We start from the raw sequence: 72089 nt of genomic DNA on the forward strand, positions 1-72089 counted from the left end.
TTTCTCCCTCTCCTCGTTTTTCTCTTGCTTTTGAATGGTTCATTATTGGTTTGGGCTGTGATTGTAAAAAACTACTAGAGTCAGCTCTACTATCAGAAAGGTAGTCATCATCACTGCTGGTCAAGTTAAAGGAGACAGAACGTTCCTTGTGCTGTGTTCTTTTTGAGGAAAACCCTCTCTGCTTGTTACGTGTAGGTCTTTTCCAGGTATAAACCCTTCCATCTTTATAATCCTTTTCATCTCTCTTGAATTTGTCTACCTTCTGTTTCTTTACGTTATCAGTAAATTTGAGCAACTCTTCCTGTAATTGGACTTCCAAATTTTCTTTTTCTTCAGTTGCTGCATTACTTTCGAGTTGGTTTCTGACTTCAGTTATCTCCTGTTGGACCTTTAGTCTATCTTTTTTGGATTCCTCAATCAATAGTAACATTAAGTCTTATGAACACTTGTTAAGGATAGCTTCCCATTTCTCAGTAAACTCTTTATTATCCATGCTGTATGCCGGAAATTTTCTAATACGCAACCCCCATGGGATGAGACCATGCCTCCAGTAATCAGAGAGAGTTATTGCATTCAGTTCAAGCTTTACATCTTTTTGAAGAAGTTTTTTCAATTCCATAAAAGTACTAGTAAGATCTCCATTATCTTCAGGTGTGTTAGATGCGCTCAACAAAGTCCCTGCCACAATAATGTTTTGGCCCTCTTCATGAGAAAAAGATAAAATTGTCTTACGTTCCATTGTTGTACTAGGTCCTCCAATAATTCACCAGTTTGATGCCAGGATTTGTCAGCAAAATGCAGAAAGGGTATCCGCAGAGCTGCTCCAGATTGAGGTATAACCCAATATCCTCACAAATATTAATCCAAGAGAGAATCTAGGAGCGCTTCTTGCTGAAAGGACCACTTTGTGTGTCCCAGAAGGTGCTCTTGGTTGGGTTAGAACTAATTACGATCTGTATTCTTTCTGAAAAGGGAAGTATGTAGATATCCATCTTGATCTTTATAAATAGTAATGTCTAAGAAATTTATACTTTTCTGATTATATTTAAGGCTCAACTTAATAGACGTATTTGTGGAATTCAAAAATGCATGGAAACTTTGTAATTCAGTTTCATTTTTGAATTCCACAAATACGTCTATTAAGTTGAGCCTTGAATATAATCAGAAAAGTATAAATTTTTTAGACATTACTATTTATAAAGATCAAGATGGATATCTACATACTTCCCTTTTCAGAAAGAATACAGATCTTAATACCATTCTTCATGCAAAGAGTTTTCACCCTAAACACCTGACCGAAAGCATTCCACTGGGTCAATTTCAGCGATTGAGACGGATTTGTGATCAGGATTCGGATTTTAATCGTCTGGCTATGGACATGAAATATCGGTTTAAACAGAGAGGTTATCAAAGAAAAGTGGTCGATCAGGCTTTAAATAAAGTGACACCATTACAACAGGATGATCTACTCAGAAAGAAAAGTAAGAAGAACAGCTCCACTCGACCGTATTTTGTTATGGAATTCAGTACTGTCTCGCATAAGATTAAGCATATAATAAAGAGGAACTGGGGAATTATCCAAAGTGATCCAAGTTTGTTTGAGATCTTCCAGGAACCTCCAATAGTGAGCTACAAAAAAGCTCCTACAATCAAAGACAAAGTTGTGAGAAGTTACCTACCTTCTATTAAACGGACAACGTGGTTGGACAGAGGAATACAAGGGATGTTTAAGTGTGGACATTGCAATCACTGTGAGAATGTAATTCAAACAAAGTCATTTGCAGATTTATGCACAAACAAAACTTACTTAATCAGATCTTTTATCAATTGTAAAAGTACACATGTAATTTATAGGCTTCAATGTCCTTGTAACTGTTTTTATGTGGGACAGACTAAACGTAGACTGCAAGATAGACTATGGGATCACAAAAATGCAATCCGCACAAAAAACAAAGATTACCCCATGGCAGTGCGCTGTGCATCTGCACATGACTCTGATCCTTCTACCTTGGGAGTTGTTGGTTTGGAGGTTGTGACTGGATCTGTCGGAGGGGGAGATCAATTGCAGGGACTTCTACAAAGGGAAGCCTTCTGGATTTTTCAGCTAAAAGCTACTACTTTTCCTGGTTTGAATGGTGAATTGGATCTAACTTCATATTTGTAAAATGTATATAATTATGATGTGTGATTGTTGACTGTACTTTGTGGTGATCTGTGACATTATTTGTCCCCCTGTAATGGTATTTTTGGTGTCTCCTATTCCTACTGAGCAATTGATTGCATGTTCACCTGTGACTGGTTTTGTGCCTGACGCACTCTGGGGGGGGCTTGGTGGCCGAGGTGCGTCGGTGTGCGGTGTTTTGGTCATCATTTTTAGTGTTTTTCAAGTGAGCCATGTTTTGAGTGGGGGCTTTTTGTATATTTTTGAACTGGAAGTAGTGCCTTGGATTCTGATTAATCAGATAAATATTTAAAGTGTTTGTCTGGGGGTTTTGTGTTTATCTTTTCAGTTAATCTAGGAGTAAAAAGGTCGCCCCCCTGCGGGCCTGGGCTGAAATGCAGGGCTCTACTGTCAAATAAAAATAAAGAAAATAAGAACAAAAAATGTGACTACAAGCATCAGCTAAAATAAGTTAATAATAAGTTTTAGTTATGACCAACATTAGTCTTTATGGTTACAGAAATGGAGTAAAGTAATCAAATGTAAAATAACATTGCATATTTGACTGTATCAATGAAAGATTTTCTGACCTTTTAACGGCAGACAGACATATTGCACAGTACATTATATTCTGTCCCTTCTTTTTATGAAGAATCACAGTTGTGTCTTTGTATTTTTAAGTTCCATGAACTAAGTGTCCTGTCACAGTGTGAGGACTTGGTATGTATGAACCCAATCGCAGACAGATGAATAAACTCTGACACTTTATTTAAACAAAACAAGAAAAACAAAACCCACGAGGGGGCAAAACATAAACAGGAAAATATACTAAGACTTAAAAACACTAAACAAAGAACAAGACTGGACTGGACTAAACACTAAATATACAATGGCAAACTTGACTAGACTAAACCATATCAACACTGGATACAAAACGAACGTGCACAGGACAGCAAACACAAGGGAATTAAATAAAGAAGCAAAGCAAAGGGGAACAGGTGACATGAATCAAACAATAATGGAATAATTAATGAGGAAACAAGGGGGCGGGGTCAGGAGACGAGACAGAAAGCACATGGCCCAAATAAACAAAGACAGTGCTTTCACACAAAACGTGGGCCTGTCTTGATCCTGCCTCCAGACTAATAATAAAACAAGGACAAGAGGGCAGAATCATGACAGGACCCCCCCTTAAGGAACGCCTCCAGGCGTTCTTCGGGGGAACACTAGACACGTGACATGACAGAATGACAGACAGACACGAACCAACAAAACATGACAAATAAACACAGGGGCAGACAAGAAAAAATTACAAGAGGGTTAGGGTGAAACAATAAAAAAAACAAGGAAGGGGAGGTGGGGGAATAACAAAGTTCATAGACGGTGGTCCAGTTTGGGTGGGAATAGGTCAGGGATGCTTGACTGGGTTCTTGGGGGGAACAACTGAGGGTGGCAGGACAGAGGAGAACAAGACAGGATCTAAGGGCTCAGGGGGGACAGGAAATGGGGATGGAGTGGGTAAGCCGGGTTGGCCAGAGAAAATGGAAGAGTTTATGGAGGGCATGGATGTTGCAGCTGACGGTGGAGATGATACAGGAGCCGTGACAAGGGAGGCTGCAGCTGGCTGGAGGGCCGAGGCTGCAATAGGCTGCGCAGACGGCAGTATTGGCTGCGCAGACGGCAGTGGTGGCTGCGCAGACGGCAGTGGTGGCGGCTCGGAGACAGCGGAGACTGCAACAAGCTGTGAAGACGACCCTTTTCTCCTCTTCTTCTTCTTGGGGCGTGGGGCAGAAAGTGTTGCAGGGGTTGTGGGCACAGCGGTGGACGTGACTGGCTCTATGGAGAACCCTTCTGACGCCGACTCCCAGGAAATCCTCCTCTCTCTTTTGCCTCGAAGACTGGCGGGTTGAGAGGAGCTCTCTGGGGTCAAGATGGTGTGCGCCGGGTCCTCTTGTGACAACATTCCGATTATGAGTCCCTCTGGGATAGGGGCCAAAGGGCTGCCCGAGAGCTTTGGAGGTGGCCCACCGGTCTGATCCAGTTGGTGTTCCCCAAGACGATCCACCATCTCCCAGTAAGGGAGACGGACCAGTTCCTTTCGCTTCTGCTGAGGAGGAAGGACATTAAGGCCAGCGATGAAATAAGAGTTCCACAACACCTCGGGAAACAATCCCTTCTTCCTCTCGATCGACCTGGCGTACTCCCTCACAGAGAGCCCTCCCTGAGGGGGAAAAGGGCCCTCGCCAGCCTGGGTCTCGTTGACAAGGGTATTCCACCACCCTGAATCGAGATCACTCATATCTGCTGGGTTCAGTGTAGGCACGTTCGTTCTGTGAGGACTTGGTATGGATGAACCCAATCGCAGACAGATGAATAAACTCTTATTTAAACAAAACAAGAAAAACAAAACCCACGAAGGGGCAAAACATAAACAGGAAAAATATACTAAGACTTGAAACACTAAACAAAGAACAAGACTAGACTGGACTGGACTAAACACTAAATATACAATGGCAAACTTGACTAGACTAAACAAAGTATTCACAGGTAAGGCAAGACAAGGCACCATATCAACACTGGATACAAAACGAACATGCACAGGACAGCAAACACAAGGGTATTAAATAAGGAAGCAAATCAAAGGGGAACAGGTGACATGAATCAAACAATAATGGGATAATTAATGAGGAAACAAGGGGGCGGGGTCAGGAGACAAGACAGAAAGCACATGGCTTAAATAAACAAGGCCAGTGCTTTCACACAGAACATGGGCCTGTCATGATCCTGCCTCATGACTAATACTAAAACAAGGACAAGAGGGCAGAATCATGACACACAGGAGCTTTTTTAAAATTTGCTCAGAGTAGAGCATCTGCTAAAATGCACAATTAGAGTGATACATTCATTTAAAGAGAGTCCAGGTGAGAAATACAGTGAGGCCTTAGAAGCAAAGGTGAATGGGGTTTATCGAACTATAACTTTAAAAAGCAATACAAAGCTCAAGGCTATCAATCCAGGACAATTCTTACAAAGGTTTGTGAACAATATTGAGCAACGCTTGTCTTTCGAAGATGAGACCATCAGGAACTTTAGCATCCTTGATCAGAGTAAATGGCCATCAAACCCCAGCATTCACTATGGTGAAGAGCAAGTTAAGCGATTGTGCAAGCGATTTACCTTGTGCACAGACCAAACACTGAATGGGATGCGGGACCTACTGGAAGAGCCCAACAGTGAGCCCAATGATCTGAAACCACTTATTAACTGTATGAAAACATTTCCTGTGAGCACAGCCTTATGAACAATATAAACACAGACAAAAGGGCTGTCCTATTGGTCTCAAACATTTCAAACTTAATGATGATTAACATCAACAGACCCCCTACTTCCAAGTTTGATCCTAGAAAGTATACAATTACCTGGTTGAAGAGCCACCGTGCTGCCACTTCTGTGCGTTCTAGACAATGTAGTATGAAAACCCCTGCAGAGAGCAAGTTTGTCTGGAATATACTGTAGTAAAGGGGTAAACAGCCTGTTGACATGTTTAAAAAAATTGATAAAAATTTTCTTTTTATTTACAGCCTGTTGACATGTTTTTAAAAAATTGTTTAAAATGTCAATTTTATTAACATGTGTGCAATGGGTTTTTAAAACAATTTCACTGTGGGCAGAGCCACTTAGTGTGATGCATCAGAAGTGAAGACCTAACAATAGGAACAAAAACATGTTCTGAAATGTGCATATGACCTTTGTTAAGATTCAACCACTGTCACGGTAATCCGTGTCATGTTTTGTGTCTGTTCTATATTGTCATCACCTGGACACTTGTTAATTATCACATCATTCATTCCACCTGTGTGTCATTAGTCTTTGTGTATTTATACCCTTGTCTCTGCCATACTCCCTGCCGGATCATTGTCTTTGCTACCACGTTTGTACCCTGTTCATCTGTTCCTGTGTTTTACCTACCTGTTGTTATTTTGATTCCCGTGTTTTGTTTTGTTATTTATATTAAATGTTATCCTTTTATGTGAACTCTGCACTTGCGTCCTCACTCCACAAATCCAGCAAACCAGTCGTGACAGAATGATCCGGCCAGACTGGACGCAGCGGGTTCACGGAGGGCGGCTCCCCCAGGAGGTTCGTAGAGGGGGAGTAGTGACATCGGGGTTCATTTTCCACCAGCCCCGATGTCTCTTGGGGACCACCGTGAGCGATCGCTCGCTCCTGCGGGCCTGCGGGAGGAGGATCGGCCCAGGCGGTCCCCCAACGGTTGAGTCGTCGTCGTCGACGGTCCGCTCGTAGGGGGATCCGGAACGGACCACGCCCGATCATTTCCCCGGGGTGGCTACCGAAGTGAGGGTCCCCATTTCCGCGAGGGGACGGGAGATGACTTCCGGGGGGCATCGGATCGTCGGCGATTCCCAGGAGGGGGGTAATTCGTCTGCCTCGGTTCTCGGAGCGATCGCTCCGGTTCTCCTGGTGCAGTCCGGCCCACCGTCCTGTTGGTTTCGTCCCGGCGGCTGCCGGCATCGCCAGGGTTCCCAAGCCCTCCACCCCTCCCTTGGACTCTCGCTACCAGACTTTGTTTTTGTTTTGTGGTTATGTGAGTGTCTGGTAGCCACTCGTAGAGGGAGGGGTTATGTCACGGTAATCCGTGTCATGTTTTGTGTCTGTTCTATATTGTCATCACCTGGACACTTGTTAATTATCACATCATTCATTCCACCTGTGTGTCATTAGTCTTTGTGTATTTATACCCTTGTCTCTGCCATACTCCCTGCCGGATCATTGTCTTTGCTACCACGTTTGTACCCTGTTCATCTGTTCCTGTGTTTTACCTACCTGTTGTTATTTTGATTCCCGTGTTTTGTTTGCTATGTTATTTATATTAAATGTTATCCTTTTATGTGAACTCTGCACTTGCGTCCTCACTCCACAAATCCAGCAAACCAGTCGTGACAACCACTCGTGTTTTCAAAAGCATCCGCATGAAATTGGGCTTTAAGGATGTTGAGCATTCAGCATATTAACAGTGGTTATCTCAAGCTATGAGCATGTGTAGAAAAAACAACAACTGTGTATTAGATGTGTATTATGCTGTGTAATACAAATTGTGGCCCTAAAATTGCTGCAAACAACCTCCTCTCAAAATCATTCTCTCAAAACAATGAAAACAGCAGATTTTTTACTTAGCTTCAAGCAACAAGAACAAGTGGACATGTAAAATGGAATTTCCACAACAAGGTTATTAGAGTGCTACAAAACAGATCAAGTGATCATTAAATCAAAATGTTTTGAGATTTGGAATATGGAATATAATAAACTAACAGTACCAGTGACATCAAATTAAAAGGTATAAGAACAAAGCCCAAACTGTTCTCAGTTTTTTTAGGGTGTAGGCATTATGTCTGTAGTAACATCCAATCTCCATAGCCATGCCATTTGGCAGCTATCACTGACACTTGCTCAGCCTGACTCACCAAGAGCCCAGCGCCGAGCCTTCTTGCTAGCAAAGTCACTGATCAAGTCTTTGAAGTCTAGCTTTCTAACCAACTGACTTTCAATGGACAACATGGCAAGACTGCAAAGCCTGTCCTGAGACATAGTGGACCTTAAATAGTTTTTTTATCAGTTTAAGCTTACTGAAAGCTCTCTCCCCACCAGCAACAGTAACAGGCAGTGTACAAAACATATGTAAAGCAATGCGCCCTTCTCCAAAAATGCTGTGTAGCTGCATCTTGTTAATTGCATTCAGGAGACCAAGAGGGGACAAGTTAGGAGGAAAAGCAGCAGCAGGTGTCTTCAGGTGTCTTATTTCATTTTCAAACTCAGACGTGAGATCTCTGGAATACTTCTTGATAAGTGGTTGGCACACAGAAGGGACTTTATCCTCACTAATATGCCCAACTTTTAAAACAGCAGAGAATTCCTCAACTATTCCTGCAGTGGTGTGGAACCTGGTGTCCAGATCACTTATGATTCTGTCCATAGCAGTTAAAAACAGTGTGTACCGAAACACTGTTGCTGCACTGTCCTGAGCTGTCTCCTCTTGAGAGGTCTCATCATGAAATCTCTTCCTTTTCTTTTGCCAACTGTGTTCATTGTTAAACTGAGGTGCAACATCTATTTGTGTTGCAATCAATGTTACCTCAGACAGGAGTGCCTCCCATCTATCTCTAAGAGCCAGCATCTCTTTTGTTAAGGCACTGATATTAGCTACATCTGTGTCAAGAGAGATTTTTCTAGACTGGATAACCACATTCCTGTCATCAATGCACTGCAGTACTTTGAGCCAGACAGTGAGTAGGACAATAGCATTGAATGACATGAAGTAGTTATTCAGACCACTAGCCTCTGATTTGGCCTCGCTGGTGAGACTACATGTTGTGAGTATACTTTCAAGGGCTTCAATGACAGAAGGAAGGTGCTGTGCTACAGGTTTAACAGCCATGATTCTTGCACTCCAGCGAGTGTCTGAGAGGCGATGCAAGAACCAACCTGTTTTCTCTTTGTAGATGGCCCAGCGTTCTGGGCTGGCACTAAAAAGTGTGTAAAGGCGATTAATGCAGCCAAAAAATGTTGCTACTTCTGGGCTTACTTTATGCAGCATGCACACCTACAAGATTTAAGGTGTGGGAGGCACAGGGTGAAAATATAGCTTGATGATTTTTCTTTAATATCTGGGCTTGGACTCCCTTGACCCTTCCTGGCATGTTTGCCCCATTGTCATATCCTTGCCCTCTGCAGTCTCCAATGTCTATCCCTTTGTCCTCAAGCACATTTTCAATCATTTCTCCTATCTCACTTCCTGTTTTTTTGTGAAAGTCCTTAAATTCTAAGAACCGTTCTGTGATCTCCCAGTTGACTGTTTCTTTGTTATGCTTCACATATCTAATGAGCACCACATTCTGCTTAGTGTGAGAAATGTCTGGTGTAGCATCACAGATGACTGAAAAATAAATAGCATCTTCCCTTTCCTTTAAAATTGTTTTCAAAACTCTTCTGCCTGTAAGGAATGCTCAGGAATACAGGGATCCATTTAGCGGTGTTTATTAAAACAAACCAATCTGGCAAACCAATCCAAGACGTAAGGCAGAAGAGTAATCAATATACAGGCAGGCAGATCAAACACAGATAGGCAGTCCAAACCAGGCAAACAAATCAAAGGGTAAATCCAAAGGCAGAGAAACAGATAAACAGGCAGATGGTCACAACAAATGGCAGTCAGAAATCACAATCAGAAAACGCTCGGTATGCAGGTAAACTGGCAATACTTCGCGCTAGCCCTAGGCTAGCTTGAGTCTTAAGGAACAGTCAGAGAAGCAGAGGGCGGCGCCATGTCAGTACTCCGGCGAGGGCTCCCTCTGGCGGCGTGGCGGTATGGACGTTACAGAATCCCCCCCTCTAGGAGCGCCATCTGGCGCTCTACGGGGCCTCCCTCTGGGGCGTGTTGCAGGACGGTCAGGTCTGGCTCGATGAAACTCCTCGATGAGATTCGGGTCCAGAATGTCGTCCGAGGCTACCCAGGACCCTTCCTCAGGGCCATAGCCCTCCCAATCGACCAGGTACTGGAGACGACCCCCGCGCCGCCTCAAGTCCAACAACTCTCTCACGGCGTATGCCGGCTCCTCGGCAACGTCGAGAGGAGGAGGTGGTTCAGGAGGCTCCGCGTTGGGGTCGTACTCAGCATGGTAGGGTTTTAACAGGGAAACATGGAAAGAGGGAGAAATACGATAATTAACAGGGAGCTCTAACTGGTATGTAACATCATTGATTTGTCTAATGATTCGGAAAGGTCCTACGTACCTCGGACTTAGTTTCTTGGATGTCAGCTGGAGTTTCAGATCCCGGGTGGAGATCCAGACCCTCTGACCAGGCTGGTACGGGGGATGAGGACGTCTGTGACGGTTGGCGTGGAATTCCTGGTTGCGGATCGCCCTCTGGAGCCGAACATGAGCACTTTCCCAGACTTCTCCACTTCTCCTCATCCAGTCGTCCACGGCCGGAACATCGGAAGGCTCTCCTGACCAAGGGAACATGGGGGGCTGATAGCCAAGTACGCACTGGAAGGGGGTAAGATTGGTGGAGGAATGTCTTAGTGAGTTCTGTGCGTACTCGGCCCAAGGCAGGAATTCTGACCAGCGATGCTGTTCACGTGTACAATAGGACCTCAAGTAGCGTCCAACCTCTTGGTTTAATCTTTCCACTTGGCCGTTTGACTGGGGATGATAACCAGATGTTAAGCTTACATTTATGTCCAGATTATTACAAAAAGCTTTCCAAACCTGTGAGGTGAACTGTGTTCCACGGTCAGAGACGATATCTTCGGGTATTCCATAGTTTCTGAACACATGGTGAAACATAGCTTCAGCGGTTTCCATGGCAGTGGGTAAGCCCTTGAGGGGTACAAGTCGACAGGATTTCGAAAATCGATCTATAATCACTAAGATGGCAGTATAATCATTAGATCGGGGCAGATCAGTAATGAAATCTATGCTGAGATGGGACCAGGGACGTTGTGGTATGGGTAAGGGTTTGAGAAGACCGGAAGGTAGTTCTTTAGGTGTCTTGGATTGGGCACACACTCGACAGGATTTCACAAATTGGGCCACATCATGATTCAGGGTAGGCCACCAGAAGGATGTCTGGACTAAAGCTGTGGAGCGATTAATACCTGGGTGTCCAGAGCTGAGCGAGGTGTGCACCCATTGCATAATCCGGGGCCGTAGAGTAAGGGGGACGTAGGTCTTATCAGGCGGGCATTCCGGTGGGACAGGATCATTCTGGTGTTCGTGGGTGATTTCTTGCATGATATCCCATGCTATAGGAGCAATGATGTGAGAAGGTGGGATAATCGGAACAGGTGAGCGGTCAACAGGAGTGGGATCATGGTATCTGGACAGAGCATCAGCTTTTCCATTCTTGTGGCCGGGCCTGTGGGTAATAGAAAAGTTGAAACGGGTGAAAAACAGGGACCATCTTGCCTGACGTGCATTCAATCTCTGAGCTCCCTTCATATACTTAAGGTTTTTATGGTCAGTCAGAATGATAATGTGATGTTTCGCGCCCTCAAGCCAATACCTCCATTCCTCTAGAGCTGCCTTTATAGATAGGAGTTCTTTGTTGCCCACATCATAGTTCTTTTCTGCCTGGGTGAGTTTCCTAGAAAAGTAGGCACAAGGGTATACCTTATTTTCTGGACCATGACGTTGTGACAGAACGGCTCCTATTCCAGTATCTGATGCATCTACTTCCACAATTAACTGTTTTTCAGGGTCAGGGTGTTTCAGGATTGGGGCAGTGGTGAAACAGGTTTTCAGTTTCAGAAAAGCATGTTCAGCTTGTGAGTTCGAGAGGAGTTTCTTGGGTTTACCTTTCAGTAGGGAGGTCAAGGGAGCTGCTACAGTACTGTAGTTGCGGATGAATCGACGGTAGAAGTTTGCGAATCCTAGGAAACGCTGCAAATCCTTGACTGTGCGTGGTTAAGGCCATTCTGTGACTGCGGTGACTTTGGCCGTGTCCATCTCAACACCTTGTGAACTAATGTTGTAGCCCAGGAAGTTCGTTCTGAAGACATGAAATTCACATTTCTCTGCTTTGACATATAACTTGTTCTGGAGGAGGCGGGACAGGACTTCTTTGACATGACAGATATGGTCTTCCATATTATTGGAGTAAATCAGAATATCGTCAATGTAAGCAATAACATACTGGTTTAAGAGATCACGGAATACCTCATTGATAAATGATTGGAAGACGGCGGGAGAGTTAGAGAGACCATATGGCATCACCAGATATTCATAGTGCCCTCTAGTGGTGTGGAATGCAGTCTTCCATTCATCTCCTTCATGGATACGAACCAGGTTGTAAGCGCTGCGCAGGTCCAACTTGGTGTAAACTCTGGCTTCTCTGAGTTGTTCGAGAGCAGATGGTACCAGTGGTAAAGGATAGGGAAATTTGACAGTGATATTATTCAAACCTCTATAATCGATGCAAGGTCGAAGGCCACCATCCTTCTCTACGAAAAAGAAGCCAGCTGCAGCAGGAGATGTAGATGTCCGAATAAAGCCGTTACGTAGTGCTTCAGATATATAATCCTCCATGGCTCGGGTTTCAGGTTGAGACAGGGGATAAACTTTACATTTAGGAGGCATAGCGTTAGGTAATAGCTCAATGGCACAATCCCAGGGTCTGTGAGGATGTAATTCAGTAGCTTTGCTCTTGCTAAATACTTCAGTATATTCAGAATAAACATCAGGGATTAAAACTTCCTTACTGGTTGGACTCTCCACGTGGGTAGACAGACAAGGTTTGCACTTCAGAGGAGTAATGCAGGTTTCCATACAACGAGGTGACCACTGTAGTATCTCTCCAGTTCTCCAGTTTATCTTAGGGTCGTGTGCGACCAGCCAGGGATGTCCCAAGATGATGTCATATCGAGGTGAAGAGATTACATACAGGGTGACAGTCTCTAGGTGAAGTGAACCAACTTGCAAAGTGAGAGGAACAGTCTGGTGAGTAATACCATTTCCAATAGGCACATTATTCACATCAGAGATACTCAATGGAGGTTGGCATGGAATAACAGGAATCAGAAATTTATTGACAATACCCTCATGAATGAGATTTAAGGCAGAGCCTGAGTCAATCAAAGCTGTGAATAACATGGTCTCCTTATTGTGGATGATAGTTACTGGTTGTGAACACATATCATAACAAGAAGGGAGGTTTTGAAATTGGTTTACCGGGCTGTTGTGGCGGGGCTTCTTGGCTGGACAGTGATCAATACGATGGCCAGGTTCTCCACAATATGAAGTGCGAATCCGATGATCTGTGTCCCAAACAGCGGCTGCCCACTCGACCGCTTTACCAGTCAGCAATGAAAACATTATGGAACACATGGTCACTTCAGACAAATTTTCACTCTCATGAGCATCGAAATAAATATCAAGTTGACGAAGGAAACCTCTTACGTGTTCAGCAGTACCGTCAAACTTATTAGGTTCAGATACACTCACCCGATTAGCAGATGTGAAGGGCAAGGCCTGAATACGGGTTTGTATATAACCGGTGAGGTGATCGTTCACAGACTGCAGGCGTGTGAGTTGTTCCTGGAAACCCTGAAGGAGACTGCTTTGATGTTCATAAGCAGCCCTCAGATTGGTAACATCCGCTGGATCGATGGTAGGCGAAGTATTCTGTAAGGAATGCTCAGGAATACAGGGATCCATTTAGCGGTGTTTATTAAAACAAACCAATCTGGCAAACAAATCCAAGACGTAAGGCAGAAGAGTAATCAATATACAGGCAGGCAGATCAAACACAGATAGGCAGTCCAAACCAGGCAACCAGGCAAACAAATCAAAGGGTAAATCCAAAGGCAGAGAAACAGATAAACAGGCAGATGGTCACAACAAATGGCAGTCAGAAATCACAATCAGAAAACGCTCGGTATGCAGGTAAACTGGCAATACTTTGCGCTAGCCCTAGGCTAGCTTGAGTCTTAAGTAGGGACAAACAGGAAACAGTCAGAGAAGCAGAGGGCGGCGCCATGTCAGTACTCCGGCGAGGGCTCCCTCTGGCGGAGTGGCGGTATGGACGTTACAGTGCCACATAAATCAATAAATTCATTCTGAATGTCAGAGTTCAGATAATGTGTCAATCTGGTTCCTTTTTTTTGTCCCTGGCTTTTTGCAAGTGCTCATTAAGCAGTGGATCATAATGAGACAAAAACTTTAATGTGCCTAAGAAATTTCCATTATGGATATCATCTAGGTCTTTGGTTTTATCCCTGAAAGGTAAATTCCTTGATGCCAAGTGCAGTGTTACATCCAGGATTCTCTGGAAGAGAGCTCTGTTCTTCTCAATTTCTGTTTGGATCTGCTTTTGCAACTGAGAGTCAATGACACTAACAGCCATTACTGATCGTTTCAAGTTCTTCCATTTCAAATAGCAGTCTCTGTGTGCCATATTTTTCTCATGGACAGGGATTTATCATACATCTGACGGCACTTCACATCAGACATTTTATGATGTTTTATTAACAAGGTTCGGGAGGAGCACGATCAGATAATTAACTAATCAAGCACAGGTGCATCTAATTTGGTAATCAGCCAAACACTACATATACAGACATCCTACCTACCTCAGTCTCTTGAGATTGTTTTCAGATATCCCTCCACCAGTGATGCGCGGGTTGATCCAAAATGAGTGAGTGCCTGCGGTCACCCGCGGTTACCCACGGTTACGAGTCATCCAAAAATATTTTTAATAATATTCGGGTTGCGGTCGGTCGGGTCGTTTGAAATAGTGCTGCCTCACGATTAGTCGCGACTAATCGTTTGCAGAATAAAAGTTGTTGTTTACATAATATATGTTGGTGTACTGTGTATAGTAATTATGTATAAATTCAAACACACACATGCATGTATATATTTAAGAAATATTTGCATGTGTATATAAAGTTTTATATTTATATATAATTTAAATTATATATAAATATAAATATATGTTTTTCTTTAAATTATACATGCATGTGTATGTATTTATTTATACATAATTATTATACACAGTACACCAACATATATTATGTAAACAACAACTTTTATTCTGCTAACGATTAGTCGCGACTAATCGTGAGGCAGCACTAGTTTGAAATAAAGATGCCAATTAACCAGTGCTTAATTTGTAAAACAAAAAGTGCCAGAACGCAAATGGCCTATTAGAGCAAGAGGGGTTAGGTCCCGGAATGCGCAAAAAACGGTGCTGAAAACAGCCAAAGATTTACACGGAGTATTACATTTATGCATTTACCTTTACGCATCACTTTTGCCACGTTTGCGGCTTTCAGTTAGATTACTCCACAGTTTTCGACCCTTATAAACAGAGTCATTCGTAAATGCTGCAGACCCTGTTTTAGTTTGAGAACTCCGGGGTTGTGCTGCAGTGTAAATAAACGTAGACGGAACCTAAACGAACAGCTGATTTTAACGTGACAACGCTTCAATTTCAAAGTAAAAATGATTTATTCTGGTAAATGGAGGTTTGCAACGGAGGTTTTGCCCAATAAACATCTACCAACAAACTACAGATTATTTTAACATGTATCCTAATGTCTGTTATATGTTAATGTTTGAGTATTGTTGGGTTTAAATATTGTTGTAATGTTGTTTTGTTTCAATTGAATTATTACGAGTTTAATTTAAGTTTTGTTTGCTACTTTAAAACAAATTTCGTTTCAAATAATTTGTCTCGTAATTATAATCAATGTTTTGTTGTTAGGTTTTGTGAATATAAATTAAAAAGAATCTCATTGGTGCATATGCTACTGAATGCCAAAACATGCAGTGAGTAGCCTTTATCACTTACTTTTCAAAAAATCAGCCTGGCAGTGCCCAGAAATTAAATGTACACGCGCATTTAGAGCATAATGTAGCAGCACGTTTGATTTGCGGTGTGCTTACAACTTTTAAAAATCAACTTCATATCAATTTTAATAGGCTACTTTGACGGAGGACACGCACAGAGAACAGCGACGGCAGGTAAAGGAAAAAAGTTAAATGGTGTTTTTCTGACAAATAGAGTCAGTTTGTAAGAACATTTTTAAATAGACTATAAGATCATCAAAATGAACTCTGAACAATGAACTATTATAAACATAACAGCAAGAAAAGCAAAAGAGGAACTCGCAACATTAAAGCACTAAGCATTTATGTAGGCTAAAGCTATATATCACCTCTTATTATTTAATTTAGATAAGTTTCAATGGTAACTTTAAGACTAAAGGCACGAACATCATGCATCGCTTTTCACATCCGAATCTCACTTAAGAAAACTTTAAACGATGTGCAACTTAAAAATGTGCATAATATATTTTTTTATATATTTTAATTTTAATATAGGCTATATAGTATATTATGTTTTGTTGTTTTTATACGTGAGGTGGGGGATCCGCGCAAATAGGTACCGGAACACAGACAGTCAAAACCTGAGAAGTCCCAGACCCTGCAATTATTAAACAAATGACTATTTAAGAAATGCGGGCCAGGGAGCGGGTCGGGTATAATATTTATATTTTTTTCTTTGTGGTCCGAGTTGCGGGCGGGTTAGATGAAAACGTCGGTCGGGTGCGGGTTGTTTATACATTGACCCGCGCATCACTGCCCTCCACCACCCCAACTCGCCACTCTAATCTGTTCTATCCCAGTTTGGGATGGGGGAGTTTCCCGGGTTCGGGCCATACCCCGGATTCGGAGTTCCAGCTTCACTCCGGATCCTGAGCCCTCCTCCAGGACAGCAAGCCAAAATATGCTTACTTTCGCAATCAGATTAGATGTAAGGGCGAACTCGTGAAATATCCATTTTGACTGTTCAGTGCACTAACAGAAGGTTTTTTTTGTAAATGGGAGAAAAGCACACATGGGATGTAATACAGTGCATTAGAGGACTTGCTGTTAGTTACCCAGTCTCTCTTTACCTTTTCCCTACCAATGTGTAAGGATGGCTCAGAGATTTCACTGGGATCCATTTTCCGGTGTTTATTAAAACAAACCAATCTGGCAAACAAATCCAAGACGTAAGGCAGAAGAGTAAACCGTATACAGGCAGGTAGGTCAAACACAATAGGCAGTCCAATCCAAGCAAACAAGATACAGGAAAATCCAAAAGGCAGCAAACAGATAAACAGGCAGATGATCAATAACAGGCAGTCAGAATAACACTCAGAATAACACTCAGAATAACGCTTGGTATGCAGGGGTTAGCTGGCAATACTTTGCGCTAGTCCTAGGCTAGCTTTAGACTTAAGTAGGGCAAAACAGGAAATGAGCAGAGGGCGGCGCCATGTCAGTACTTCGACGAGGGTTCCCTCTGGTGGCGTGGCGGTATGGACGTTCCTCGAGGGCGTGGTGCAGGACGGTTGGGTCTGGCTCGGTGGAACTCCTCGATGAGATTGGGATCCAGAATGTCGTCCGAGGCTACTCAGGACCTTTCCTCAGGGCCATAGCCCTCCCAATCAACCAGATACTGGAGATGACCCCCGCGTCGCCTCGAGTCCAACAACTCTCTCACGGCGTAGGCCGGCTCCCCGGCAACGTAGAGAGGAGGAGGTGGCTCAGGAGGCTCAGCGTTGGGGTCGTACTCCGCATGATAAGGTTTCAACAGGGAAACATGGAAAGAGGGAGAAATGCGATAATTAACAGGCAGTTCTAACTGGTATGTAACATCATTAACTTGTCTAGTTATACAATAAAGGTCCTACATGCCTCGGACTCAGTTTCTTTGACGGGAGCTGGAGTTTCAGATAACGGGAGGAGAGCCAGAGTCCTTGACCAGGTTGGTACGGGTGATGAGGACGTCTGTGACGCTTGGCGTGGAGCTCCTGGTTGCGTAAAGCCCTCTGGCGCACTTTTCCCAGACTTCTCCACTCCTCATCCAATCGTCCACGGCAGGGACGTCAGAAGGCTCTCCAGACCAGGGGAACATGGGGGGGTTGGTAGCCGAGTACGCACTGGAAGGGGGTGAGGTTGGTGGAAGAGTGTCTCAACGAGTTCTGTGCGTACTCGGCCCAGGGCATGAACTCAGAGAGGGCAGGAACTCAGGCAGGAACGATGCTGTTCATGGGTACAATAGGACCTCAGGTAGCGTCTAATCTCTTGATTTAGCCTCTCCACTTGCCCATTTGACTGGCGATGATATCCAGATTATTACAAAAAGCTTTCCAAACCTGGGAGGTGAATTGGGTTCCTCGGTCAGAGACAATGGCTAAATCCTAAATCGCATACTTACTGTGTAGGTACTGAATTTCACTGGGTACCTACTTAACGTGCGCTAAGACAGTACCTACGTTCGCGTTAAGTATGGACAGCATCCGCCATGTTGACGTTATCATGTGACATATGACGTAGTAGACTTGTTCGAGTTCATGCGGAACCACAAGAACCGACAGGTGATTGACATCACAATACCGCGAGAGCAACACGAAATCAGACTTCTCCGTATGATTTCTGGAATCACTCTCACGGTACTTCATGTCATCCACCTGTTGGTTCTTACAGCGGTGCATAAACCCGAACAAACCTAATAAAATACATGAAAACGTATGCGTGTGTATGAGGGACAGGTGCACTAACACCTGATTGCATCAGTAACTTCACAACTCTACTACGGTCTCTGTCAGTGTTACAGATATATTACATAATTTTGTAGTGGACAAAAATAAGTAAAACAAGCAGACTGTAATGTAATATGTATTGTCAGATGACAGCTGTGCTTGAATACAAACTAGACAATACAGGCAATGTGATTATATACATTTTTATTGTATTTACTTAAAACATGAATAAAAAATGAATGAATAAAACCATCACAATAAATGAAAACGTATAGTAGTGAATCCCATATCAAACAAAACTTTATTCAAATGTAATTTTTCTAACAAACCATCACATATTTACTGTCATCTCAACACAGCTGTGATAATTCTACGGCTTTATTTTCATGAATCAGCTGAGCACTTTGTGGTATAACCTGGCCGGTCTGTGCGTGAAGTCAGGGAGGAACGGCCCTGTGTAACGTATCGAAATCACCCGATTGGCTGGTCTCCGGTCGATTGCTTTGCTTTCCTGTGGCATCATGGGAAAGCTGGGATAGAAGTGTCCATCCGATGCACGCTTCAGAATCTGGGCGGATTCAGTAGGGCATCCGGGGATTTCTCGCCTACTGATTTTATGGATACTGAGGATTCGGACGTACTACTCTGTTCACGTGCTGTTTCCCCTACTACATTTTCAGTGAGTATGCGGTTTCGGACGATACTTAAGTACACATGCCTCTGAATCTCGCGAGAAATAGTCTAAAATCCCGCAAATTCTCGCCTACCCTTTTACGCATACTGAGGTTTCGGACATACTATTCGTTCGTCTACTGCTTTTTGCCTACTATATAGTATGGCAGTATGCGGTTTCGGATTCAGCCAATATCTCCCGGGATACCGAAGTTTCTAAATACATGGTGAAACATTGCTTCAGCGGTTTCCATGGCAGTGGGTAAACCTTTGAGTGGTACAAGATGGCAGGACTTAGAGAAACGATCTATGATGACCAAGATGGCTGTGTAGTTGTTAGAGCGGGGCAGATCAGTGACAAAATCAATGCCGAGATGGGACCAGGGGCGTTGTGGTATGGGTAAGGGTTTCAGGAGACCGGAGGGTAATTCTTTGGGCATTTTGGATTGAGCACATACTCAACAGGACTTGACAAACTAAGTAACATCATGGTTTAAAGTGGGCCACCAGAAGGATGTCTTGACCATGGCAATAGTGCGAGAGATACCTGAGTGACCGGAACTGAGTGAGGTGTGGACCCATTGCATAATGCGGGGACAGAAAGCCAGTGGAACATAGGTCTTATCAGGGGGGCATTCAGGTGGAACTGGATCCTGTTGGTGCTCTTGGGGGATTTCCTGCATTATATCCCAGGCTATTGGGGCGATGATGTGTGTAGGTGGTATGATGGGGGTAGGTGAGCGGTCAGTAGGTGTGGGATCATGATAACGGGACAGGGCATCATCTTTCGCATTCTTATGTCCGGGTCTGTAAGTAATGGAGAAATTGAAGCGTGTGAAAAACAGTGACCATCTTGCTTGGCGTGCGTTCAATCTCTGGGGTCCTTTAACATATTCAAGATTTTTATGATCTGTCAGTATAACAAAATGGTGCTTTCCAGGGCTGCCTTAATGGAGAGAAGTTCTTTGTTTCCCACATCATAATTTCAGTGTAAGCTTCCTGGAAAAGTAAGCACAAGGATATACCTTATCTGCTTGACCATGGCGTGGGGACAGAACAGCTCCAATCCCTGTGTCAGATTCGTCGACTTCGACAATGAATTGTTTTTCAGGATCAGGATGCTTCAAAATCGGGGCTGTGGTAAAACAGGTTTTCAACTTCAAGAATGCATGTTCAGCTTGCGGGTTCCAGGGGAGTGTCTTAGGTTTGCCTTTTAACAGGGATGTCAGAGGTGCTGCAACCATGCTGTAGTTACGGATAAATCGGCGATAGAAGTTTGCAAATCCCAGGAACCGTTGGAGGTCTTTGACAGTATGGGGTGTGGGCCATTCTGTGACTGACTTGACTTTCATGTTATCCATTTCGACTCCCTACAAACTGATATTATATCCTAGAAAATTAGTTCTTGTCACATGAAATTCACACTTCTCGGCCTTTACATACAGTTTGTGCTGGAGGAGGCGAGACAGGACTTCCTTGACGTGGCAGATATGGTCCTCCATACTGTTGGAGTAATTCAAAATGTCATCAATGTAAGCTATTACATACTGGTTTAGAAGGTCTCGGAACACTTCGTTGTGAAAACGATTGGAACACTGCGGGAGAGTTAGATAGCCCATACGGCATCATGAGGTATTCATAGTGCCCTCTAGTGGTGTGGAATGCTGTTTTCCACTCGTCACCTTCACGGATGCGTACGAGATTATAGGCACTGCGAAGATCCAGTTTGGTGTAAATATGGGCTTCTCGAAGTTGTTCTAGGGCAGAAGGTACAAGAGGTAACGGGTATGGAAACTTGACAGTGATATTATTCAAATCTCTATAATCAATGCAGGGTCTTAGGCCACCATCCTTATTCTCGACGAAGAAGAAACCAGCTGCAGCAGGAGAGGTACGGATTAACCCATTTTGTAGTGCTTCAGAAATGTAGTCCTCCATGGCACGGGTTTCAGGTTGTGACAAGGGATAGACTTTACTCTTGGGGGGCATGGCATTTGGTAACAATTCAATGGCACAATCCCAAGGTCTATGGGGAGGTAACTCGGTAGCTTTGGTTTTACTAAATACTTCAGCAAATTCATGGGAGACATCAGGAATTTTAACATTCTTACCAGACAGACTTTCAATGTTGGTAGATAGACAGGGTTTGGGTTTCAGGTGGTTGATGCATACTTCCATACAGCGTGAAGACGACTGTAAAATCTCTCCAGTCCTCCAGTTAATTTTTGGATCATGAGCTACAAGCCATGGATGACCTAAGATAATGTTAAAGCGAAGAGAAGGAATCACAAACAGTTATGGTTTCAAGGTGAAGTGATCCGACTTGGAGGGTGAGAGGGATGGTACGGTGGGTAATGCCATTACCAATGGGAACATTATTCACAGCTGAGATGTTCAATGGGGGTTGACATGGGATGACAGGAATCAGAAATTTGTAAACAACATCTTCGTGTATGAGGTTTAATGCTGAGTCAGAGTCAATTAATGCTGTGAATGATAGGGGTTCATCATTGTAGATGATTGTAACGGGTTGTGAGCATATATCATGCCAAGAAGGGAGGTTATGAAATTGGCTTACCAAATTACTGTAGCGGGGCTTTTTAGCAGGACAGTAATCAATGCGATGGCCAGGTTTACCACAGTAAAAACATAAATCTAAGGCCCGTCTGTGTTGGCGTTTCTCCATAGTGAGAGGTGCAAATCCCATCTGCATAGGTTCACTCGACCGCTTTTCCTGACAGCAGTGAAAACACTTTAGAGCACATAGTAACATCAGACAACTTTTCACTCACATGATCTTGGAAATAAATATCCAGTTGACAAAGGAAACCCCTCACGTGTTCAGCGGTCCCGTCGAACTTATCCGGTTCAGATACACTCACTCAGTTTGCAGACGTGGATGGCAAGGATTGAATATAACCAGTGAGATGTTCATTCACGGACTGAAGACGGGTGAGCTGCTCTTGATAACCCTGCAGGAGTTTTGATGTTCATACGCAGCCCTCAGATTGGAGACTTCCACTGGATTGATGGTAAGCAAAGTATTCTGTAAGGATGGCTCAGAGATACTGGGATCCATTTTGCGGTGTTTATTAAAACAAACCAATCTGGCAAACAAATCCAAGACATTAGGCCAGGGGTGTCAAACATACGGCCCGCGGGCCGCATACGGCCCACAAAGGTGTCCAATCCGGCCCGCATGATGATTTATTAAATATGAAATACATATTTTAAAAACCCTTTCAGGCGGGTGTCTAGTTCGTTTTCAATATGAGAGACTTGCGGAAAGCAGCAAAACGCGGAACATAGACTTAACACGGTGCCCAAAAATCTTGCTGTTGTATTGTTACTGCTCCGCTAAAGATCCACTTATTCCGCTGGTCCACTTCGTGTTTTCCCGACCGCTCCGCAGCATCTCTGTGTCCACTCTCTGCCTGGGCGAGGACGGCGGTTTCCGAGGTTCGTTGCATTAACAGGTAGATGAATTACATTAAATCAGTTGTTAAACAACAGAATTAGTAATTTGGAAGTTTGTTTATGTATTTCTTCCGGTAATGATTTGCTGTCAGTGTTTTAAAAGTGCTAACAAGTGCTAGCAAGCAAACAACAACAACAAAATAGCCACATTCTTGTTAGCGTTGCAATGCATGTCTGGTCGATTTGATGTTCCCGATCAGATCTAAGTTAATATAAACACTAAATTTGCTGCTGTTGGCACACTTTGTAGACAAAAAATACAAAAAACACCAATGCCTTCACAAAATAACGACAGAGAATGGAAAGAGAGGCTGCTAAAGGCAGTTCAACATTGCAAACATGGATTCAAAGCTCCATCAAGCCAGCAGGTAAATCATATTGAATATTTAGCAGATTGTCACACTTTAATTCTTGTTATTATATTTCCCATTATAATCACATGCTAGTAATATAACACATCATAATATTTTATTAAAACCATAATAATAGTACCAACCCCCTTAGTGCCCTTTTTGGTTTGGGCCACTGCCCCATCTAGCATTTTCATTTTCTAAATGACTGTTCTCATTACAAATATATTCCAAAGAAAAGTGAATGATTTATAAATAATTTTGGCATTAAGGAATAATGCAAAAGAAGTTAAATTAAGGCTTTTCAACCTAAGGCCAGTGGATTTTGAACAGATGTAAATTTGTGTGTATAATATGTACAGTATAAGTGTGACCTTATGAAATATAGTTTTCACAGAGCTGTGTGTTTCTCTAGTTTTCTTGCTGAAGAAACTAATTAATTGGTTTGTTTAGTTAATATTAACACAATTATCAGCACACTAAAGTTTAAAAAAAATATCCGGCCCTCACATCATTGCGTTATTTACCATCCGGCCCTCAGCCTAAAATGAGTTTGACACCCCTGCATTAGGCAGAAGAGTAAACAGTATACAGGCAGGTAGGTCAAACACAATAGGCAGTCCAATCCAAGCAAACAAGATACAGGGAAAATCCAAAAGGCAGCAAACAAATAAACAGGCAGATGGTCAATAACAGGCAGTCAGAATAACGCTTGGTATGTAGGGGTTAGCTGGCAATACTTCGCGCTAGTCCTAGGCTAGCTTTAGACTTAAGTAGGTTTTGTCGTATGGTCTAAATTTGTCCAAAAAGGAAATTTCCAATGCAGGTATTTCTGACCATATGCCAGTTCGGTTTACTGTTTCCTTGCCGTGCTATCAAAGCAAGACGGGCTTTCCTATGCGTCAGCAGCGCTCAATTAATCCCTCCACTGCCTCACTATTTGTTGAGGCGTTTGATTTAAGGACAGTGAGGAGATGGTTATTTTATTTGATTCTATGCGTACGGAAATCCTCGATGGAATAGCACCATTAAAGCACAGGAGTGCGAACTCAAACATGGAGCCATGGCTCAATGACACTACTCGTGCTCTTAGAAGGGAATGTAGATGTGCTGAGAGGAAATGGAGGAAAGACAACCTTCATGTTTCTCTGGGGATTTGGCTAACTGGGATTTGAGACTGTTTGGCTAACTACCAGGTCGCTGTTAAAGCGGCAAAGACTCAGCATATGTCAAACCTCGTGCAAAATAACTTTAATAAACCTCAAGTCCTTTTTAATGTATTAAATAGGATAATAAATCCTCCTGAACATACTGCCATTATTCCTAATGCCAATTTGTGTGACAGATTTTGTACATTTTTTACTGATAAGGTGTCAAATATTCGGGCATCAACATGTTGTACTGCACCTGATCCCAGCATCATACCGTTATGTTCAGTCATCTTTGAAAATTTTATGCCAATATGCTTTTCTGAGTTGTTAAAGACGGTCCAATGTTTGAGACCTTCCGTCTGCTCATTGGACAGCCTTCCTGCAATGCTTTTTAAAGATGTTTTTGACACTGTTGGGCCTTATATTCTAAAGATCATAAATATGTCTCTATCAACTGGATCTGTACCTGCAGCTTTTAAAAAGGCCATTGTACAACCTCTTAAAAAAATCATAATTTGGATTCTTCTGTTTTATCAAATTATAGACATGTTTCTAAGCTGCCTTTTTATCTAAAATTCTAGAAAAAGCTTAAACACAACTTTTATTCCACCTAAAATCAAACAATATTTTTGAAAAAATTCAATCTGGTTTTAAATCTTGTCATAGTACAGAAACAGCTCTTTTAAAAGTGTTTAACGATCTCCTTTTAATTTCTGATAATGATAGCCCTGCTGTGTTAGTGCTTTTAGATCTGACTGCTGCGTTTGATACGGTAGACCATAAGATCTTACTGTCAAGACTCGAGTGCTGTGCCGAAATTAAAGGCTCAGCTCTGGAGTAGTTCCGATCATATCTGACAGATAGATCCTTTTCTGTAAATATTGGGCCTTTTTATTCTCGCAAAGCCCCGATTAACAGCGGGGTACCCCAAGGCTCAATCCTAGGCCCAGTCCTGTTTTCACTTTATATGCTGCCCTTGGGATTGATTTTCAAAAAATATAATATTTCATTTCACTGCTTTGCGAATGACGTCCAGATCTATTTACCTTTAAATACCAAAATTAATTCTAGTGAAGTACTGAGTAAATGTCTACGTGAAATAAAAGATTGGATGTCACTAAATTTCCTACACTTAAATGACAAAAAACTGAAATTATAACTTTTGGAGAACCCAACATCTCAGATTTAAATAGTGCTCTTGGCCCATTATTCTATAACTATAGCTCGTATGTAAAAAAGTCTTGGAGTTATTATTAACAGTTCATTTAAACTGGACAAACAAATTAGCTCAGTAGTAAAAACAAGCTTCTTTCAGCTTAGACTTCTTGGGAAGGTGTACCTACCGCAAGGTCAACTGGAAAAAGTTGTACATGCTCTGATCACTAATCGCCTGGACTACTGCAACTCTTTATACTATGGCCTCGACCAGTCTTCCATTCGCAGATTGCAATTAGTTTAAATGCAGCTGCACTTCTGTTGACAGGGAAAAAGCACTTTGACCACATCACCCCAGTACTGTAATCTCTCCACTGGTTGCCTGTCGCTCTCAGAATCCATTTTAAGATTTTATTATTTGTTTTAAAGTCTTTAAATGGACTGGCATCTTCTTATTTAGCTGATATGTTGATTTTACATACCCCAGTCAGAGCACTTAGGTCAAATTATCAGCTTCTTTTGAAATGTCCTAGATCCAGACTGAAAACCAGAGGGGACAGAGCTTTCTCAGTTGCAGGTCCTAAGCTCTGGAATTCTCTTCCCCTAAATATTAAGGCAGCTATAGTTCTATTGAGTCTTTTAAATCACTTTTAAAAACTCATCTTTTTGAAATGGCTTTTAACACGAGCTGAGCCATGACATTGTTGTAATCATGTTTTACATTTGTTTTATTTTTTATTTGTTTTTGGATACTATGTTTTATTGGGTTGTACCATTTCTTGTGGCTAATTATTTTGCTTTTAAGGGTTTTATTAGTATTTAATGTCTGTACAGCACTTTGGGGCGGTATAGTGACTGCTTGTAAATGTGCTCTATAAATAAACTTGACCTTGACAATGACCTTATTTCACTAGGGACATTAAGCAAACAGGTTAATACCACTCACAGACTATAGGCTACCCACCTTTCTTGGTGAAAAACTGGGTTACAGTTTGACACCCTTTACGTTGTCTTTCCTCCCTCTCTTTTCCCTCTTTCCTTTTTTGAAAACCAGATTTTGCTTTATTGGGCAAGATTGTACTTCTGGCGCACGCGGCACGCATCGACTACTGCAAACACCGTCTCTCACTGAGCGTTTTAAGGCTGGACCAAACCATTTCATGCAGATGGGGGGGTGGTCGGTCAATATGGATGTTTATTTTTGGTAAATGAGGATATTTAACTATTACTCCCAAATCAAGTACAAACAAATTAATTACATTATTATATCTGAAATAGGGGTGACCTCGACTAAGGATTTACATAATCGAATCAGAATTGTCGAATCTTTCCATAGTCGACCGATAGTCGAATCATCTATGTGTGTGCATGGGTTGGGAGGGGGTCAGACCAGGTACAAATTGGTAACTTTTATTTTCTTTCACAAGCAGCACACATAAAGAACTTTCTGATAAAGTGACCAAAACTGTATTTCAAGTGATGAACGAAGACAAAACTGACGATGCATTTATATATTTTTGAGGTAAAATGTAAGGCAACATTTGTTTAATTATTCCTCATAACATTTTAAAGCCACGATCTACAGAACATCACACAAAAAACATTTTGATAACTAAACCTAAAAATATACCGCAAAGGTGATCCTGCCTTGGAAACCCCGGCTAAAATTTAGTGCTTTTATTTAATTTGGAGATTTAGCGCGTCAAAGCAGTCATGACCCAAAAAAATGACAAATGAGAAATGACAAATAATTTGTGATTGCTACTGTAAATGATATAAACTAAGCTTTATATACAATTCATTAAACGTTAATTTATAACAAGAAAAACACTGAAATGAATGATTATAGACACTATGCGTATTATTTAACACAGAAATACCTGGTTGTTTGCTTTGACTTTGATCATCTCTGTATTCACTTTAGATACAAAAAAGACCTGATGATATTATTTATTTCAGGAATCTCTTTGCTATCATTTGAAAGTGAACACCGACCTTAATATTAAATCACAAGAAAGACAGTCGTGTCAGGCATAAATATAGGTTCGGTACAGATATTTTCCGTTTCATCACCGAAATGTAAAGAAACGGCTTACCTGTTTTAGTTTAACTTTTGACAAGATAACCATATGTTTTAAATACATTTTAAAAACGTATACCCATCGAAAAACATCAGTTTTTTAATGTTTAGTTTGATGAACTCTTAAATATGAGACGCAGATCACCTAGCGCGTTCGCCTAAATTGCATGCGCATTGCGCAAGCATGGCCAGCACGCAATAGCGCAACATCAATACAACGAAAAGCAATCCAAAATGTACAGACTTAAATTAGATCAGAATTTACGTTTATAATAAATACAATTTTTTAAAAATAAAATAAGGTCAGAAGTAACAAAGTGCAGAACAAATGTGCAAAATGCCTCAAGTGCATGGAAACAAAACACAAGATAAATAGATAAATCAGATAAATAAAAATTTATAAATAAAATAAAGAAATTATTAAAAGAACGAAAGTATGGCCAGAATTGCCAGCTTTGTCTTTTAAATGTAGAAACAAAAAGGCAATGGTTTATTAACATAGGAACCTCTTTTTGGACGTGTAGCCCTGTCACAGGGATTGTTGGATTTATTAACGCATTTTAAAAATTTTTATCGAAAGCTGCTACTTCACATATTATTTGCAGGATTATAATAATATGCTGTATTAATATATTGGTTGAAAGCTGTTATATGTGAAATCAGATAATGTGAGCACCCATATGGCCAAAATTAAAGGATCCTCATTTCATAACACATCTGCGACGATTCGACTGTGAGATTGGTAGTCGAATCAGGCTTCTCCTATCGATGCATCGAATCTTCGACTATTCTGGGTCACCCCTAATCTGAAATCTATATATACTGAATGTTAATGGTTTAATAATTTTATATTAGTTTTTACCTATTTTTTGGGCCCCCGTCAGTCATGGGCCCTTGGAATTGTCCTAACTTTCCCCCCTATATGGCGCCCCGGCTCTGATCTTGAAAATAAACATTTATAGGAACAACAAAAAGTAACTGTTTTACTTTGAACACAAGAACACAATTAAAAATATAAAAAAATTATATCTACATGTTTTGGCTCATTTGTCTGTAAGTTTTCTTTTTAAAGAAACGTTTTCGGCCTGTAAGTTTCATTGGGCCTTAAAAAAAAGTGTCATCAAGGCCGATATATCTTAAATGTCCTTACGGCATATATTTTAAGTGTCCTTTTTAAGTGAATACTTGTCCAAGCTAGAAGAGCTACAGTCAGGTGTGCTGCAGTGTGCAAATTCAGAAGTGTGAGGCAGTTCAGGTGAAAAACCCGTTAGATGGTAAAACGATGGCGCTTGGGGCTGGTAAGATGTCAATGTCGAGGACACTTGCGGCTGGTACCACGGATATGGTGATGGTCGTATAGGGGATTGTTGCACCGATGATGCCATGGCTGAAATTGACTGCATTATCATTTTAAACAACCTCTCTTCGTGGGCATGCTGCCTCTCCTGCATCTTCAGCAGCACCTTGTCACCATTTCCCTCGTTGATAGAGTTGGCAAACATCTCAAGTGTTGTTTCAAATTTTTTTGTTCCTCGACCTCGAGTTGGCTTCTTGCTCTTAGCCGACACTTTTGACGAAGAAGCATCAGGCGCACTTTCAACTGTGTTGTCTATAAACAAGCAGATAACATTGGTTAAGAACAGTTGCATTAATTATTTGTCATTTGCATCTTCACATTTAGAAATCTACTGCTGCAAATCCCAGTTTGAGTGGTTCCCTGGAAAGGGTTTGGATTAATCCCAAACTAACCCTTAATTATTAGGACGTTGAAGTAGTTTTTACAAACATACCGTACAGAAAAACTATACTGATGTGCATATGGAAACAAATAATTGGCACTGATATATGTTAAGATACGTCAGTGCAAGTGGTTTTTGAAGAGACACTCCAACCAACTTTCAAAATAACCCAATGATTTCAGTCCAACATCTTTCAGACAAACACATTTTAGATTATCTCTGTTAATGTCCTTGCTCTTTCAAGCTTTATAACAAGAAACAAATATGACTTTAGCCCTACAACATCCATTCTTAACATAATGTAACGTGTGGCTGCTTTACACAAAGCGAGAGAGAGATGAATCCATGTGCAAGGAGGTTTAATTAAATAAATTCCCAAAAGGGCAGTCAAACAAATCCAGAGGGCAATCCAAAAGAGTAATCCAAAAAACAGGCAAAGGTCGAAATCCAAAACATCCCAAACAAGAACAGGTATGCAAAACAGACTATTAACAGGAATATTAAACAGAACAGGAAACAAGACTACAGAATACAAAACTATGACTATGAAACACTTGTTAATGCAGCAGAAACACATACAATACTTTGCAGGGATATGATATCAGTGAACCAGATTTATAGTGAGTAAACAGGAAGTACAAAGTGAAGTTTGAAAAGACCAGATTTCAAAATAAAAGACCAGAAACAGAACATGATGTCAAAATAAAAGACCTAACAACAAAACAGAACACGAGACAAAACTCTTACACATAAGTAATACACACAGCTACACTGTGTTTATAACGGTGTTCTGTGGGTAATCGACGTGAAATTGCAAGCAAAACAAACAAATAATCATGTTACTGTGCAACAAACCCATGGTAAACACGTGCAAATCTAAGATGGCGTCGTTACAGGAAGCTAGTTAGTGGGTTTTACAGTTTAAAATATAGTTTGTTTTCTTACAAAATTGCATAGACAAGCCACAAAAGACCTTTAATAACCTAATGTAGCCGTGCGGTTTAGGATGAATGCAGTTTTGAGGGGCCCATAATGTTTTTATAACTTCTCAGCTGGTTCTCACCGTTTCTAAAAACCAATAAAATTAACTAATATAAATTAAATTGTACCTTTGATCTCCTCTGGGGTGGCATCGCCAGTAGCCTCGGAGTCAGTGGAGTGGTTCTTGATTCCGTGGCGCATAGGAGCGCAGCACCATGGGGGCGCCAAAGCGACGTGTAACGGGTTGTGCTTAAAAAAAAGCGAAGTAGAGGTGAATCCATGTGCAAAAGGTTATTTATTAGTAAAATCCCAAAAAGGGCCAGCAAACAAATCCAATAAGGGGCAAATTCAACAAACGTAATCCAAATACAGGCAATGTGTCAGGGCAGGCGGCAAAACAGGCAAAATCCAAATATCAGGCACAGGTCAAAAACAGGAACAAATATCAAAACAGAATTCAGAATACAGGTAACAGACAAACTAACAGGCTAGACTTACAAAAGTAATAATCAGCAGTGAGTAACAGGACTGAGGTGGCTTTATACAAAACAAACAGGAAGTGGGATGTGAAGTGTGACATGGCATGGTATTAAAATAAAAGTCAGAACTGAACAGGGTGTCAAAATAAAAGTACAAAACACAAACAGAACACATAACAAAACCTTACAGAACCCCCCCCCCTCTTAAGGGCGACTCCTGGAGCCCAACACATAATTAATACAGAGTCCAATGGTGGGTGGGCAGGCGGGCCAGGACCTCTTGGCTAAGGCAGGGCAGTTCAGAGGAGGTCCTGGGTCGTGTGGCCAGGATGGTCCAGGGTCGTGGGCAAGCGTGGTCCTAGGTCGAGGAACAGACGTGGGCCTGGGTCATGGGGCAGGCTTGGACCTGGGTCATGGGGCAGGCTTGGACCTGGGTCATGGGGCAGACGTGAAGCCGGATCATGGGGCAGACGTGGAGGAGGATCATGGGGTAAACAGGGAACTGGATCATGAGGCAGACGTGGAACTTGGTCATGGGCCAGGAATAGACCAGGATCGTGGGGTAGGCAAGGATCAGGGTACACCTTGGCCTCCACTTTGGTGTCCTCTGCCTCCTTCCTGTGTCCGGGTACTACCCCCCCCAAAAAAAACTTGGGGAAGCTTCCATTGACCAGGGTAGCGATGGTCTTGACGTTGAACTAGACGACTCAGGTGAATCAGATGAACCAGGTGAATAGGCCGACTCAGGTGAACCAGGTGAATCAGACGACTCAGGTGAATCAGGTGAACCAGACGACTCAGGTGAATCAGGTGAACCAGACGACTCAGATGAATCAGGTGAACCAGACGATTCAGACGAATCAGGTGAACCAGACGACTCAGACAAATCAGGTGAACCCGGCGAATCAGGCGACTCAGGTGAACCCGGCGAATCAGGCGACTCAGGTGAACCCGGCGAATTGGGCGACTCAGGTGAACCGGGCGACTCAGGTGAACCCGGCAAATCAGGTGAACCAGGGGATTCAGGCGGTTCAGGGGTGTGTTCCACTCCAGTTTTAGACACGCACTCGCGAACTTCCCTAAGCACTTCCCCTCGGGGGAATCCCTGTCACCATTTTGAAGTGCGTTCCACTTCGTCAAGGGGACGAGGGAAGTTTGTTTGGACAGACCCAGGCTCCCTCGATTTGGCCCAAGGGTGCGAGTCTACTTCATATGTACACTTCAGGAAGCTCCGTATACCACAATGCATCACGATTTTGACGTCACTTCAGCAGCTCGCGCTTTGCACCGTGCAAATGATGGAGAGGAAAGTTGTTCACACCTGTAAGCAAACTCAATTAAGCAAATTAGAATATTTATATTGACATTAAACCGCATAATTGCAACTACATTAACTGTTTTGTTCATATTAACATGTACACATTTACTCTGTTGTATAAGAGTCAGACATACATAATTTCTTTGATACAAATGAATAAAGAAAACTACACTGTTACTAATAAACAAGCTTGTACAAACTAGTGGTTTGCATAATTAAACATTAAGCACACAAAAAATCTTAGAATGTATAACCAAATGTCCACTGCAAATGTATTACAGCCAAGTCTTAATGTTATTGTATAGGGTCAGATGAAGAAACTGAAAAACTTACATTTGTGTTCAAAATTATTCAACCCCCAATGCTGTTAAGGGTTTTAGGGAATTTAGTGTACATTTGTAATTGTATTCAGAATGAAATCCTACAATGACTTCTTAAAGAACCATATGTAACTAAAATGACATCAATTGGTTTTGTAATATAGTAGTAAATGTTTCTTTTGTGAATTCTTCATTGACACAATTATTCAACCCCTTAAAGAACTACCACTCTGAAGAACAGAGGTTCATTGAAGTGTTTTCAATCAGGTATTGAAAACACCTATGGATGTCAGGGAACAGCAATAAAGCCTAATAAGCACCAATTAGGCAGCTTTAAAATGACTGTGATACTCAACTCCTTCTAAACATTTACTGGTGTGGTTACAAACATGGTGAAGTCAAAAGAATGGTCCAGGAAGACAAGAGAAGAGGTGATTAATCTTCACAGGAAGGGCAATGGCTATAAGAAGACTGCAAAGATGTTAAACATACCAAGAGACACCATAGGAAGCATCATTCACAAATTCAAGGCAAAGGGCACTGTTGAAACGCTTCCTGGTCGTGGCAGAAAAAAGATGCTAACTGCGACTGCTGTGCGCTATCTGAAGCGTAGAGTGGAAAAAAGTCCCCGTGTGACTGCTGGGGAACTGAGAAAAGATTTGTCAGATGTGGGTACTGAAGTTTCTGCTCAGACAATACGGCGCACCCTGCGTACTGAAGGCCTCCATGCCAGAACTCCCAGGCGCACCCCCTTGCTGTCTCCAAAGAATAAGAAGAGTCGACTGCAGTATGCCAAAAGTCATGTGGACAAACCACAGAAGTTTTGGGATAGTGTTCTGTGGAAAATTAGAACTGTTTGGGCCCATGGATCAACGCTATGTTTGGAGGAGGAAAAACAAGGCCTATGAAGAAAAGAACACCTTGCCTACTGTGAAGCATGGTGGGGGGTCAATCATGCTTTGGGGCTGTTTTGCTTCTGCAGGTACAGGGAAACTTCAGCGTGTGCAAGGTACCATGAATTCTCTTCAGTACCAGGAGATATTGGATGACAATGTGTTGCAGTCCGTCACAAACCTGAGGCTTGAGAGACGTTGGACCTTTCAACAGGACAATGATCCCAAGCATACCTCCAAATCCACTAGAGCATGGTTGCAGAAAAAAGGCTGGAACATTTTGAAGTGGCCATCGCAGTCACCAGACTTAAATCCGATTGAGAACCTCTGGTGGGACTTAAAGAAAGCAGTTGAAGTGCGCAAGCCTAAGAATGTGACTGAACTGGAGGCTTTTGCCCATGATGAATGGGCGAAGATACCCGTAGATCGCTGCAAGACACTTGTGTCAAGCTATGCTTTACGTTTAAAAGCTGTTTTAACTGTAAAAGGATGTTGTACTAAGTACTAAGATTGAATGTCACTTGGGGGTTGAATAAAACTGAAAATGATGTGAGCACAGAAAAGACATTTGTGGTTATTTCATTATAAATGTTATGTTATATTTGTCTGACCTACACATGCCTCTTTGATGTAATTGTAAGCAGGATGACTGAATGATCAAAATCAATGTCAAACCGGCCAAAACAATCAATTTCAGTTGGGGTTGAATAATTTTGAACACAACTGTATAAATCAAAGAAAAGCAAATGACAGCCTGTGTTTACTGGCCGGAGAAATGCTGCCAAACTGGCGTGGGAGTGACTATTTCTATCAGAAATTTAATTATGCCCTATTTGCAGGCTTTTGGGATTTTGTTGTTTTTAAGTACATTATTATGTCTGTGTTATTCACTGTCACACATAAGAACAAAATTATTGTTTTGGTAAATAACAGAATACTGGACATTCATGTTATTATTATTATTATTATTATTAACAGCTGTCATTTACTTCTTCCTCCAGGACAATTGTTAAAGAAATGATGCTGGATGGAAAGGTGACAGGTGCCGAGGCTTCCAAAAAATGGGAAAATTTAAAGAAAAAATATAAGGTAACACCCACTGAGCATGCGACGTCTGTGGACATACAAAACAGGTTGATATCACGTCGGCCCGTCCAGGCCATGATCCGAACGTCCATTGACAGCCAGAATTAGTTGATTAATGACACTGAGAAATGACGTCCAAACTGGCCACAATCTAAACGTCCACTGACAGCCAGAATAAGTAGAGAACAGACGTCCATACTGGCTCTAATCTGTACGTCCATTGACATCCATAATTACTCGATAAATGACGTGAATAATGATGTCCAAACTGGCCACAATCTATACGTCCACTGACAGCCAGAATAAGTCGAGAAAAGACGTCCATACTGGCTCTAATCTTTACGTCCATTGACATCCATAATTAGTCGATAAATTACGTGTATAATGATGTCCAAACTGGCCACAATCTATACGTCCACTGACAGCCAGAATAAGTCGAGAAAAGACGTCCATACTGGCTCTAATCTGTACGTCCATTGACATCCATAATTAGTCGATAAATGACGTGAATAATGATGTCCAAACTGGCCACAATCTATACGTCCACTGACAGCCAGAATAAGTCGAGAAAAGACGTCCATACTGGCTCTAATCTGTACGTCCATTGACATCCATAATTAGTCGATAAATGACGTCCATTCTGTACGTCCGTTAACTTAACATCCAGATTTAGTCAATGACATGCTATCGATGGCTATACAACCAGTACCAAAACTCAATATTTTGGTTACAATAACGTATTTGTTTGCAATGTCTTGATGGAGCAATTCGCCAGCAAGCAGGCAGTTGTTAAAGTTTCCTTGCCAACGGCTGGCAGACACTTTGCATAAACCTCATCATCCGAAAGAGTCACAACGACTGGGTATATTGGCGGTAATGTGTTCATGTATGCATCTTGGCTATAGCGGTTTTTGTATCCCTGTCAGAATCACGATTGTGTACTTCCTTCTCTTATTTAATTATTTTGTCACTTCTTGTAAACACAGTCAGCTGGGGAAGGCGATACTTTTAAGATCTCTAAAAGATACAGCGAGGATGGCACAAATAGATCTACATGACGTAGTCCCTCAAATTAAAATGTGTGTCAATACATAGATTTTGCTTACGTGAAACTGATTTTTGGGAACTGATGGCTAGAGGACAAAGGCGGTGTCACATTAGTCCATATTGGACTATTCTAAACGTTTCTTTTAAATTTATATATATATTAAATATATATTACATAAATATTTTTCTTCTAGTAAAAAGTGAGTAAGTCAAATGTCTGCCTTTTTGATTTTAGGTAAATTTGTCAATTTACTTTATAGCTTATACATATTGTTTGGTTTACTACCTTGTTTATTATTGTATGCTGCTTAGTAAAATGTTATTAAAAACTGAAGAATAGATGTTTTTGGGATAATAGTTGTTTTAATTTTATTATAGGCTATCTTTCGTGGAAAGGGTGTTATTTCGTACTCGTTCCTGTTTCAGATATCCCTCCCCTGTGAAAAAGTTCGATCTTAATGGTGAAAAAATAATCGGGAGTAGACGTTGTGTTGATTAATTTTTAACACTTTTATAATATGCTACAGAGATTTTTTTCTTGAACATGCGCGCAACTGTTTATCCTGTTCTGTGGGGGAGAGATAAAGGCTGCGTCCAAATAACCACACTTGCGGTCTTTGCACTTGACCACTTGAATACTTGCATGACGTATTGCCTGTATTTTGCCCAAGTGTGCATGTAAAAATTATTCACCTGATGGGACACACTTAGCAAGTGTTAAAATGTTAATCCAGGTACAGTGGCAGCAATTTGCACCAAAACGTATTCATTATTTATTTAGGCATTACGGTATATATCTTAAGTGTGTCTTTAAATAAAATGAACACAGAAACAATTTTATAAATGAACATTTACAGATTATCTACACTTATCTGGAACATTGTGAAGCAGAATTCTTTGCACCTATAACACACTTTTCATTGTGTGCATGCAGCTTTATTAAAGTTGATTGTTCATTCAGTTGTCCCTGAATAAACGACACCATTACTGTTGTTTCTAAGTATGTGATGAAAGCAGTTGCACATATTTCACAAAATACATGGCACCAATGCAATGTGCAACATGGGCAAAAGTGTCATGACTTACATCCAGAACATGATACATGATATGCTTAGCCTTGAATACCGCTTCGAAGCAGTATTCGAGAAAGTGTTTGTTTAGTGTGCGTAAAGGGCACTGCTCTTTGTCAGTTTGAAGATATGGGACAGTCTTGCGCACTTACTTCCTGTCGCGTGCACGCGCTCTCAAGTGGCCACTGCAAGTGGGGGTATGGCCGCAGCCAAAGTTATGTGCAGTCCGCATGCTCTGCAGTCCGCACCTGAATGCTGTTTCGCGTGATGATGGGCAGTCCGGTGTCGTAAGCAATTCGGTCCCCCCGAGCAATTCGGTCTCCCCTAGGACCCCGCGCGACTCCATTGGCTGAAAAAACTCCTCGTGGGTAGTTTCTTAGCGCCTTATTACAATTCCTACAAAATCGCGTTATGATTTATGTAGTTAGAACGTTGTTAAAATTACAATTGATGTCTTTTAAATGATATGTTTCATATAGTAGTATATAAATGAGGCTATAGGTGGGAGATCTGATCTACACATTGCTTGTGTCATTTTATTATTTAGATTATTATACTGTACCATTTTCACTTTTGACTGTCTGCTTATACAATTACTTACTCATTAATTGCTTATACAAAACATGATTACTACATAGTTGAATCACGCATTTAAATTATAATTATAAGCCATGATTACTACACTTTTACTATTAAAAATATATATTCCGTAAGGTATGTTAATAATTTACTAAAAATAAAAGTATTGTTTTTGTAAAGCAGATGATGACACAAAAGTACTGACGTTTCTGCAACATGAATATTAGTTTATTATATTGTTTTTTAGTTAACTTTTATTTTTAAAAAATGTAATGTTTCTATTTTGTACAACATAATTAGCTTAGCCGCGTATGCAGACGGGATGTTGCAATGACACATTTTTGAGCAGGCATTAGTGTAGATACCAATCGGGGTCCTAGGGGAGACCGAATTGCTCGGGGGGACTGGATTGCTCATGACACCGGCTCTTTCCATAGATTTGGCTCTTTCGGCTCGTCTCCCGTAGAAGAGACGGCTCTTACGGTCCCACCCCTGCCTGCGTCTGAAGATTTGGCTCTCTTGCTGACGGGAGTCAGCTCTGCTCGTTCGCTATAAAGAGTCGGCTCTGCTCGTTCGCTATAAAGAGTCGGCTCTTCACGACCCATCAGTCGTGTTGCACTTGTAATCCCTATCAAGAACTTTGTAAGTAAGTATGTTGTTATATTGGTAATACTAAAAGTGAGTGATTTCCGATGTAGCAAATGGCTCGGAGTCAGATTGAGGCCATTTGGCGTCTGGATCGTAAACAGCCCTAAAATTGTGACTTTAGATAACCCTGTGTCCTGATAACACAATCACCCAGATATCTACCACCTATCAAGGCTGTAAAGTGGGCGACAATTAAAACAAATGCAGTCTTCAAAGGAGCTTCAAAGGAAACCCACCAGAGAAACCTGAGAGCCGTTCGTTCGACGATCGCCAGAGACACAGCTGGGGTCACAGACTATACGTCTGTGATGAAACCACATTCAAAGATCACAATGAGCTGTTTAAATGTATATATATATTATATCCCTTTACTGCATGATCATGTATGTGTGATGTAACTGTGTGTTAACACTTTAGTTAGATTTTATTCACAGCATGGTTCATATCTTAGGTATGAAATTATTATTCAACGTGATCTTAAACCCATGTCTTGTCTAGTATCAAATTAATCTACTCTTTATTTCCCAATCATTTCTATGTATCATATTACCATAAGCCGCATCAATGTCATTTAATATCGATTTGAAGAGTTATGGGAACAAACTTGTATCATTATGCAATTACGCAAATGTGTTGTCTGAAAGAACAAAGGCTTGTTTCCCCGCGCAATCGAACACTTCACACATTGGCCGTACACCCAAAATGGGCTGGGCGTGTGAAAGGTCAAAACGGCCTATCGCCCAAGCCATCATAGCTCATTAGCTCATTGCTCATTGCTCATTGATCATCGCTCAATAGCTCAGTTCGAACTCAATTCGCTCAGTATCTCAGTCAGTGGCTTAGTTCACTCATGAGCGCTCAATCGCCCGGTTACTTAGGTAACCCGCCAGCGCAGTTTGGAAACTCGCTGAGACTCAACCAGAGTCCCTCGGATTCATCATCTTTTCTCTGAGCCCCGTCTTTCTTCGGGACAGTCTTCCTGGCTTGCACTTTGCGCTAGAGTTCGGAAAACCACGCGGACCAATCCGCCCTACGAAACAACTTAACGGACTACATCTTACGAACACATCTGGACTCTCTCTCTCTCTCCTTGCTCGCACCGCGTGCAGCAGAAACTTCGCAACGAAAACACAAAGAGCCAAATGCAAGTATAAACTTGTTTTACTCGCTGATGTTTAAGCTTTACCCCTTATAAAATTAAGGCGCTACTTAGAGATTTTCCGATGGTTTGTGCAGATGTTAAGCAATAGTGCTTTGCCAATCTTTTACTCTCTCTCTCTAGCTTTTTCAATCTTTACTTTCTCATCTATGTTTTATGTTATTGTATGTGTGTATGTTTAGTTAGTCGTTATGTGTACTTCATTTTATAGTTAATAAACCGGTTTGCATTTTCACAATTGAATTGTTTCTGTGTTCAATGCTCATGAAATTAAAGTCACTATTTCTGCCTTTTGATCCAGCTACACGCTGCGAGTAGCACTGTATATCAGTGAGAAGGTTAATTTTAAAGGCCATGAAATTAACATTTCTTAGACGTTAATATACGATTATGGATATATGTCTTCGGTGGACGAACATATTAATTAATTGTTATTATTAATTCTGCTACGCCAGGTAAAACCTGATAAACTTGTATAATTAATTACAGTTAATTATACATAATATTCCCTTTTGAGCTAAAATCTAAGATTCCCTTGGGAATCCCCGTAGTGTTTCGGTCGGAGGTTCATAGTGTTTCAAATAACGTTATTTCCCTCCTCCCGCAAATTCGCTACATATAATGGTGGAGAACGCGCGGGCAGATTTAAACATTATTTTCTGAGCAAACCAGTTACAAATCAAATGTGTTTTTGCATTGTGTGAATGAAAAAGAACTATCAGCTATAACTGATTTCGTTCTTTCTTTGTATGAATGAAAATGTATTTTCCTGTATCATTTTCAGGACGTAACAGACTCGCGCCCCTGTTATGTATAGTTAACTGCAGTCTTTAAGGTAACCGTATTAAAAACCCTTTGATACGCTGCATTACCGTCTGATTCCGCCTAATAAAGAGTAGAATTCCTTTATTTAGAGCGAAGCGGTGGTCGAGTGAGTACTCCCATCTGATAAGGCCTTTTTGTTAAATCTCCAGGAAATTATTTACAATTAGAGAAGCTGTCTATTGTATTTTTCCATTTTATTCACGTACGTGGATTTTTAAAATTGTAAGCACCGAGGGTAAGACTTTTCAATTTTAAAGGAGATAAAAACTTGATCAAGTATTTATAGTCACAACGTATGATAAAGCACGTTGGATTCTTGTTTATTTCGTGTCCCGGTAACGTAAGCCAAAAGAGGCACCGGCTGAACACGAGCGAATTACATCCGTCGTCTTAGCAACGCAGCGGCCGCCGATGTAATTACTGTATAGAAGCGAATCTTTGTCAGTTTAAAGCGTACTACCTAGTTCTAACACTAGATGTCAGTCTTGAGTGTCTAACACTTCTTCTTCTCCATTACTCTACGTCTGACTTCCGCTTTCTTTGTTTGTTGGGCGAAATATCGCCATCTAGTGGGAAAAGCTCGTTTGGTCCTCTCATAAACTCTTTTGGGAGTGTATGACAGGAATCCAACTTGGATTTTTGACCTTACTTCAATAACTAGGTTATTCTACTACTTTGTAGTTTTATTTCCTACATATTGAATGTTATGGTCTTAAATTATAAATAATAATTAATATTGCTGTGGCTTTATTAATTTATTATTTCTTTATTTAATTTTTATTTTATTTTTGATTTATTTTATTTTTATTTTATTTCATTTTTTTGCTGGTCTCTCTCACTCCTTACTCTCCTGTTCTCTTTTCTATTGTAGAGATTGTATTTTTAATTAAGTTTAAATTTAAATTCAATGCAGTTTGATTTATTTTAAATTTTAATTGAATCAATTCTTTACTGTGAATAGAATTCAGCCCCATAAGTCCCATTCTCAGTGAATTCATTTATGTTTTAACTGGTGCAATAGGATAAGCCCCTGTGCATCTCTTGAAAGCTAACACTTGATAGATGAATCAGAGGCTTCGCCAGCGGTGAGTTCTACAAGAGACCGGTCCCGCTGAACTGACTCGAGTGTGTACAGTCGGGGTGCTGCGGTAGCTCCCTCCTTAGCACCTTAGGCAGCAAGACACAGTGCAACCTCTGCCACCGGGCACTCCAATCGCTAACCTTGCCAGCTGACACACAAAAGCCCTAGCGGCAGTGCCAGTTGGTGGGTGACACCTTTGAGTGCGGCCCGGCGGTGTGAAGGGTGTGACTGTTGAGCGGTCGAGGTGGGGAGGGCAGAAGGCCCGGCACTCTTGGCTGCGTGCTCAGGGAAGCGCCTTGTCTCTGTGTTCCACCCTGGGTTTCCTTAAATAGTCAACGAGTGTTGGTGTAAAAGAGATGCACTTTTCTCCCCTCTGTAGCCACTAGAGGCACCAGATCCCTATCAGGTTGGGTCTAGCCCAGCCAATCTAGCTAAGCCACTCCCCTAACTCGCATGACTCCATAGTGCCCTCTCCCTGTAAGGCCCTGTCATCAAATTTAGGGTAGAGAACCTGCTAAGCTGAAACAGGAAACCCCTTTTTCCACCTCCTTCCTCTTCATTTTCCCAGCCTTAGGACTTCGTCTGTTGGCTGTCTCAATTCCCATTTTCAGTTTATTTTATTATTATTATTATTTTTTCTATTATTATTTTTTTTATTATTTATTTGTTTTTTTCTCTCTTTTCCCTTTCCTGTTTCATTTCATTTCCAGCAACCTTGCTTTATGTTTTATTTTATTTTTATCATTATAATTAATTAATTTTAATTATTTTGATTCACTTTATTTTGGGTTGAAAGAGCAAAACTGCACAAACCATTAGGAGAATTCATTAGTAATACGCTCGAATAACCAAATGTCCAAGGCGACCTATAGGTTTTAACAAAGCGACAAATTACTAAAATTTTTCCCTTATTTCCCCACACTGATTATCTGTGCCGCCGGAGAAAGGCCCTGATAATAAGCTTATAGCCCACATATATATATTTTATTGCCGTAGCTCGCTGAACTGTGCGGACTCGCATTGGCTCTTTGTGTTTTCTCTTCTATCAGTGCGCCAACATGTCCAGATTACCAAGCCCTGTCAACCACTGGGACCAGCTAGAGGCCTGGCTCAGCGCTGTGACATCTGAACTCCTGCCCAACATCGCCAATGAACTGCAACACCTGGAAAGAGAGCAACTCGACGGCACCCTGGACAAGTTCATAGCCCACGACCCAACGAGGAGCTACAGTCACAAGGATATAGCCAAGATCACAGGTGCCATCGCTCACAACCTCATCATCCAGCTTAAACTGGGCGAAAGGAACATCGCCCAACTGGAAGAGGATGCAGCAGCTCTACAGCTCCAAGCAGCAGAGGCACGGAGGAATCAGGAGGACGCGCAGAATCGTCTAGATCAGCTGACACAGGGATTAGAGGATCAACACCCATCGATGGAGGAGAAACACTGGAGGCTAAAGGACGAGATTGGACAACTCCAAGAGGCCTTGTCAAAACTCCGCACAGACACAGAGCACAAGGAGCAACAGGAAAAGACAGCCAGAGAAGAGCTGTCTGGAAAGCTCCAGCAGGCTGAACATCTTCTGGTGAGAGCAAAGGCAGAACTGAAGGAACGTGATGCCAAGCTGAAGGCCTGTGAGAATCACCTGCGAGCGGCTCGAGATGAAGGTCGAGCTCTGGCTCAGCAACGAGACCAGGCAAGGGACGACCTTGACTCCGCCCAAAGAGAACTCATTTATGCATATAAACTGCAAGCTGAACAAGTAAGGGAAAAAGCAACCTTTCCCTTTCATTCAACCAGTGAGCCTGCACCCCCCCACCAAAGCTTTTCTGTTGAAAAGGGGGGCGGGAGCCCACTGTTAAAGACATCAGCCAGCATCCCCGAACCTCTCACTACCACATGGGGGTGGGGACAGACAAATTTCCCGAGGTCACCTGCAGACATGCCCGGCGTGGCACCCAAAGACCTCGACAAGCTGGCTAGAAATATCCCAACATTTACCCCAGAGCCTGCAGGTGGCCATGATATCCACTCTTACCTGCAGGACATTGACTTTTATTTGCAAACACTGCCAAATGTAACCACAAGAGACAAACTGTATCTGCTACGGGTTACTTCCAGTCGTGAGGTGAGGAGTTTCCTTGACCGGCAGCCAGAAAACGTCAAGATGGATTACGAGCAGCTGCAAAAGGCTTTAATAGAAGAGTTTTCGGATCCAGAGTCAGAACAAGGACTTGTTACAGCGATGGACCTCAAACAGAGCCGAAACGAAACTCCACAGGCCTACTACAACAGACTCAGGCGAGCTTACTTTGGCTCACGGAATGAGCCAGGAATGGAGGAGGACTTTAACTTCAGGACCCTCTTCCTGCGAAATCTTCACTTCACAGTAAGCCAACACTTAGGGGTTATGGCCTGCCCTCGCACGATGACAACCAGGCAGCTGCGGGACTTGGCCCAGAAAGCTTATGGTAAACAAAGAGCGGCCTCTGAAAAGACTGTTAAAAACCCTGTCATTCTCCCTGTCTCTGAACTGTACCCTGAACTACCACTGGAGGGAGAACGACAGCGCCACAGTGAAAGACCTTTCAACAGAGGGCCAAGAGGGTCAAGAGACTTTACAGCCAGCCAGGAATGGTACGGCCATGAAGGGGCTCGTCCCAAGCACCAAATGGGACGCGCCGAGAGGTCATGGAGCCGGCCAAACTCATCAGACAACCAGAAGGGTGGCGGCTCGTGGGAACCTGGCCGACGACCTAGAGGTAACCGTCCTGCACCTGGCAGATCAAATACTGGTAACAGTCAACAGAGAGATCAGTCTCGATACACACAGAGCAAATCTAAGTCTGAGCTACCCCCGAAACAGAGTGACACAGACACGTTTGAGACAGCAGAGATTCTGAGAATACTGAAGGAGTTAATCCAAAAGAGGCCCCACAAGGAGGACCACGAAGACAAACCCGACTCCTTATTCAAAGACTTTGGCATACAAACAATATCTCAAACACCAACCAACCAAAGCCTGCAAGTACCAGAGAGTGCTGTGTTAAGTGTCTCTTTCCCTACAGAGTCACAAGAAACCAGCCTTAACTGCCTTCCTATTAATACCACAGCCCCAGTACCAAGCCTCCTGGGAAACCTGATCGAAAGAGGAGAAGCTAAAAAGCTATATCTATCCATCACCTTGGAAAATGAGGTTGAACTAGAAGCCCTCGTCGACACCGGAGCTGACCTAACGCTGATGTCATCCCAGCTTTTCACCAGACTCCAGAACAGAGCTAAGGCCCAAAATTTGACCCTTAAACCCCAAAGGTGTATGCTGAATGTGCAGTCTTACAGCCAGACTGAAGTTCAACTGCAACAGGTGATTCCCATCCACCTGACGATCGGTCCTATGAGCATCATACACCCTGTGTACATCTCACCAATGGACTCATACCCTCTCCTCATTGGCAAAGACCTGCTAGACCGCTTTGAACCCTTAATGGACTTTAAACAGTTAAAAATTTGGGCTCAAGTGCGAGAACCTTTACCCTTTCAATCAGCCAGATCATCTGAGGTAAACTGCCAGGTCACACAGGTCATGGACGACCCCCCAGCCAGCCGCGGGAACTTCGTCTCAGACCTAAACTTCAAAAGTTCACTGCTCTGCACTCTGCATCCAGCCAAAGACTCAGAGCCATACCCAGGACTTGACACACAAGTTCAACAAAATTTAAAAGATGCAGATGCCATGCAGGATGATGCAGATCATCAGAAACTACAAGCCTTTAACATCGCTACCCAAGCTATGTTAAACCACCTCTCAGACCCCTCCACCTACCCTATCACAAACTCTGACCTGTCTGCTGCTCCAACCCGCAAACGTCTCAACGATGTCAGGCACCTGCTGCGCATACAACACAACATCCTCGGGTATGTCCCTGATGACCGCACTACACCTGCGCTTGTGGTTCCTCAGGACCATAGGGGGGTCATACTAATGTATGCGCATGACACAGCATGTGCCGCACACCACCGCACAAAAGCCACTGATGAAACACCGAAACATGTGGCATACTGGCCTGGAATGCAGCACGATGTAGCAGAACACATCAAGAAATGTCTGGTTTGCTGCCAGTTCCAACCGGCTAAGCCAAACCATGGAGCACCACTTCAAAAAAGAGGTGTCAACTTTTCAGTGTCAGACCTCCAGATAGACTGGGTTGGACCATTACCCAGGCCAACGAGGGGCAACAAACACCTTCTCACGGTCATCTGCCAATTCACAAAGTTGGCAGAATGCTTTCCAGCACCCAATGACACCACTCACCAGTATCTGGATGAACTTCATCCGGGAACGACCTTCGCTTTTCGAACGACCAAGATCTGGTCCTACAGTTTCGCCCCGCCAATTCAGACAGCTCACCGACTGCTGTCAAAGAAATTTCTGCCACACTGGACAGGACCTCATGAGATTGTGGACAAACTCTCCCCCATTGCATACCAGATCAAGATGGGCAGGAGTCAGAAGGAACCAATTTCCAGATGGGTCCACCAGAACCAAGTCAAGAGACACTCAACATTATGGCATGATAGTAAAGGGGGGACGAACCAAACTTCTCCACACTGCCTCATCACTAGAACTCTGCCACCTAGGGAACAGCCACCAATGAAAAGAAAGAGAACTGTCCTGACCAAACAAGGACCTGTAGTGCTCGCCTATTGTTCTTTCTCTCTCTCCCTCTCTGTCACCAGGATGCTGCTGTGGATCACTGTTCTGTACATCAGCCTACAGGGGGGATGGTCGCAACCTGAAATCGTGTCGCCGGGTCCCGTCTCAGGCATCGTCCTTAAAGAGCAACCTGGACTCCTGATCACGAACTGCAGAACACATAGCCAAAAAGTCTATGTCCGACTCAACCCCCGTGATGTCTACAGAGCACACTACACAGCATCAGCACCAGAAACCAGTTGGGCAGGAGAACGATGGGCGCAGAACGCTATGATTCACGCAGAGGCTGACATCAAACACATGCTGTACCAACTTCAGAAGGTGACTGTCACACAGGCAGGTCTTGGCGGACAAACCAAGCGTCCCAAGCGGTTCCTGGGAGCCCTACTTGGAGCTGCCGCAGCAGCCATTCCACCCTGCCTGGTACCCCTAAGCCTGGTACAGACCATTTTATCCTTTGCCACTGCAGGCCCAACAAACACCCTGCAGGCACATCTGGCCTACTCCCTAGGTAGCGCAATCTCACTAAGCATAGCCCCTGAACAAGACGAACTTGCTTTTCTGATAAACCTGCCAATCATCGAGTCACACAACATCTACAGACTCAAAGACATTGTCAATGTTGGCTTCTGGCAGGGAAACACTCACATCAGAATACGCACCCCCACTGTTGTGGCTTACCATGACAGCAACGAACAGCTGTACCTTGCACCAAACCTTCGCATGTGCAGCCTCACTAAAGACATTCATTATCTCTGCCCCAGCAAACCTTTCCTTCGGGACAACACTGACGGCATCTGTGGGCTGCGGCCCATGAAGATTGACTCTCGTTGTCCTGCCTCAGCTAAACCACGAGCCGAGGTCACTAACACCCAAGCTGAAATCGTAGGTGACCGATGGCTGGTCAACACCCCAGCCAGCACGGCCACTTTGACCTACGACCAACACGACACAGCCACCCGCATCAGTCTACCAAACCAGACGATGTGGATCCAAGTTCCCAAAGGTGTGATTCTTCACATCGATGAACTCGCACTCTATCACCTTCCCAGTGAGGAGTACCACACCGAACTGGGATGTTCAACTTTCTTCAGGGACCACAACTTCACTTTAGACCCTGAATTGGAGATGAGGATTGCAGAAGGGGGGACCCAACTAATTGATGTCACGCCCATCGACACTGCCCTCCAGGCACTTGCTCGCATGCCAGCTATGCACAGCCTCCCTGTTTTCCGAGCCTGGACCGCCACTGACACAGTACTGTGCCTCTCCACAGGAGTAGGATACGCCCTTACTCTTGGCCTCACTTTCATCCTGTACCGAAGAGTCAGCGGGATGCAGGAAACAGCGAACAAGTGCACAGCTGCCGTCCCTCAAGCCTTCAAGCGGAACCATGGGAAGCAAGACACACAAGCCAAGCAAGAGCCCAACCTCATCGAAATCACCCCTCTGTCTGCACGCCGAAGCGCTGCAGAAAATTAAGATACACCTGCCATCCAGACCAAATGACCTGTCCAACCATCGCCTATTGAACCATCGCCCACCAAAGTCTCTCAAGACCCTGGTGGCCATGAAGGGGGGATATGTAACAGATGGCTCGGAGTCAGATTGAGGCCATTTGGCGTCTGGATCGTAAACAGCCCTAAAATTGTGACTTTAGATAACCCTGTGTCCTGATAACACAATCACCCAGATATCTACCACCTATCAAGGCTGTAAAGTGGGCGACAATTAAAACAAATGCAGTCTTCAAAGGAGCTTCAAAGGAAACCCACCAGAGAAACCTGAGAGCCGTTCGTTCGACGATCGCCAGAGACACAGCTGGGGTCACAGACTATACGTCTGTGATGAAACCACATTCAAAGATCACAATGAGCTGTTTAAATGTATATATATGTTATATCCCTTTACTGCATGATCATGTATGTGTGATGTAACTGTGTGTTAACACTTTAGTTAGATTTTATTCACTGTAGCATGGTTCATATCTTAGGTATGAAATTATTATTCAACGTGATCTTAAACCCATGTCTTGTCTAGTATCAAATTAATCTACTCTTTATTTCCCAATCATTTCTATGTATCATATTACCATAAGCCGCATCAATGTCATTTAATATCGATTTGAAGAGTTATGGGAACAAACTTGTATCATTATGCAATTACGCAAATGTGTTGTCTGAAAGAACAAAGGCTTGTTTCCCCGCGCAATCGAACACTTCACACATTGGCCGTACACCCAAAATGGGCTGGGCGTGTGAAAGGTCAAAACGGCCTATCGCCCAAGCCATCATAGCTCATTGCTCATTGCTCATTGCTCATTGATCATCGCTCAATCTCTCAATCGCTGATTCGCTCAGTATCTCAGTCAGTGGCTTAGTTCACTCATGAGCGCTCAATCGCCCGGTTACTTAGGTAACCCGCCAGCGCAGTTTGGAAACTCGCTGAGACTCAACCAGAGTCCCTCGGATTCATCATCTTTTCTCTGAGCCCTGTCTTTCTTCGGGACAGTCTTCCTGGCTTGCACTTTGCGCTAGAGTTCGGAAAACCACGCGGACCAATCCGCCCTACGAAACAACTTAACGGACTACATCTTACGAACACATCTGGACTCTCTCTCTCTCTCCTTGCTCGCACCGCGTGCAGCAGAAACTTCGCAACGAAAACACAAAGAGCCAAATGCAAGTATAAACTTGTTTTACTCGCTGATGTTTAAGCTTTACCCCTTATAAAATTAAGGCGCTACTTAGAGATTTTCCGATGGTTTGTGCAGATGTTAAGCAATAGTGCTTTGCCAATCTTTTACTCTCTCTCTCTAGCTTTTTCAATCTTTACTTTCTCATCTATGTTTTATGTTATTGTATGTGTGTATGTTTAGTTAGTCGTTATGTGTACTTCATTTTATAGTTAATAAACCGGTTTGCATTTTCACAATTGAATTGTTTCTGTGTTCAATGCTCATGAAATTAAAGTCACTATTTCTGCCTTTTGATCCAGCTACACGCTGCGAGTAGCACTGTATATCAGTGAGAAGGTTAATTTTAAAGGCCATGAAATTAACATTTCTTAGACGTTAATATACGATTATGGATATATGTCTTCGGTGGACGAACATATTAATTAATTGTTATTATTAATTCTGCTACGCCAGGTAAAACCTGATAAACTTGTATAATTAATTACAGTTAATTATACATAATATTCCCTTTTGAGCTAAAATCTAAGATTCCCTTGGGAATCCCCGTAGTGTTTCGGTCGGAGGTTCATAGTGTTTCAAATAACGTTATTTCCCTCCTCCCGCAAATTCGCTAAAATGTCATCATAAAGTTTTTACGTTAGTCCTAGTTGGTCAAGCTAACCATTCAAATGTTTTTTCCTCCAAATGTAACTTGACGTGTTTGGTAGCCAGGTATGTTAACGTTAGTTTCCCAAAAGCATTGTTGTTACCTGTTAGCAACTTAGTTGGTTGGCAATGGGAAATTGCATGGCAACCAACAGAGTTGCTAACTTTAGCAACGATGCTTTCGGGAAATGCACCCCAGATTGGTTAAAACGCAGAAAATTAAAGATCAGGCTATACTGTATGTTTTTACATGAAGTTAAATATATGACCCATGCTAATTAATTCCCCATTCCTCTCTTTTATCTTTCTGTGGCAGGAACATTTATCAGAGCAGTTGCGTTACCAAATGCAGTGAGTATTCATCATCCTCTACCTGCTTTGTCTAAATGTTATTTCAACATAATTGATCTCCGAAGTGGTGTGTGTGTGTGTGTGTGTGCGCGCGCGATAATTTGTTCGACACTTTAAACTTTGTACAGATGGCATATTTAAGAATGTGGAGAAAACGTAAAGCAGACATCAATGAACTTCTCCAGTCTGACGACGACAACAACGATGTGACAATCGAAAACGCAGTGATGACAAATGCTAGGGAGGACACAACCAATGATGATGGTGGAAGCAGTACTGATGACCAGAGCACCAGTGTGACCACTGATGGTTCATGCTTTGATACCGACATTGGATTGTGTGACTCCGATGTGGAGATTTTGAATCCCGAACCAGAGGCCCAAGTTAGCAACCTAGGCAAGGACTTGCGAGAGTGGAGTACAAGACATCAAATTAGTAATAGGTCCCTAAATGAATTACTGCAGATTCTAAGACATCATGGACATGTACTCCCCAAAGATGCACGCACATTACTAGCCACTCCTCAAGTCATTGACAGCCATTCAAAATGCAATGGACAGTATATATACTATGGCTTGGAGGGGGGCATTTCCCGTGTACTGTGTCAAAATGATGCTTTCAGACAACAACACAGTACGGTTAGTTTGGATGTCAACATTGATGGACTACCAATCTTTAAAGGTAGTAAAGTCCAGTTCTGGCCAATACTGGTGAAATTAAGCAATTTCAATCCATTTATTGTGGCATTATACTGCGGGGAAAGCAAGCCTGAGCCCCTTGAAGAGTATCTCCATGACTTTTTGAAGGAGTTAAAGAATCTCACACAGAATGGCCTGGTGATTCATGAGAAAAAGTTTGCAGTAAATATTCGTACCTTTCTTTGTGATGCACCGGCTAGAGCATATTTAAAATGCATTAAAGGTCATACTGCATATGACAGTTGTGAGAGGTGTGAAGTGAAAGGCCAGTATGTTGAAAGAAGAGTCGTCTTCAATCAGCTGACATCCACCTTGCGCACAGATGAAGCATTTAGTCAGATACAGTATTCTCACCATCAAAATGGTTGTAGCCCTTTAATAGCTGCTGGGATTCCCTGTGTCAGTGGCTTTGTGTTAGACTATATGCATATGATTTGCTTGGGTGTTGTTAGGCGGCTGTTGGTTTATCTGACTAGAGGCCCAAAACTGTGTAGGCTCTCTGTGAGACAGAAAAGTGAAATTTCACAAAAACTGAACATGCTACGAGGCCAGATGCCCAGCGAGTTCGCACGACAGCCCCGTGGCCTTCAGGAGTTGGACAGGTGGAAAGCAACAGAGTTCCGTCAGTTTCTTCTTTACACAGGACCTATAGTACTCAAAAATACTGTCTCCTCACAGCTGTATGCTCATTTTGTGACATTGACCGTGGCAGTATCCATCATGCTGGACTCAGATGACCGGACAAGAGCTGCCTATTTGGAGTATGCCACTGAACTGATGAGGCACTTTGTGTCTAGCTGCCCTGCACTCTATGGGAAAACATTTACTGTGTACAATGTGCATGCCCTGTTACGCATCCACGAAGATGTCTCTCATTTCAGGTGCTCTTTAAATGACATATGTTGCTTTCCATTTGAGAATTATTTGCAGCAGATCAAAAGATTGGTCAGGATTGGCCAAAATCCATTAGCGCAGGTGTCCAAACGCCTGGTCGAAATCGAACATGCCCAAGGAAATTCCAGTGCACAGCCTAAGGTGAAGCCCCAAATGTATATTTCAACAAAAAGGAGAGACAGCTGTTTCCTTCTGGAAGATGAGAGGTTTGCTTTTGTTCAAGAGAGGAGGGGAGATGGGACGGTTGTTTGCGATGTGATAAAACTGAGACACACTGTCGACCTGTTTGACAAACCATGTCTGTCAAAGCTATTGAACATTGCGTATATAGGGAATGGCCGTAGATTCCAAAGACAAGAAATTAAGGAAAAAGACCTTGCAAGAAAAGTAGCCTGTCTACCTTTCAACAATGGCTCTATCATGATTCCTCTGCGGCATGGTATTGAACATTCATGGTGACAATTGCCCAGTCAAAAAGTAAGTTGGAAATGTACTGTATGTGTGTGTGTGTTTATATATAAAAACATAAATGTCTTTATATTAATTTTTGTTGCAGATTATGCTTTTTGTCAGAGCCGTTTGGAATGAAAATGGGAAAGAAATGGAGGGGACCATCCCTGACGCCTGGGTTAATGTAGCTGAGAAAACCCTTCGGTGGCCAAAGAAGAGAGCAAAGTATTGTTTTGAAAACCATGTGGCCCCTAAGGAGGACTGGGAAACTTTCCCATTATTGAAAGTGAAATTTACTGCAGGTACCTTCTTATATTTTGATACAACAGTACAAAAAACTGAGATGTTGCGTGGACTATACATTAAGCTTTGATGACATGCATGCTGTCTTTTCAGAAAGTCTCCATGAGTGTGAGGAGTATGATCAAACCAGCCATGCTGAACAATGTGAAGATGAAGACGAAGAGGTTGTTGTGCAAAAGAGGAAGAAAAAAATGAACAATTCTGAAGATTTCGTTGAAGGTATGTCCCTATCATTGGTTGAGTAGTGAAAACATGCAAACTCATTTTACAATTGACCTCTTGCCGGCCCCTCCCACAAAACGGCCATTGTCCAATCACACATCATAGCAACCATTACTAGGCGCGTAGGTCCGACAAAAATTAACTCCAAGCAATATGTTGAAGCGGGGCGCCCTCCGCGTTTGTAAATAAGACACTGGAGGATTTGTGTTCTTTCCATTTCCAAACCTGAACACACAACGTGAGCACAGCCTACAATGGGTAAAACTATGTGGATGGGCCCACTCGCAGTTAAATGTGGAACTTTATGAAGCATAAATACTTCTGCTCTGAGGTAAGGCTAACAGCTAACTAGTTACGGTGTTGTGTAGATCTACTAAATTTATTAGTTATGTTATTAGTATTAGCTGATTTCAGAATCAGAATGTTTTATATACATTGCTGAAGATAATTCACAACTAGGAAATAGTGTTGGCTTAGTTAAAGGTGCATAACAGATAACATAATAAAAAATTGATATCTGAATGCCTTATATTTTGTTTTATCGATTTTATTATATTATTGGGCACCTTTAAGCCAAAGCAATTTCCTGTTTGTGATTTCTGTTCTTCACCAAATTCTCAAGATGGCTATTCTCAAAACAACAGAGAGATGTTATTTAGCTTTGAATGGCTTTGACATGTAGGTTTAGCTACCTAACATAACCTTGTGTTTTACAAAAATAGCTACTCGCAATAGACAATAATAGACCATAACATATGTAAGAGAGCAGTACATGAGCATGACTGGTCCACAAGGCTTTGGTTGCATTTGAGGTACAGGTCATTGGGTTCTCAGGTTTCGCTTGAGACCGGTAAGCATTAGCCTCAATAGTAGTTATGTCTCCTTCATTGCATAGTTTTATATTTTTAATATATCCCTCCACTGCATACTGTAACCCCTTTTTCCTCGATCTGATGAATATCGCGGAGGTATGGCTCCAAAAAAGGTCACTGACATGCATGGGTCCGTACGTCTTCCCATCATGGAAATCTGTGGCGCTTGTTGTGTTTGACCATTTGTTTGATAGAAGTAGCAACAAAACCAACAGGGGGGGGGGGGTTCCGGTGAACGGCTAATTATAATGTGTTTTAATATTCAAAGGATCTGACTTGTCTGATGCGACTGCTGAGGGGGACGATAAAGAAGTGAGGAAAGGAGGTACAGAATCGTTTCTTGTGGCATTAATGGAATGTGTATTCAAATGTTGCCTGTGCACAGTACAAAATCAAGTAAAACTGTATATGATTTGTTTTATATACCCCTTATTTATCAGATGCCTGTCCTAAAATTCCAGCCTTTCCCACCCCACCAATGAAAATATCAAAGAATGGTGAGTTGTTGCTAAGATTACCATGCTCATTTTAACTGGATTCAAATTTTAAGAATGTTTTAAGAAATACTTTCTATACCGATTTGATTTGTTTAGGTTCGCCCAGGTCTGTTGGCCGTGACAGGTCAACTAGTGGTGACTTAACTTTTACTTTTTAAGAATATCAAATCAGCATGCATGTAACTAACACTTGATAATGACTGACTGAGGTTTTGCATCTGCGTTGCTTAGGTACATGTAGGTCTATGGGCCATGACAGGCCATCTAATCGTGAGTATAGTCTTTCAATGCAAAATATTGCAGCCCAGGCAGGTCACTACTATTGTTCATGACTGACTGATGTTTCTGAATATGTGTCGCTTAGGTACATCTAGGTCTGTGGGCCGTGACAGGTCAACTAGTCGTGAGTATCTTTCATAGCAAAATATTGCAGCCAGGTCACTAGGAGTATTGTTCATGACTGACTGATGTTTCTGAATCTGCGTCGCTTAGGTACATCTAGGTCTGTGGGCCGTGACAGGTCAACTAGTCGTGAGTATCTTTCATAGCAAAATATTGCAGCCAGGTCACTAGGAGTATTGTTCATGACTGACTGATGTTTCTGAATCTGCGTCGCTTAGGTACATCTAGGTCTGTGGGCCGTGACAGGTCAACTAGTCGTGAGTATCTTTCATAGCAAAATATTGCAGCCCAGGGCCCCAGGCAGGTCAATATTGTTCATGACTGACTGATGTTTCTAAATCTGCGTCGCTTAGGTACATCTAGGTCTGTGGGCCGTGACAAGTCAACTTGTGGTGAGTTTAACTTTTCAATTTTAGTTTATCAAATGAGCATGCAGTGAGCATGCAGATCTGTAGCACTATTGATCATGAAAAACTGATGTTAAAGTTTTGGGATGCACAGGTTTGTCAAGGTCCAGTTCTATGAGCCGGGACAGTTCAAGTAGTCGTAAGTATAGCCAGTCACAGTTGGCTTGTCTTATTGAATATCAAATCTGCATAGGTCAGTAGCAGCACTATTGATAATGGCTACATCTGGGTTGCACAGGTTCGTCCACGTCCGTGGGCCGGGACAGTTTAAGTAGTGAGTATTGCCAGTTACATTTGGCTTTTCTTATTGAATATAAATTTCTTAGAAAGAATACTACTGCTACTGAACTTAATGTTGGTTGTTTGGGTTTCTCAGGTGTACCCAGGTCCCAGGCTGTGGAGAGCAAGTCCATAGATGGTGAATGCCATTGGTTGTATCACTCAATGAAGCACATTGTACATATGTTATAAATATATTGATCGCTTCACACTTTTTATTTTCTGCTTAGGTCTTACACATGAAAGTTCCAAATACAATAGGACTGTGCCAACCACATTCCCGATGTCAGAAGCGAGTGAGTACAAGATGATTTTCATGTGACACCCACACTACTTACTTCTGTATTATAACATTGCATTGTCTTTCTAACTGTTTGGTAAATCAGACTTCAGGTTTTCATCTGATTGCTTTGGCATTTATGACATTTAGTCTAGAACCATCTCGAAATGAAAGTTATTTAATGAAAAAGAGGGTTAAGGTTTCGCTGTTGAATATAGTGTTAAATAACTAATTGAATAGTCATTAAATGTTGGTTGGTTTCCCGGACATGGATTAGACTACTCGTAGACAAAAATAAATTTAAGAGCTGTCCAAACTGAAAACAATTTGCACGGACATATCTTAAAATGCATCAGTGCCCCTTGTTTTGCCTCAAAATGCACGCCAGTACTGTTTTTAGTAAGGCAAGTTTGTTAAAACTAGTTTTATTTCCTAATTAAACTAAGGCCTAGTCCTGGTTTAAGGTAATCCCTGTCCGGGAAACCACCCCTAAGTCTTTAGAAATCTTTATTTATATAGCGCTTTTTACAATGTCAATGTTTCAAAACAGCTTAGTGATAAACAGGAAAATAACGCAACAGATTTTGATTTGGCTGTACAGCCGCTATGGAGAAAATGGGGATGGCATCCAACCCATTTCAATTATTATATAGTGTCAAAGCGGCAGATCAGTAATGGTGGAAAATTTAGTGTTCCCAACTGAGCAAGTCAAGCTGTCTTTTACTGAAAGGCTGGAATGCTTGCTCTTATCAGAGATGATTATAGTGAGTAATTATTTTTTTCTTAATTCCGCTTTATTGGCAGAGTTCCAAAAAATAGTACTCACAAAGCTGGTGACTCTGACTGATGAAGTCAAAAAACTGCAGAGGAGCATGCCTCACTCTGGAATTGAAATAACAAGGATGGACACCTTGGAAGAGTTCCAGAGGGAGGAGGCTTCTCTTCAGGAAACAACTAAATTTGAAACCTTGGTAAGACGATTTCAACCTCTAACAATTGATAGGTGATACAATGTGTGGGAAAATATGTGATATTTGAGTAAAACTAATCTTTCTTTTCTCAAGTCTAGACCAGATGGATGCATATAATTGTTAAAACTGGACCCCACTGGTTGAACTTTTTTCTCTGTAAAAGTGTGTGGAATGCTTAATATCAGGCTTGATGTAATTTTACTTGATTTGTGATGTAATAAGTCTTTCATTGAATTGATTCGCATACTCTATTTTCAACTATGTATGTCTGCTGCAAGCTAAACCACAACAGAGGTGTTTGCATTTATGTACTATACATGTGGATTTTTTTTACTTTTGATTGTAGCTGCTGTCATGAAATGGGATAAGGCAGCAACAGAGGCCCAAATAAAGTCTGCTGCAGCCGATCATCTTAAGCATGCCCCCGGGAGAGTCGGGGGTGGTGGCTATAAATGAGTTTTTTACCTTAGCAGCCACATTTAGTTAATTGTTACTTTAGTGATATGTTGTACTCCATAATTTATGTTAAAGTATTATAGTGGAAGTGTGTGAATTGATATTTTTACTTTTCTGCCTTTTTATGCTTTATTGTGTTATTTATACTTTACTGTTCTCCCTGTTACGTTTTGGTCCAGCAGAACCACATGGTAATAAAAATATTGAGAATGTAGGTCGGTCTGTCTGTCTGCAGTTTAATGACACGAAAACCATTAACAATGTTTTTTCTCAGTGAGAACTAACTCACTGCCACGGTTTTTAAGTAAACATTTTTTAAAGCAGGATCTTTGGAAATATGCACAGTTGGGAGTTCAACTGTATTTATAAAAATAGAAATACTTAATATATCAATATATAATTTGCTTAAATTAAACATGCATTTGTGCACATTTATATATCCATAATTAACACACACACACACACGGATGTAAACGAAAACCTTTATTGTGCTAAATAATCCACACCCATAGAACATTTCTCAGCCAATCAGAATGCAGCATTCAACAGACCCGTGGTATAATTAGGAAATATAACTAGTTTTAACAAACATGCTTTACTAAAAGCATTACTTGTGTGCATTTCAAGGCCAAATAAAGGGCACTCATGTCTTTTAAGATATGTCAATGCAAGTTGTTGTCAGTTTGGACCGCTCTTACATTTATTTTAGTCTAGGACTAGTCTAATCCCTGTCCGGGAAACCACCCCTATAAGTTTTAAGTAAAGTTAAATTGCACTTTAAACAAATATGTGATTTGTTACTTAAAAATTGTATGTATCATATTGTTACCAAAACATTAAGTACTTTTAACAGGTTACTTCTTTAATGGAGTCTTTCTGATTTAATAACATAACATTTCGTCTTTATTACTATATGCCACATTATTTTGAGCAAGTAAGAAGAGAATCCGTATGTCTCAGTATTGGCATAAGCACAGTTATTGCTCATTGAGTGAATTAACACACATCATGATTTTCATTGTGTCAAAACTCAAAACAGAAGCTCTTCTAAATCTGTCATCTCAAAGATAATAACATGAAACACTAACAAGTCTTTATTTTTGTTAAAACACATAAAATAGTGTTTAATTTCCAAATGTACTCGCCAAATGCAGTCCCATGCAAAGCATGCTGGGAAGTACAAGTCCACTGCCTAGTTAGTGATATTTACTTGAATAATTCAAGTAATTTCAACTACGTGCCAGTTACTTTCAAGTAACATTTACTTGTCTGTTGGATGTGTAATATATGTACTAGTTTAAATTAAGTACAGATATAGATTTTACTTAGTATTATAACGTTTTAGCTTCAACGCAATTATTAGTTGTAAAATACCTAGATTTTCAAGGTCAAATAAAATCATTTTTTACAGTACATTGATTATAAATGGGTTTTAGATTGTAATATTTTTTGAACATATTTATGTAATTCATTCCACTAGATTTGTGAGCTGTGTAGCTTCTGTTACACACTTTGCAGTAGAATTATAAATAGTATGCAGAAAGTATGTTATGTGTCATGATTTCGGTCTTACTGGGGCCCGTTTCAGAAAGGTGGTTAAGGGAAAACTCTGAGTTTTCCATTTCAAAATGGGAGGTAGGTTGAACCTGAGACAGCAGGGTAAGTCAAGCTTGTTTCAGAAGGAGAGGTAACTTAAACTCAGAGTCTGTTTCCGGGGTAACTTACTCTATGAACCTAACCTGGTCGGGAGCAGGCTAGGTTCTGTAAACTCAGAGTTTATTGCGGTCTCCTCTCCTTTTTTAGAGGAGTAGCGGGTTTTAACTATCTTGTTAGTTCATTTAGTACATTCATTCATTGCACACATTTTTATTATGTAGCCTACACTGTAAAACATTTTTTTGCTGTCTTTAAGTTCAAATTTCCAGTGCAATTAATTTGAACTTATGTCTTTTATATATTACACTAAAACTAAAACAAAAAAATTAAACAGTAAAATAAAATGACTTGTAAAGCTAATTTGATATACTTAAGTACAGAGACCGTCTAAGTGACTCTGATCATGTGCTTTTATAGAGGATCCTGTAGATGATGATGTTGCATTCATTTGTAGGGAGTTACATTTATGTCGCGAGAGGATTTTGAGATGCGGAATGGATTTTTCTCATCCACTTGCATGTATGTGAGCTGTATTATTTTTCTTGGCAGTCATTTAAAATATATAAATATCCTTACATGACTATATCAGCCTTTGTGGTTGTGCTCTTATATCCGAATAGTTTACATTTCTTCCAAATCCACTCATCCGAACCGCTGGTCTAGTGCTTAGTGCTGCGCGCAGTGGTCGTGGCAGACGTGCTATCGCGACCTGAGTTCGAATACCGGCTGGAGTATTTCAGTTGTATTCATGACACACATTTGTAACGTTTATAGCATTTTATACCAAAGTCTTATGCCTAATTTAATTATTAGCCGAGATGCTGTCATATTCTTTTTGTCCATGGGATTGCATTTACATGAAAATTAATATAAGATGTAATGTAGCCTACAGTTCTCCTTAGTTTAATTACTTCTGATATGTAACCGCAGTGGGGAACCTTCAGGGCCTTCTACGCCTTCAGAGAAGGCCTAAAAAAATTAATAAAAATATTTTTTATAATAATACTAATAAATAATAAAGTATTCAATAAAAATATGTTTTTACATGTTTAAATTTATATTTAATTTAATTTAATACATGTAATATATTTTCTCTCATCTATGTTCTAACGTTAAGCTTACTGTCAGGTTCATATCCAATCAGAATCGTCTGTCTCTATTAAGGCCCGGTAAACTGGCTCATTCATTGGTTAGGACTTCAAGAATCCCAAGGAAGGCCAAGCTATGTGTTTTGGTGTGGAGAGTGACGGGCAAATCGTGGGCGGGTAAAAAACAAAGCATTGTAAGCCTTCATGAAGTCCTAATCATGCAACAAGCTGGATGCGAGCTGCTGTAAAACACCAAAGAAGAAGAAGTCCTAATCATAGACCGTCTAATGGCCCGAATCTCTGCGGTGAGAGTGGTTGAGGTAAATGGCAGAAAACGTGATTGACGTTGTGGCTAGTTTGATAGGGCTGAGGTAAAAACGAAATTACTTAAGCGGGTACTCGTGAAGAGCACAGCCGAGAGATGCGCGTGCAGCTGCGCTGCGCATATCAGACGTGAACACGAGAAAAATAATGGGTTTAATTATACTTTCACTTCCTGACAGTTTTACTTGAGGATAGTAATGACTGCAGGCGACGCCGAATTACATACAATATAATTACCTAACTAAATCTCAGAGAATGCAAAAACATTTACCGGGGCTCGGGCTAGGGATTTTGCGAGCCCGCAAAATATAACAGTTATAAGCCACAAGGAGGTGCACTGAGAACGCAGGGTGCTATATTTCCCCTTATGAAAAAAGACTAACAAGCTATCCTACAGCTAAATATATATTTACAAAAAACAAAAATTAAATGCAAATTTACAGAGCAGCAGAGTCTGTATTTGTGTTTATCAGTTAGATTAAAGTAATTTTAAACTTTAAAACTGCATTTAAAGGCAAACGATGCCTATTCTGTAATTTAACTTTGCGTGCTTAGAATTTTTACACGTTCACTGTATGATTTAACGAAATACGAATAGCCTAGTATTATATTCTGAATTTTAAAATTTATGAAAAAGTAAGTAGAACCTATCCATTAAATTTGTGACTTTCATTTATTGCGCCATGCGTAATTGCGCATGGAGAGGCATTTGCACTTCATTGCATATTTTGAAGGCCCAGCTGAAGTACTCACGGTTCGCCACTGTGTAACCGTGATGAAAAATTAAATGTATGTGTAATGATGATAAAAAAAGGATGCTATAAATTGAACAGGTTGATTGAAGTCAAAAGACACTTTAAATGTAGACTAGTAATGCATTGTTTTTTTTGTAAATCTGTGTTTAAAATGGTTTATTTACTTCCATAACATTTTGTGAAAATGCACTTTAAATTATAATATACAGTGTTTGACTGTTTACATAAGTTTCACTTCCTTCTGTTGTAAGTTTAATTATCAGATCGTGATCGATTGCTAATGCCTAGTTCAGCCTGTGTGTCAATAATCTATTGATGTTTTATTTACTTCAATAACACTCTGAGGAAATGCATTTTAAATGACAATATACAGTGTTTGCTTGTTTCCATGACTTTCATTTTCTTTTACTGTAAGTTTAATTACCAGTTTGTGATTGATTGCTAATGTCTCGTTCAACCTGTGTGCGGAGCGTGCGGCTGACGTTCGTCCATTACAACACTGAACGTGACTGAAGCTGCATCGTGTCCGTGTCATATTTTCTATTTCCTCTTATACAGGTAAGAACGAGGGTTGTATAATGTTTGAACAAGTTATATATGTGTGTAATACTGTAAGGAACATGCAGGGAGTAAATGCTAATGATTGTATTTATGTAAACACAGTTAGCAGACTAAACGTAAACGTGCTATCTGTGTAGCACGTGGATGAGCATGTTGATGTTAAAGCGTGGTGTTAATAGAACATCGCAGCCACCATTTTCTCTGTGTGTGTAACGTTATATGTTTTATATCATAGAGATATGGTAAGTGTTATTGTTGAAGTTTAAGATAATTGAGTGTTACATGTGAAGAGGCAAGATAGTTTTTATTTTTAAGCACAATGCTATTACTGAGGGTAAAATGTGTATTCTGAATTAATAATGACTATAAAACAGCAGTATATATAATTACAGAATATCTATTCTTGTTTAAATAATCTGTTTTATTAAATGTACTTTTACAAGGTTATTTGATATACTGATTTGAGATGCTGTAAACACATGTTGATATACTGATTTGAGATGCTGTAAACACATTTTGATATATACTGATTTGAGATGCTGTAAACACATTTTGATATATACTGATTTGAGATGCTGTAAACACATGTTGATATACTGATTTGAGATGCTGTAAACACATTTTGATATATACTGATTTGAGATGCTGTAAACACATGTTGATATATACTGATTTAAGATGCTGTAAACACATTTTGAGATACTGATTTAAAGGTGCTATAAAAACATGTTGATATACTGATTTAAAGGTGCTATAAACAAATTTTGATATTTTTGGTAACTCATGTTAAAGGTTAACTGAGGTGTTCTATTAATATGAAGTTATAACTCACCAGCTGATATTTTTCCTAATTGTGTAATCGCTTAAAGAGACATTGTCACACAAAGGGAAAATGACATGTTTAAATGTGATGCTGAGTAATTTGAGTAATTGTTTTATACTGTTCATGGTAAATACATTACAACACTGAACGTGACTGAAGCTGCATCGTGTCCGTGTCATATTTTCTATTTCCTCTTATACAGAGGCGTAACATTTGGAGGCACCGCTGGGATTGGTGTGCAGCGTGGTTCGGCGTCTCCAACGGATGTCCCCAGCCGTCACACTTCCCTTTTAAACAACCCAGAGCATCAGAAAGCAGCTGGTGAATCAGCGACAGTGGTATTCCGATCGTCTTGGGCAGTTTGCATGTAATCTGAGGTATTTCTGCATACCAGGAGAGCTGCTATTACTACCTAAAGATTGAAAGGTACCACTTCATTGCTAACACACACACTCAGCTGGAGAGATGGAGTCGACAGGGTTAGAGGAGTTACAGCTTGAGGTAATAAGGGCACTGTGTCTGTTACCCCGAGAAAGTTTGGTGGAGCTGTGTGACTATCTAATCACTGCCGGAGCAAAGTTTGAACATGTTACCAACAAGGGCCGAACTGCTCTCATCACACTAATTTCAAACCACATACAGAGAGAAGAACTAGACGAGCTTGAGGATAAAGGTATGGCTGACTTACTCAATCTTCAAGACAAAATTTCTGATCTCCAGATAGCTGAGAAAGCTGAAACACCAAAGCAAGTAGGTGAGCAACAGAATGTGGATGAGGAAAAGATATTGGAGGGAATTAAAGCCCTTCAACTGCAATTAGCAAGCACACAAAAACAAAATGAAAACCTAAAGCCAGAAACAAAAGGAATTAAAAGCATTACCCCAACCAGACAGTTACCACAGTGTGTAGCTCATAGTCCTGCACCTCACCCATGGCAAAAGGACTTTAAGATAGCTGGTCAAATCGGTGAGCCCGGTCAGAAAGATAAGCTGACTTTTTCAAGTTTAGCACGTCAAATTGAACATGGCTTAAGCAAAGGGTTTCAAGAACTGGAAATAGTAGATGCAGTGATAAGGGCGATATCCCCAGGCATGCAACTCCGCAGCTATTTAGAAGGCAAAACCAACCTGACCTTACCCACATTGCGGCGAATCCTGCGATGTCATTATCAAGAGAAAAGTGCAACCGACCTTTATAAGCAGTTAACCTCAGAGGTGCAGGGCATCAAAGAAACCCCACAGAACTTCTTTATTCGCACCTTCGACCTGAGACAAAAAAATTTGTTCGCTTCGCAGGAATCTGAGTCAGGTCTCCAATATGACCCTGGTTTAGTGCAGAAGATGTTTCTTCACACAGTGTTGACTGGCCTGCAGAATGACAACATCAGGCGGGATCTTCAGCCTTATTTGGAGCAAGCTGACATCTCTGATGAACTGTTGCTTGAGTGAGTGAATACAGCATGTGCTTATGAGACCGAGAGGCAGAACAAGAAAAAATTGTCAGGACAGCAAAAACCTGTTACCATCCATTCAGTCCAGTCCAGCGATGCTCCGGCTGAGAAGAATGAAAATCCACCAACCCAACAAAAGTCTAAAGCTTCCCCGTCTGTTCTTTCCCAACTTGAAGAAATTAAAGCTGAAATGGCTCTGTTAAAAGATCTTAAAGCTGAAGTCTCTCACATTAGGGAATCCATGCACCAGCCCCAGCACATGCCTAGACCACCACCGCCAGCAGGGGGGGCCGATGGTGCATCAGGACCATTTTCAGGTCAGCAGGGCCCGGCGCAGGGATACTGGTATACTGCGGACCCCAGACGTCGAGAGGGAACTGCTCAGTATCAGCAAAGGTTCGCCCCACAGCCCAGCTTCCCCTCATCAGATCGTGGCCAAAGGAGAAAATGTTTTAGTTGTCAACAAAGTGGAGCCGAAGATTATTGCACGCACTGTTACAGATGTGGCAGTAGCGAGCACTTTCTGGCGGGTTGTCGAGCAAGGGGACGGAGACAGTTTGGAGATGAGCCTTTAAATGGGGGAAGGTCACTTGCACGGGACAGGGAGTGACCAGTAATACAGCGATGTCCCAGCAATGTGTGAATTCGAGACATGGGGGTGAAGAACTAATTCTAAAGCAAGGTGCATCCTGTAAGAAAATGCTGTACTGTTCTACGCCATGTCAAGTCGATAATGGGACAGCACACAAAAGAGAATGTCAAGCACTCACATGTATGACTACAAACACCACTCCAGAAAGTGAAAGAAAGGCTAAAAGGGCGCCATTGGTAGGGGGAAAGCACATGGTTGATTGCTTTATCCAAGGCCAACGTGTTCAGGCTTTGTGGGACTCAGGCTCCCAAGTGACCATAATTGATGAGCGATGGAAAGAAACATACCTGCCAGATGCAAGACTAAGAGACATAATAGAAATTCTGGATATAACACAGACTTTTGACATACAGGCAGCAAATGGGGAGAGCATGCCATACACAGGTTGGGTTGAGGTAACTTTTAGATTAGCTTCAGGGGCTGCATCCAACACAGAAGTTATTGTTCCCACACTGGTATTGAAAGGTGGAAAGCTTGTTCAACCCATCATTGGGTCTAATGTGATTAAGATCATCATTGACAGTGAACTGAAACAGTTAAACACTACTGACAGGGAAGGGTTAAGTAGAACAGTAAGGGCAGCCTTTCCTGAGCAAGCAGCGGCTTTTGTAGAGCAGGTAACTGCCGTTGTAGAGCAGGTTAGCACCACACCAGTGGATGAGTATATAGTCAAGACAAAAAGGGAGAGGATTAACATACCAAAACGCACATCAGTCAGAGTTGAGTGTCATGTAAATATGGATTCCCCACATGAAGAAAACATACTGCTCTTCGAGCCAAATGTAAACCCCCGCTGGACAGAGGGACTCGAACTATGTGACATGCTCGTGAAAGTAAATAAGGGCAGCAGAAAACCCTCTATTACTTTGTGTGCAGAATATTACAGATCATGACATGATGTTAGCAGGGAAAACCGTAATGGGGACTGTCCAGCAGGTCCAAGCAGCCTACCCTGCCTCTATACTAGAGGGGCCCCACCCTCCACTTTCAGCTACAACAAATCACATTAAAACTGACAACACTCAGACTACAGGCAATGTTTGGGATCCACCTGTGGACCTGGACCACCTCAGTGAGTCAGAACGTGAGGTAGTGAGTACGATGTTACGAGAGGAATGTGCTTCCTTTTCAAGAACGGAGGATGATATTGGTTGCATTGAAAAACTTCAACTCAGCATATCCCTGAAAGACACTGAGCCTGTCGCAAAAGCATACCTCTCTGTGCCTAAGCCACTTTACCGGGAAATGAAGGACTACTTGAATGACCTCATCGCTCAGGGTTGGGTGGAGAAGTCTAACTCGCCATACGCGTCACCAGTCGTGTGTGTTCGAAAAAAGGATGGGAGCCTCCGACTGTGTATAGACTTTCGTGAAGTGAACAGAAAGACCCTCCCTGACCGCCAGCCCCTCCCCAGAGTGCAAGACATAATGGATGGCCTAGGAGGAAATTCGTGGTTCTCCCTTTTGGACCAAGGCAAAGCATACCATCAGGGCTTTATGGCGAAGGAGAGCAGACCCATGACCGCTTTTGTCACACCATGGGGTCTTTATGAATGGATCAGGATCCCCTTTGGGCTAATGAATGCTCCAGCTGCCTTTCAGCGCTGTATGGAAGAATGCTTGGAAGGGCTGAGGGATGAGATCTGTATCCCATATTTAGACGACACCCTGGTCTTCAGTAGAACCTTCGAGGATCACGTTGAGAATGTGAGAACAGTGTTACAACGGCTACGGCAGCATGGGATAAAGCTGAAACCAAGTAAGTGTGAAGTGTTTAAGCATGAGGTCCGCTACTTGGGGCGCATTGTGTCTGCTGAGGGCAGTAAGATGGATCCGGCGGATACTGTGGCTGTTAGGGCCTTAAAAGAAAAGAGGCCACGGACTGTGGGAGAATTGAGAGCCATCATGGGGCTACTGAGCTATTACAGGCAATATATCAAGGACTTCTCCTGCATAGCAAACCCTCTTTATGCCCTAATGGAATTAGACCCTGGTCCAGATAAGCAGAAGGACGGGAACGCCAGGACAAAAAGAGTGAAAGGAAAGTTTAAAGGGACACCATCACACAAGCCAATAACATGGACTGAAAAACATCAACACATATTGGAGAGATTGATTGACTGTCTGGTTGAGCCACCAATACTTGGATTTCCCGACTTCAACAAATCATTCATTCTACACACGGACGCTTCACAGCAAGGCCTGGGTGCAGTGCTTTATCAAGAGCAGGACGGGAAGCTTTGTGTAATAGCCTATGCATCTCGCACACTGACCAAAGCAGAAAAAAACTACCATCTACATTCAGGGAAACTTGAATTTCTGGCTTTGAAGTGGGCCATTACAGAGCGCTTTCGAGACTACTTGATCAGTTCATCTTGCACTGTATATACGGACAACAACCCACTCACATACGTGCTGTCAACGGCCAAGCTGAACGCAACAGGACAGAGGTGGGTTGCTGAATTAGCGGACTTCGACATAACAATAAAATATCGGCCGGGCAGAGAGAACTGTGATGCTGATGGCCTTTCAAGAATGCCCTGTGACATAGAGACAATGATTGAAGAATGCTCAGAGGAAATGTCCTCCCCTTCTGTGCAAACAACAGTACAAGCTGTAGAAATGAATGTTTCACACACTGTTTGGTCCATTATGGCTACTGGATGTACGGAAACGGATGAAGACATGCCTATGCCCCTTTCAAGAGCAGCTCTCTGTCAAGCTCAAAAAGATGATAAAGATATTGGCCCCATCATCGCCTGTAAACTGTCAAATGAAAGGCCTGTAGGAAAGCAGTTAAAATCATTCAGTGCACAGAGCAGGTGTCTCCTCCGTGACTGGGAGAAACTCAGCTTTGACGGAGATGGAATACTTCATAGAAAGACTGCAACCAAGACACAGCTGGTTCTCCCTGAAATATACAAGTCAACAGTTATGAGACAGCTCCACAATGACATGGGACACCAAGGTGTGGAACGCACAACATCACTTGTTCGGGATCGCTTTTTCTGGCCACACATGCAGAGAGAGATTGAACACTATGTCACTCAAAACTGTACCTGCCTTAAACAGAAAAAACCCTGTAGAGAAACAAGAGCTCCACTCACGCCGATTGTCACCACTCAGCCATTTGAGCTCGTATCCATTGACTTTCTGCACCTGGACAAGTGTAAAGGTGGATATGAATACATTTTGTTAATTGTAGATCATTACACACGCTTTGCACAAGCTTACCCCGCCACATCGAAATCTGCAAAAACTGTAGCGGATAAGATATTTAATGATTATGCACTGAAGTTTGGGTTCCCCCTGAGGATCCATCATGATCAGGGAGGGGAATTTGAAAATCAGTTGTTTGCACAGCTGAAGAGGAACTGTGGAGTAATGGGCTCAAGAACAACGCCGTACCATCCACAAGGTAATGGGCAAGTGGAGCGCCTGAACAGAACGCTACTGCAGATGCTGAGAACCCTCACAGAGAGGCAGAAGTCAGATTGGAGAGAATCGTTGCCCAAGCTTATCTACGCGTACAACAGCACTCGATGTGAAGTAACAGGTTTCTCCCCCTTCTACCTCCTGTTTGGGAGATCACCAAGATTACCTGTGGATTTATTATTTGGCTTGACACCAGAGACTGGCACTGCTGATCATCAGGAGTATATGAGAAGGTGGAAAGAACAGATGCAAGAGGCTTATGAGATCACCACGGCAAATGCGAAAAAATGTGCAGAAAAGAGTAAAAGAAATTATGACAGCAAAGTGAAGAGTTCTGTGTTGCACGAGGGTGACCGAGTTCTCGTCAGGAATTTGACACCCAGGGGCGGATCAGGGAAGCTCCGAAATCATTGGGAGGATTGCATTCACAAAGTTATCCGTCAGGTGGGAAAAGACATGCCTGTATATGAAGTAATATCAGAACAAGGCAAAGCAAGAGGACGTAGGATATTGCATCGTAACCTGCTGTTGCCATGTGACCATTTGCCACTGGAAATACAGTTGAAACCAACTAAAGCAAAAGACAAATCACTGCAGGGACCCGTAAAGAAAGGGAGCAAAAGCATCAAGAAGCAGACATTGAGGATAGTGATGAAGATGACTATGGATACTATTCGCCCAGAGATCAGCCTTTCCCTGTGATCCAGTCCGAAGTAGAAACAGACAGTCAGGATGCTGACAAGGAAACTGAACAACTTTCACAGGATGCTGAGCCTCAGCAACAGGACAGTTGCCAGTTGGAACAGGATATTGGAGATACATGTACAGAGAGGGACATGTCAGGACAACAGGAGATTATTGCTCAAGAGGATACTGCTTTGGAGGAGAGACCGTCCATAGTGCAGTCACCTGTTCAAAGTGGAACCCACTGTGCACATGAACAGCTATATCAGCGACCAGTCAGGGAGAGACGGCCTCCAAGAGTCTTCACATATGACCAGTTGGGCAATCCTGGTTGTTACAGCACCGGACTCACAAATGACACCATGCATTGGTTCCCACCAGCACCTTATAAAGCCATGCAAGTGGCAAGTGCATGGATGACTCCAGGACAGCACTTTGGCTACCAGCCTGTTGTGGTACCAGGGTACCGAGTGTGAAACATACTTACCATACACCTACACTATACACTCATTGATGGACTGTTTAACGTTCTGAGTGTGAAACATAATTACCATACACCTACACTATACACTCATTGATGGACTGTTTAACGTTCTGAGTGTGAAACATAATTACCATACACCTACACTATACACTCATTGATGGACTGTTTAACGTTCTGAGTGTGAAACATACTTACCATACACCTACACTATACACTCATTGATGGACTGTTTAACGTTCTGAGTGTGAAACATACTTACCATACACCTACACTATACACTCATTGATGGACTGTTTAACGTTCTGAGTGTGAAACATACTTACCATACACCTACACTATACACTCATTGATGGACTGTTGAGCGATCAGAGTGTGAAACATACTTACCATACACCTACACGATACACTCATTGATTGACTGTTTAACTTTCTGAGTGTGCAACATACTTACCATACACCTACACTATACACTCATTGATGGACTGTTGAACAATCTGAGCATAAACCAAGGGACAGGCCTAGAACTAACATGTGCACTACACACACTCCTGGACTTTTGAATAAGCCGAGTGCTTGTATAGGAACTGTTACAAAGGTAATCTGGTGACATCATATGTACTGTTTAATTACCTTTCTCATTACCCATCTGTTGGTTGGGATGTCGAGGACGACATCTGTGTTGAAGGGGAGTATGTAATGATGATAAAAAAAGGATGCTATAAATTGAACGGGTTGATTGAAGTCAAAAGACACTTTAAATGTAGACTAGTAATGCATTGTTTTTTTTGTAAATCTGTGTTTAAAATGGTTTATTTACTTCCATAACATTTTGTGAAAATGCACTTTAAATTATAATATACAGTGTTTGACTGTTTACATAAGTTTCACTTCCTTCTGTTGTAAGTTTAATTATCAGATCGTGATCGATTGCTAATGCCTAGTTCAGCCTGTGTGTCAATAATCTATTGATGTTTTATTTACTTCAATAACACTCTGAGGAAATGCATTTTAAATGACAATATACAGTGTTTGCTTGTTTCCATGACTTTCATTTTCTTTTACTGTAAGTTTAATTACCAGTTTGTAATTGATTGCTAATGCCTCGTTCAACCTGTGTGCGGAGCGTGCGGCTGACGTTCGTCCATTACAACACTGAACGTGACTGAAGCTGCATCGTGTCCGTGTCATATTTTCTATTTCCTCTTATACAGGTAAGAACGAGGGTTGTATAATGTTTGAACAAGTTATATATGTGTGTAATACTGTAAGGAACATGCAGGGAGTAAATGCTAATGATTGTATTTATGTAAACACAGTTAGCAGACTAAACGTAAACGTGCTATCTGTGTAGCACGTGGATGAGCATGTTGATGTTAAAGCGTGGTGTTAATAGAACATCGCAGCCACCATTTTCTCTGTGTGTGTAACGTTATATGTTTTATATCATAGAGATATGGTAAGTGTTATTGTTGAAGTTTAAGATAATTGAGTGTTACATGTGAAGAGGCAAGATAGTTTTTATTTTTAAGCACAATGCTATTACTGAGGGTAAAATGTGTATTCTGAATTAATAATGACTATAAAACAGCAGTATATATAATTACAGAATATCTATTCTTGTTTAAATAATCTGTTTTATTAAATGTACTTTTACAAGGTTATTTGATATACTGATTTGAGATGCTGTAAACACATGTTGATATACTGATTTGAGATGCTATAAACACATTTTGATATATACTGATTTGAGATGCTGTAAACACATTTTGATATATACTGATTTGAGATGCTGTAAACACATGTTGATATATACTGATTTAAGATGCTGTAAACACATTTTGAGATACTGATTTAAAGGTGCTATAAAAACATGTTGATATACTGATTTAAAGGTGCTATAAACAAATTTTGATATTTTTGGTAACTCATGTTAAAGGTTAACTGAGGTGTTCTAGTAATATGAAGTTATAACTCACCAGCTGATATTTTTCCTAATTGTGTAATCGCTTAAAGAGACATTGTCACACAAAGGGAAAATGACATGTTTAAATGTGATGCTGAGTAATTTGAGTAATTGTTTTATACTGTTCATGGTAAATACATTACAACACTGAACGTGACTGAAGCTGCATCGTGTCCGTGTCATATTTTCTATTTCCTCTTATACAGAGGCGTAACATATGCATTTACTAGAGTAGCAATTTCCAACAACAACAATTTTCTTTAAAATATATGCTCGTAGTTGGTGTACACTTGTACACTTTCAGTTTAAGTAGTAAAAAGGATTTATACCTCTTTATTACGTGCTGTTGCCATAGTGAATCGTAATATCGGAGCTCCATTGATAATGGCTTTGTGCACGCGCTTTACTCAGAGTTGCTTAAATTAACTCATTTCAGCTGTTCTGAAGCCGAAAACTCAGAGTTTACAATCTCAGGGTAAATCTACTCAGAGTTCAAGTTTAAACTCAGAGTTGGTTGAACCTCCTTATTGAAACAGACCCCTGGTCTGCTGTGTATCTGCTCTGTTGTTTGTTTTGTTTTGACAGCTCCACGTGCACGCCGTTCACAGGTGTCCTGTCTTTCGGTTGATTTCATCACCACGTCATCTCCACCTGAAGCTTGTTTTCATCCCAATCGTTATTAGTATAAATGCTCAGTTCCCCCTTTGTTTTGTGCGAGTTCGTCTTTGGTGTTGTCGCCAAGTCTTGTCAGTAAACTATTATCTGTCTAGTTAATCTAAGACTGTGTTCTCTGCTGCCAATTGTAGGACCTCTGCTTCCGCTCACCTTGTTGTGGATTTCCTTCTCCCCGCTGTGGATATTTCCAGCCGGATTATTAAGACTCTGTTCTCCACCCTCAGAAGGACTGTTCCATCTGTCCCGGCCGTGAACAGCGAGGCTCCTTTGTCATCTGTGCCCGGCGGGCACTGCCGCCTCCGGGCGATTGAACTAACTCTGTTTTCTCTACCACCTATAGACTGCCAGTCTTCTCCCGTGGTTCTCTGCCAGGCGAGGTTCGGGCTCTCCATTTCCATCATCCCCAGCGAACCGCTGCCACGGCAGAGGAGCCGTATTCCATCTACGCAGTGCCCTGGGTAGAGAGTGCGCCCCATCCCCGTGCTTCCGTGTAGCGGCGCTCTCGGGAGTGGCCTACTGGTCTTCGCCCCGTATCGGGGCTCAGATTACCCCTGAGACCCCGGCTGAAGTTTAAGCCAGGGGTTTCCTACTCTCTCTCCGGCGGCAGACACCTCTCTTCTCTATCTTATTATTTTGTGAATAAACTTGCCTCTGCATTGGGATTCAGTCTCTGTCGTTCCTCACAGATATGAATTGAAAGAGCTTTTGCTATGTTTTTGGGGGGCCTTACCACTCTGAAGGTTATGAAGTTCTGGTGTAAACAAAGTCCAGTAAAGACGTAAATTATTAAAAACTTAATTCTGGCTCCTGTGTGGACGTCTTCTGCATGTCTAACAATTATGTCTGTTGCACGTCTTTTACTGACGTCTAAACAATGTCCAGTAAAGACGTATAAAAAACTTTAAATCTGACTCCTGTGTGGACGTCTTCTAGATGTCTAACAATTATGTCTGTTGCACGTCTTTTATTGACGTCTAAACAATGTCTAGTAAAGACGTATAAAAAACTTTAAATCTGACTCCTGTGTGGACGTCTTCCTGAGGTCTAACAATTACGTCTGTAGCACATCTTTTATTGACGTCTAAACAATGTCCAGTAAAGACGTATTAAAAACTTTAAATCTGGCTCCTCTGTGGACGTCTTCCTGAGGTCTAACAATTACGTCTGTAGCACGTCTTTAATTGACGTATAAACAATGTCCAGTAAAGACGTATAAAAAACTTTAAATCTGACTCCTGTGTGGACGTCTTCCTGAGGTCTAACAATTACGTCTGTAGCACGTCTTTTATTGACGTCTAAACAATGTCCAGTAAAGACGTATTAAAAACTTTAAATCTGGCTCCTCTGTGGACGTCTTCCTGAGGTCTAACAATTACGTCTGTAGCACGTCTTTAATTGACGTCTAAACAATGTCCAGTAAAGACGTATTAAAAACTTTAAATCTGGCTCCTGTGTGGACGTCTTCCTGAGGTCTAACAATTACGTCTGTAGCACGTCTTTAATTGACGTCTAAACAATGTCCAGTAAAGACGTCTTAAAAACTTTAAATGTGGCTCCTGTGTGGACGTCTACCTGAGGTCTAACAAATACGTCTGTAGCACGTCTTTAATTGACGTCTAAACAATGTCCAGTAAAGACGTATTAAAAACTTTAAATCTGGCTCCTGTGTGGACGTCCTCCTGAGGTCTAACAATTACGTCTGTAGCACGTCTTTAATTGACGTCTAAACAATGTCCAGTAAAGACGTATAAAAAACTATCATTCTGGCTCTTGTGAGGACGTCTTCTAGATGTCTAACAATTACGTCTGTAGTACGTCTTTAATTGACGTCTAAACAATGTCCAGAAAAGACGTATAAAAAACTATCATTCTGGCTCTTGTGAGGACGTCTTCTAGATGTCTAACAATTACGTCTGTAGCACGTCTTTTATTGACGTCTAAACAATGTCCAGAAAAGACGTATAAAAAACTTTCATTCTGGCTCTTGTGAGGACGTCTTCTAGATGTCTAACA

The 72089-nt window shown here is 41.8% G+C and overlaps 1 protein-coding gene across 10 annotated transcripts; it reads left to right on the forward strand.

Moving 5' to 3' along the window:
* The first annotated feature begins 36778 nt into the window (after nt 1-36778).
* On the forward strand, nt 36779-55894 carry LOC129445796 (uncharacterized). 10 transcript variants are annotated; one of them, XM_073873935.1, is made up of 18 exons: nt 37050-37318; nt 48760-48794; nt 50943-51138; nt 51233-51358; nt 52502-52558; nt 52674-52730; nt 52827-52865; nt 52962-53000; nt 53095-53133; nt 53223-53261; nt 53351-53389; nt 53486-53524; nt 53634-53678; nt 53778-53813; nt 53916-53957; nt 54049-54114; nt 54903-55069; nt 55163-55893. In XM_073873935.1, exons 3-18 carry the CDS (start codon nt 50946-50948, stop codon nt 55184-55186), a joined length of 1047 nt encoding a protein of 348 aa, XP_073730036.1. In that variant the 5' UTR covers nt 37050-37318; nt 48760-48794; nt 50943-50945; the 3' UTR covers nt 55187-55893. The 10 variants fall into 10 exon arrangements, with proteins under 10 accessions (XP_073730032.1, XP_073730035.1, XP_073730039.1 ...); XM_073873932.1 differs by having other exon boundaries at nt 55168-55892; XM_073873936.1 differs by having other exon boundaries at nt 55416-55887.
* The last annotated feature ends 16195 nt before the right edge of the window (nt 55895-72089 follow it).

This window comes from Misgurnus anguillicaudatus, chromosome 12 (genome assembly GCF_027580225.2).
Source record: "Misgurnus anguillicaudatus chromosome 12, ASM2758022v2, whole genome shotgun sequence".
Taxonomy (NCBI): Eukaryota; Metazoa; Chordata; class Actinopteri; order Cypriniformes; family Cobitidae; genus Misgurnus; species Misgurnus anguillicaudatus.

Bases quoted from the DNA above. Each gene is read 5' to 3' on its own strand.
- LOC129445796 (XM_073873931.1), top strand. From the start codon at position 48,923: ATGGCATATTTAAGAATGTGGAGAAAACGTAAAGCAGACATCAATGAA.